At 39.2% G+C, this 72,089-nt stretch overlaps 2 protein-coding genes and 1 long non-coding RNA gene across 11 annotated transcripts in view; 2 read left to right on the top strand and 1 right to left on the bottom strand.

Moving 5' to 3' along the window:
- Positions 1 to 10,337: 10,337 nt before the first annotated feature.
- LOC126816271 (uncharacterized) lies at positions 10,338 to 54,079 on the top strand. Its single transcript, XR_007678290.2, has 3 exons — positions 10,338 to 10,531; positions 43,806 to 44,012; positions 53,225 to 54,079. It is a non-coding gene; the product is annotated as an uncharacterized LOC126816271 (long non-coding RNA).
- Positions 54,080 to 60,387: 6,308 nt separating this feature from the next.
- On the bottom strand, positions 60,388 to 64,905 carry LOC126814704 (palmitoyltransferase ZDHHC22). Of its 6 annotated transcripts, none has more exons than XM_050540232.2 (2): positions 64,772 to 64,905; positions 60,388 to 62,550 (listed from the first exon to the last, which is right to left on the bottom strand). In XM_050540232.2, exon 2 carries the CDS (start codon positions 62,545 to 62,547, stop codon positions 61,552 to 61,554), a length of 996 nt encoding a protein of 331 aa, XP_050396189.1. In that variant the 5' UTR covers positions 62,548 to 62,550; positions 64,772 to 64,905; the 3' UTR covers positions 60,388 to 61,551. The 6 variants fall into 6 exon arrangements, with proteins under 6 accessions (XP_050396189.1, XP_050396422.1, XP_050396268.1 ...); XM_050540465.2 differs by lacking the exon at positions 64,772 to 64,905 and adding an exon at positions 64,629 to 64,662; XM_050540311.2 differs by lacking the exon at positions 64,772 to 64,905 and adding an exon at positions 64,512 to 64,624.
- The window catches only part of LOC126810113 (PR domain zinc finger protein 15), a 15,949-nt gene continuing 8,448 nt past the window's right edge, over positions 64,589 to 72,089 (top strand). Inside the window, exons 1-5 of one of the 4 annotated variants that reach the window (XM_050535134.2) lie at positions 64,589 to 64,727; positions 67,606 to 67,679; positions 68,131 to 68,254; positions 69,502 to 69,664; positions 71,734 to 71,980. In XM_050535134.2, the coding sequence (XP_050391091.1) occupies positions 67,655 to 67,679; positions 68,131 to 68,254; positions 69,502 to 69,664; positions 71,734 to 71,980 (559 nt within the window). In that variant the 5' untranslated portion in view covers positions 64,589 to 64,727; positions 67,606 to 67,654. Of the gene's footprint in view, positions 64,728 to 64,959; positions 64,980 to 65,131; positions 65,167 to 66,213; positions 66,870 to 67,605; positions 67,680 to 68,130; positions 68,255 to 69,501; positions 69,665 to 71,733; positions 71,981 to 72,089 lie in introns of those variants that run through there. The other 3 variants (XM_050535262.2, XM_050535308.2, XM_050535177.2) reach the window with 3 other exon arrangements.

The raw sequence follows: 72,089 nt of genomic DNA on the forward strand, positions 1-72,089 counted from the left end.
AATGTAATATGAATGTATATAAACTGATTTACATTCAATCATTTCCGTTTTTACTCTAATTTCAAATCATTTATGTTCAATCGAATGGCAACCTCTAGCATCTGGTTATTCCTGTCTACACCGATAGTATTTATTGCGCATGCTCTCCAGATAAGAATATGACGTCACCAGTTGACACGACTTGTGAAATATGTCTAGCTTCGTTCTTCGAGCCCTTTTTACCAAAGACGCTGAAACGCATTATGTGCTTTGGGAATACATGTAGTAGATGATATAAAATAAATAATATTGTTGAGAGAGAGAGAGAGAGAGAGAGATGGGGTTTAACGTCCACTCGACACAAACTAGGTCATTTCGGGACTAACCTATGGTTTAATTTTATTTCAATAATTCGCTTGCGCGTAGGGGTCTTTAGCAGTGGGAGGAAACCGGAGGACCCGGAGAAAACCGACGAGGTTGGACAGGCGACCCTACTCCTTGTCACGTACAACCGGGGATTCGAAACCACGCCAGGTGACTCAATGGCAGGCCTTAAGATACGTGCTAACCATTCGGACATCCAACCCCCCAATAATATTGGTAAAAACTGGAATAACTTCGTCTAGAAAGTCCTTAAGAACACGAGTCGGAACAGGATCTAATGAACAAGATTTAGGAGCAGACGATTTAATTAGCTTTAAAACAAAAGATTCACTAACCAAGTTAAAATTTTCTAAATAAACAGAATTTTCCAACTTATCAAAATCATACAAAGTGACATATGTCACAAAGAATCAAAGGATCGAATGATCACGATGACAGTTTTCATTTTGGTTTCGTCAAAATGGATAATAACTTTTATAGAAAAAATTGTTTATATTTGTTTTCCGCCAACTGGAATATTTCATCTTCCAAATGTCTGATAAAAAAGACAACATATAGAAATGTAATTTATTATGTAGGCCTATTATAAATCGGTTACCCCGCACCAGCATATATATAATATACGACTTACAACATGCGTCTTTACGTGAGGGTTGGGTGGGCTGGTGGTTTAACGAATGCGCGTTATATCACGAGGTCTGTCATTGAGTTATGTGGCGTGGTTTCGACACATATAGAGATAAAAAAAAAAGACGAGTAGGAGATTTTATTGGAGAATGCTAGATCGGCGACGGTCCTGCACATTTTAGCACATATGACGTCATATATGAATTGTGTGTTGGAGTTAGGGCAAGGGTTAGGGCCAGCAGATTTTGTCAAAGTCTCGAGATGTAAACAGGGCTACTGCTAACCCTAACCCTAACCCGGAACCAAGCCTAACCTTTACCCTTACCCCAACACATAATCCCCATATGACGTCATAGGTGCAGGACCGTCTCCGATCTAGCGTTCTCCGATTTTATTCTTTGCTATAAATTTTATTTTACAAAACTTGATAACGTTATAGTGGCAAAGTCTTATATATTGACCCGCTGTTTCCTTTAAGATTAATTTGAAATTTAAATTAAATAAAAGTAGTTCCTTTTTAATAAAATAAAGTAGTTCCTTTTTAATAAAATTCAGTATATGTAGTTCCTTTTTAATAAAAAAAAGTATTTCCTTTATAATTGACCAATTAAATTCATGTAAAGCGATATCGCTCAGTAGTTATCCTCATTGATTTATCCCCAAGCATGCATTTTTCGCCTTATGAGTTTTGGGGGCAAAACAGCGGACATGATCTTCAGTCAATGTCAAAGATATCATTAAATTTATAACCAACACTTCCCAATACTTATCATCCCCAATACTCATCATTCCCAACACTTATTAAACCGATGGGGTTTAACGTCCACTCGACACAAACTAGGTCATTTCGTGACTAACATATGGTTTAAGTTTATTTACATAATTCGCTTGCGCGTAGGGGTCTTTAGCAGTGGGAGAAAACCCACGAGGTTGGACAGGCGACCCTACTCCTTGCCACGTACAACCGGGGATTCGAAACCACGCCAGTCGACTCAATGATAGACTTTATGATACAGCGCGCGCACGCTAACCATTCAGCCATCCAACCCCCCTGAAAAAACTAAGACAATACATAAGGCTTTTATTTAATTACACATTAGCTTAGAAAACTGCCTAAGTCAGGGCTGGCGGGAATAACATTACTCCAAGTTGTCGAATGCTCGCTTAAAGGGACAATAACACTCTTGCTGGATTGACAGCTCCAGAAAATAAAAATAGCCTTATTCTAAGTACTAGATGTGTAGTGTCCTACTTGTTGTGTAAATCATCCATTAAATCCTATTTTACTTGTCCAGAGGGTTTAAAAATATTTTTAAATCCAAGTCACATTTGAAAAGATTTACGTCAGGCTTTTCAAAATCATTTAGTTAAATTTTTCCAATTTTTTAAATAAGGTGTGTTAAGATGAAATTTGTATCATCAATTAATTGGAATATTGTAAAATAGTACAATTTGTTGACCAGAAGAAAGATTGGGACATATTATTCAGTTACAACAAGAGTGGTATTGAGCCTTTAAGGTTACAATAATCAGTATCACAATTAAAAATGGCTTCTATAGTATGGGCATTGGGTACAAAAAATATCAAAACCTCACAAAAATTTCTTTATTCCATCGCAAATAAATTAAGAATAATTATATAATTATAAACATAACTGAAATTTTTTTTGTTAAGTAATACTTGTTGAGCTGTCAGGTGTAAGTCAGGAGATAAGGAAGCACTGTCCCCAGTGTAACCACTCTGACTCAGTTCGGACTGAAATCAAAGTAAGATCGTAAGTACGCCTTCTCTCCCATTCTGTTATACTAGTACTAAACCAGATCAAATCACACATGGCGACAGAAATCCCTCACCCCCCTGACCGACGAGAATAAGAAACCCGTTAAGGCATCAGTGTACCACGGGTCAGTGGAAAGAAAGATCCCATCTTGAAACATACAAACCGTTACAACCATCCTCTAAACAACAAAAATGGGACAAATGGGACTAAATGAGAGAGAGAGAAATAGGGTTTAACGTCCACTCGACACAAACTAGGTCATTTCGGGACTAACATATGGTTCAATTTTATTTTCATAATTCGCTTGCGCGTAGGGGTCTTTAGCAGTGGGAGGAAACCGGAGGACCCGGAGAAAACCCACGAAGTTGGACAGGCGACCCTACTCCTTGTCACGTACAACCGGGGATTCGAAACCACGCCAGTTGACTCAATGGGGCCTAAATGATCACGCCACACTGTCACAACTCACTTGTTTAAACCCCCGATCATGACTGACGACACTACAATTCAATACAAACACGTGCGCTGACCAACTTATCCACACTCAAGCATGTAAACAATTTACACACAAATAAGACGCTTAGTAGTCTGTTGTGTATTCATTTTCTCTAAATTAATCAATTGCGTCGATCTACAAATGCTACAAATAGGTAGTGGATAAACGACCGGATTCGGTTCCTTACGAAAATTTACTACGAAACCGGATATCGTATCTGATTGGCCAATTTCATCACGTGGTTATTCTATCTCGATAGGTTCGGTTCTAACCCTAACACTCGCATTTTCTAATGTCCGCGTATCTTCGCCAATATGTCACTTTATTCTTAAATTCAAATTGTTTCATCCCCTCTAAAAGTGAATTTAGAGTCGTGAATTCAGCACCAACAAGGATGCCTGTAGAGGCCGCCATATGGGAAAAGACCGCTAATAACCACGTGATAAGATTGGCCAATCAGAGACGATATCCGGTTTTGTAGTAAATTTTCGTCAGGAACCGAATCCGGTCGTTTATCCACTTCCCTACAAATAATATTCACCAATAAATTTCTCCACTGAAAATCACTAATTCTGCAGCACAAATAATTTTCACGCCACCAAGCTTTCCTATTTCCATCAGAACTTTTAAAAGTTGAATACCAACAAGGTATAACCCTAAGCCACCAAGGCTATTGGTTACCTAAGCCAAAATCAATATACCACCAAGGTATTTTCAAGTAAAAATAAAATATATTACTGTTTAATGAAACAAGAACACGTCTGTCCACCTCGCTGTTTTAATGAAAAACTGAAAAATGGCGCCTATCACGCACGTGATTCTATCAAAGTCATAGTCTGTGGCTCTCCTAGCCAAGTTCATAACCTCTGGCTATCAAAGCACAGCAAAATAAAGCTTCCCACAGCTATCTAAACTATAAAAAGGCTCTCTCGGCCCAGCTTCCAACGGCTATTTAACTTTAATCAAAAGCCAAACAAAAACATACAAGAAATCAGCGGAATCAAACACGTCTGTCGTCGACACAATTCAAGTCAAGAGTGAATAAATGCTCAACCCACGCATGCGCATAAAACTACTGAGACTATCGAAGTTGTCACACACGCGATATCTACTGTAGAATGTGTGATTGGGTGATAAATACTTCTACTTCTACCAGGTAGTGTCCACAATCATAATTTATCATTTTGACACGGCGTGGGTTGCGCATGGCCGACATGACGGTGAAAAGTTAAAAACGGGATGAAAGGTTAAAAACAGGATAAAATGACGTGGTGTCGAAGCTCTGGCGGGTCGTTTATATATAATAGGAACAGACTCGGGCCAAGGACTGAACCCTGTGGCACTCCCGATGTGACAGCTATGGTGTCTGAGATCTCGCCATTCACCATGTCTGCTTGCTCTCTGTCTGATAGGAAGGCACTTATCCAGTTATTGACTTGGCCTCGTATTCAGCAGTGTTCGACCTTGTGTATAAGGAGGCTATGGCTCACTTTGTCGAAGGCCTTGGAGAAGTCGAGCACTATGACATCAGTCTGTTTTCCCTCTTCCATATTGCTGGTGACGTCTTCCACAAACTCGATTAGTTGGGACTCACATGAACGAGCACGTTTGAACCCAAGCTGTAGTGGGTATAGGATGTCAAGACTATCTGCGTGACCCATGATGTGGCTGGTGATAATTTGTTCTAGTGTCTTACAACAGATGCAGGTTAGGGACAGGGCGATGGTTTTCGGCTTTGTATTTCTCTCCTTTCTTATAAATGGGTGTAACATTGGCTTTCCTCCAGTCTGCTGGTACTTCACTCTGAGAGAGTGATGCTCTGAATATGATGGTGAGCACAGGGGCTATGTGTGTAGCTAGTTCTTTGAGAACTCTCGGTTTGATGTTGTCTGGGCCTGCTGCTTTGTGTGCATTTAGTTGCTTCAGGATTTCTTCTACTCCAGGTGTTGTGATATTAGTGTCATTGATCGTTGGATAGACACCAGGTAGTTTGTAGTCCTTGAGGAAGTCTTCTCGGGTTACACTAGATCCTTCTGAGAAAGCTGTCTGGAATTGACTGTTTAAAATGGTTGCTTATTCCTTAGGGTCTGAGTGTAGCAGGCCTTTAGATTTAAGGGGTGAGACCCCTGATGAGTCAGTCGTTTTATGCTTGATGTAATTCCAAAAACTTTTCATACTGCTGGACTCCCTCTCGCCGTCCTTTGGAGTGACTATATCTTCAATGTGCTGTCAATAGGCCCTGCGTAGTTCCCTTTGAATCCTTGAGTTCATTTCCTTATATTTTGCTATGATTTCTGGGTTGAGATTTCCTTTTCTTTTTGTAGAGACTTTTTTTCTGCGGATGGGTTTCTTTAGTTCTTGAGAGATCCATGTTACTATCTTTGTGTCTTGCTATCTTATGAGGTATGTTCTTATGAATGCTTTCTTCCAGGCCTTTCTTGAATGTTGTCCACAGTGTGTTGACGCTGGCTCCATGACTATCCCCTTCCTGTATTATCATACCGATGCTCTCAATATCATTTGCCATAGTATCCCACTGTGCTCTCTTGTATAGTGATATCTTCCTTGGCTGCAAATTCCTTTTACATTATCTAGTTATTAACTATTATAGTGACAATTGCCAGCTCTTTATCGAATCTCCAATAATGTATCTTTAAGATTAATGTTTCCGTCATACAAATTGAGTTGTTTTCTCGTCTCAAATCATCTGAGAATTCGCAATACATTTATTTAACATGAAGCGATAAACTGTTGTTAAATGGTGTCTGGGTGTCTGATAGTTTTTAACGGTAGAAATATTATAATGTGGCGGAAAGTTTAAAATTGAGTTGGTTGTATTGGAAAAACGTCTGGCTATTTCAATCCCTTTTTTTTCAGAAATGAAATGAATTTCAAATGGAGGCTTTTATAGGAATTGAAATGGACTATGTATAGGATATTAACCTACCCGAGGGAGAGTAGGTTTATATCCGACATATACAACGTCATTTCACCCTTAAATTTAATGGGCTCTTCCATTAAAAGGCAACAACGATTGGATAATTGCTCGATAGTTTCCGCCAAATAGCGAAAATTACCGAAGTAATCACGTGCAATTACGTGCATGTTTTTGTTTATACGTCGGCATTTTGGACTATTGAATTGAAAGCAAAAACAAAATGGATAGTTATACGAAGTCAGACGAATAATCAATCCTTTTTAGCCAACATATTGACGATGGAATAGATGTGAATGCAAATATCGACGAGAATCTATCCAAAGCCTGCAGAAAATTTGGACCAAAAGGCATTCTTTTCCAAGAATTCTGACAGTGAACCATGATTGAAGGTTTTCGGTATGTTCAGAGAAGGATTTGACCGACTGTTTTAAGTGGACTGTACCCAAAAATACTTTACAAAGGAACTCTTGGGCGATAAATACTTTCAAGTCGTGTAGTGTGTGGAGAAATAATCGCAATGTGGACGAAAAGAAAATTCTGAAAAATGTCTTAGACATGGATAACCGATCTAAATACATGTATGTCGATAAGTACGCCGTCTATTTCGGTCCTGAATGTTAGAAACTGTACCATAACAAATTTTAATTGTCAAAAGAATAAAAATTTATTTCTGTGTTTTTTTGTATTATTTCGATCATCTACGTCATCAGCGGTTGATATGAGCCGAATATATTGACCTGAGATGACGTCGTTAGCAGTTGATATGAAATATCAACCTGTCATGACGTCATCAGCGGTTGATATGAACGAATATATCAACCTTTGATGAGGTTGTGACAGGTTGTTATGAGATATAACTGCTATGGACATCAAAGTAAAAACTACCGCCAGTTTATATAACTAGATATCAAACCTCATCTCCAAACCGTCCGTGTTTCGAGATAAGAGACAGCCTATATAGTTCCACGTAGCAAAGCCCAACGCAAATCACAACGGGCCTAAGTAAGCAAAATTGACAATATTTTTCATCAAAACTACGATAGATTATTGTTATTTATAATATTTCTGCCACATCCAACTACAATTAAGCATATAATCCTATCCGAAACAGGTTAAATCATCGTATTTAAAATCGAGGCGTTAAGCCATTAATAGGAACACCATTTTTAAACGGGAGATGTATGACGGTGTATGTCGGATAAAAACAACGCTTCATTAATTTAAACGTGAAAATTTGGAGTAAGGCGATAGTTGTGGCATTACATTGTCCTCTGTAAGTTTAGTTAGTCATAATAGGAAATTGAGTTTGCCACTTGGAACTAAAGGCGCCGAATCGTAGCTAAAAACAGGCACATCAGTATATCTTAAAGCTTTTAGGTACGATCTCGTAGCTAGAGTATATCAGTTTACATTTCTACCATAACTGGGCTAATGAAGATAGTGATACAGAAATGAAATTAAATGGGGTTTAACATCCTACTGTTTTGCTCCGAACTGGGCTAATGAAGATGGGCATAAGCCATAAAGTGTGCTATGAGAGTAATTTAGCCCGGGCAGCGGCACTACGGCCTACTCTTATATCGAATTCCAACTGTCAAGGGATCTTTTACGTGCACTTCAATGTGTACACGGACCTCTGCTTTCCATCCCATTCGAACGACTATACAGCTGTCCTTGTCAGGCCCTCCGTCCAGCACCACTGACAAGGGGAAACCATGTCGGAAAAGAAGATGTGATACAGGATGCTACGAGGGACAGCGACGTTTATACCAACCTAATCTCCATCTAATTCCAGCCTATCAACATTCCACTTTTCCAAGAAGACCAAAATCATCTTTGGTATCCCCAGTGCTCTCATTGCGTTTCACTCCACTATCAAGTTATCTGCCCTTGATTGTAGCATGATTCTACGAACCAATCAAAAAACAGTTTACAAAACAAACCAGTCTCACAACAATATGGCGGCTTGTTCGCTCGATTATGAGAAAGTTTGCAACAAGATAAGAGTTACTTCCCTTCATCAACTTGATTTGTATTTAACGATTTATTTTGATTGGTCGATAGAAATAGCACAATCATCAAGGACAGGTAATATGACATGAAATGAAGTTTAACGTCCTACTGTTTTGCTCCGAATTGGGCTAATGAAGACGGGCATACGCCATACAGTGTGCCCTCCGTCTTCGGGATTTTCCGGCGTGGTCTCTGTTTGTCAGTGGTGCAAGAACGAAGGTCTGGGAAAGGACTTGTATTGTATAGTCGTTCGCATGGGGCGGAAAACCGAGGTCCTGTATAGCCTATACATTGGCGTGCATGTAAATGACCCCTTGGCAGTTGGAATTCGAGTAGGCCTTAGTGTTGATCCATAAATGACGACAAAAAAGGGAGATAACTTTTAGACTGAACTAACCAGACGCAAATAACTGCTCGCGTATTTCACCAAACGTAATATACTTATTAGTAATTACAATAAATAAAATAAAATGTAAGTCAGTTTATATACATTAAAGATAAAGTATGTGGGGATCACGGTGGCTAAGTGGGAAAGGCGCTGGCTCGCTAGCCTGCAGGTCGGGTGTTCGATCCCTGCATTGGCCGAGTAAGTTCATCCCGATTTTCCGGCGTGGTTCTCCCTTGTCAGTGATGCAGGACGAAGGGGCTGACAAGTCGTTCGGATGGGACGAAAAACCGAGGTCCCGTGTAGTCATTGGCGTGCACGTAAAAGATCCCTTGACAGTTGGAATTCGATATAAGAGTAGGCCGTAGTGCCGCTGTCCGGGCAAAATTTCCCTCATAGCACACTGTATGGCGTATGCCCGTCTTCATTAGCCCAGTTCGGAGCAAAACAGTAGGACGTTAAACCCCATTTCATTTCATTTCATTTCGATACATTATGTAAGATTTAGATAAAGAGCTGGCCACTCTTGCTATAATAGTTCAAAAATAGATAATGCAAAATGAATAATTTGAAAATTTCATTCAAATTACTCTATTGAGAGGGAAGATATTAGCCTTTGAAGGTTTGACAAGACGTGTGTAATAATTTCAACCACCGTACTGGTTGTTCGAAGCTAAGTCTCGCTCCTCCATTTTTAGCTTAAATCAAAATTTAGCTGAGCTATTCTACTCTATTTAATATCCGAGAAATCTGATGACATAGAGAGTTGATTATGGCCTAGATAAGTTAATTAATGTCTAATTAATAATTTAGAAAACATTTTAGGTCTAAAGAAAGACCTGCAATAGGCAGATTTAGCTCTTGCATAATGTATGTTTAATAATGATTAATACAATGACATCATTATTAATGTGACGTCATAATTTATCTTTAATAATATCTGTTTCTCGACCTACCTTCGTATATGTTACATCCTTTGCATCGCAACTGTCAAGATGCCTTCCGCGTTGTACAACTCATCATACCGTATCATGGCCAATCGTATCCCAGTCATACCGTATCACGGCCAATCGTATCCCAGTCATACCGTATCATGGCCAATCGTATCCCAGTCATGCCGTATCATGGCCAATCGTATCCCAGTCATACCGTATCATGACCAATTGTATCACAGTCATACCGTGTCATGGCCAATCGTATCCCAGTCATGCCGTATCATGGCCAATCGTATCCCAGTCATACCGTATCATGACCAATTGTATCACAGTCATACCGTGTCATGGCCAATCGTATCACAGTCATACCGTATCATGACCAATCGTAACACAGTCATACCCTATCATGTCCAATTGTATCCCAGTCATACCGTATCATGGTCAATCGTATCCCAGTCATACCGTATCATGGTCAATCGTATCCCAGTCATACCGTATCATGGCCAATCGTATCCCAGTCATAACGCAATCATAGTTTATTTGAATTTGCCATCAAGTCCTGTCGACCTCTGTTTATATTTTCTTTTGATGAATGCGTTCATTGACGTTTTAAAAGAAGCAGTTTATAGAAACACCAGTGGAACGAGATATCGTATTCCCAAGGGGACTTGAAATAATATCACCATTGATGCTTTGTTGCGTCAATCTCCTGTCAGACCACGCATTCTACCTGGCTGTGGGTGGCAAACTAATGGCGATAATTTATTCATCTTTTACATAGTGATCACTATAAAAAGGCGGGAAAAGGCACGCGCTGTCTTTACGAGTAACAGACGAGGGCCCGCGTGACTGGAAACCAAACCTCAAGTTATTGTTGTATTTGATTGCGAAAAGTTGCAAGATTGTTTTTTCATTGTTGATCGTGCGAATAGTTAACGTCTGCCTAGAGAAAAGAAGACAATTTATAAACCAAAAAAACAACTACAACAACAGGTTAGATTTTTGCTTTTAATTTCAGAATTATTATTGTTATTATTACATATTTCTATACGTGGGTTGGGTGGCCGAATGGTTAGCTCGTGCGCGCTGTATAATGAGGTCTGTCATTTCCCAGTTGTACGTGACAAGGAGTAGGGTCGCCTGTCCAACCTCGAAGGTTTTCTCCGGGTCCTCCAGTTTCCTCCCACTGCTAAAAACCCCTACGCGCAAGCGAATTATTTAAATATAATTGAACTATGTGTTAGTGCCGAAATGGCATAGTTTGTGTCGAGTGGACGTTAAACCCCATTTTTCTCTCTCACTATTACATATTCTATACGCCATATAAACGTGCTCATGAGCGCTGTACATATAAATATTATAGATCAAGACTATCTATTACATATAACGAATGGATTTTACATTAAAAGGTCCATACAAACTTGCCATTAGCAGTTTTATTACATTAAAAACAAAATTACAATTTGTATAAATTATGTTCCTTCAATTTGCAGTTTTATAAGACTACAAATAATTTGTATAGATTATGTTCGTTCAGTATGTTCGTTCAATTTACAGTTTTATAAGAATACAAATAATTTGTATAAATTATGTTCGTTCAATTTGTAGAAATTTTGTTCATCTTGAATTTTTATTAAAGTTCATTCAATTCGTATTTATTTTAATAATAGAAACCAAATTGCGATTTGTATCAATAATGTTCGTTCAACGTTAACTTTTGTAAGGGTAAAAGGAGAATTTCAAATTCTGTTCGTTCAGTTTGCAGTTTTTTGGAATAAAAATAATTTGCATAAACCGTGAGTTTTTAATGATTGATAAAAATGTTCGTTTAATTCGTAGTTTATAGGCCCGTAGCTAGCAGAGGGGCACGGGGGCAGCCCAACCAATGTCACTCGTTTTTATGGGGCACCCATACTGATATGGGCACGTTGGTCGTTGGCTTCGTATTGCATCCAATGGAAAGGCGCGGTTCGGCGCCCAGACAGGACAGCTGTTACGGGCCTGAGTTTTTTTTAAAAACGAAATCGTTCAATTCTCAGTTGAATCGGAGTCAAACATTACAATAAGTTACGAACCAACTTATTCTGATATGATGTCGACAAAATGAAATGGGGTTTAATATCCTACTGTTTTGCTCCGACTGGGCTAATGAAGACGGACATACGCCATACAGTGTGCTATGAAGGAAATTTTCCCCAGACAGCGATGCTACTCTTATATCCATTTCCAACTGCCAAGGTATCTTTTACGTATATGCCAATGTATTCATGGGACCTCGGTTTTTCGTCCCATCCGAACGACTAGGCAGCTGTCCTTGTCAGGCCCTCCGTCCTGCATCCCTGACAAGGGGAAACCACGCCGGAAAATCCCGATGAACTTTCTCGGCCAATGCAGGGATCGAACACGCAACCCCCAGGCTAGCGATCCAGCGTCTTACCCACCTAGCCACCGTGGCTCCTCATTTTCGGCACTATTGGATATGACGAAAAGCCGAGGTCCCGTATACAAATTAGCATACCCGTAAAAGATTAGCCCGTAGCACCACTGTCCGGGCAAAAGTTCCCCCATAGCACTTTGCCGGTAGTATGCCCGCCTTTTTAACCCGGTCGGAACAGAACAGTGGGACGTTAAACCCCATTTCGTTTCATTTCCTAAACATTAAACTGATTGGTGTGCACGTTAAAGATTCCCAGGAATTTGATATAAGAGTACGCCGTAGCGCCACTGTCCGGGCAAAATTTGCCCCATAGCACACTGCATGGCGTATGTCCGTCTTCATTAACCCAGTCGGAACAGAACACGGGTACGTTAAACCCCATTTCATTTAGAAACAAACACTGGTAAGCTGATACCGTTGACTAAACCATATAAGTGGTTAGTATTCTAAACTAATGTTTAGTATGTATAGAAAGTGGTTAGAATCTATACAGGTGTGTAACTATTGAATACACAAACCTGGACAATAGTGATGTATGTCATTCAATAGTCACAGTTTTAACACCGTAGTGACAAAACACCTACTTAATGGCTACTGCCTGATAACAATTTTAACAAACTAATACACATTATGTATATAAACTGATGACTTTGATGGATTAGTGTCGTATATTTTCGTTAATAACAGTATTTTGTTGCTTAGTCAACGATATCAACGTTACAGTGAAATCGAGAATAAAGTCAAGTTTAGCATTTAAATTACGGTTTAATGAACACTCTAGAGAGATGAAACTCGCTAAAGTCATTTGTTAAAAAAACTGTCATAGTAGAAGGAATTAGAGAGTCTTGACTTTATTGTTGAAAAAAAACTCGATTTATTGTCGATTTATTTGCCAGGCATTTTATACCAGTCCAAAATTACGTCGTTTTAATTCACATATATTGTTATTAAAATAACTGGAGACAATCTGTTTCACAGAGTATTACGAAAGTATTCTAATATCTCTGTAAAAGAGGACTGCCTTCAACACATGACGTCATATCACGCGGTGTCAATCATTGGCTCGTTTACTCATTTTAATACCCATTTACACTAAAACAGGAAATAATTTTTAACTACAAATACTTCAAACGTCTTTATTTTTCTAATACATAAAAAAAAAATATTTTAGAAATTAATTTGTCAGAGGAAAAAAGTTGATATTTGTGGCACATTAAGTCGCATCGATGTCATCCTTATCACTGGTGGCTAAGTGGGTAAGACGCTGGCTCGCTAGCCTGGAGGTCTGGTGTTCGATCCCTGCATTGGGCCGAGAAAGTTCATCCCGATTTTCCGGCGTGGTTTCCCCTTTTCAGTGATGCAGGACGGAGGGCCTGACAAGTACAGCTGTCTAGTCGTGCGGATGGGACGAAAAACCGAGGTCCCGTGTACACATTGATGTGCACGTAAAAGATCCCTTGGCAGTTGGAATTCGATGTAAGAGTAGGCCGTAGCGCCGCTGGCCGGGCAAAATTTCCCTCATAGCACACTGTATGGCGTATGCCCGTCTTCAATTAGCCCAGGTTAGGTGCAGAAGAGTAGGACGTTAAACCCCATTTCATTTCATTTCATTTCGTGACAAGGAGTAGGGTCGCCTGTCCAATCTCGTGGTTGAACTTTCTGGATGAACTTTCTCGGCCAATGGAATGATCGAACACCCGACCTCCAGGCTAGCGAGCCAGCGTCTTAACCACCTAGCCACCGTGCCCCCTCCCCCACGAGATTGGACAGGCGACCCTACTCCTTGTCACGTACAACCAGGGATTCTTCAAAATCAATTAAGAAAAGTGTATCAGGTTTCCAACTTTTTCATGGTCTATCAATGATCTTTACATTCATATTGAAAAAAATTAGGTGGGTTGAATGAAATGTGTAGGTTTGCCCTGAAAATCAGGACAATGTCCTACTTTTCTGAGAGCCACGTGGGGGGGGGGGGGGGGGCTCAGTGAGTAGGAAGTTGACTCGCTAATCTAGAGATCGCGTTTCGATCCTTACGTTGGTCTAGAAAATTCATCAGGATTTTCCGGCGTGGTTTCCCTTTGTCAGTGGTGCAGGATATTGGGCCTGACAAGGGACAACGTGTAGTCCTTCGGATTGGATGAAAACCCGAGGTCATGTGTACACATTGTCGTACACGTAAAAGAACCCATGACACGCCCTACTCACAGATTGTACCATACTAAACGTAGGCTGCCTGCTTACACTTTATTCCGCTTGAGAACAGACACTAAGCTAGTTGACCGACATTTTAATTCCTACATCGACAATTTTAGTCGAAAACACTGAGTATACCTCCAATTTATTGGAATTTAAATGGTTAATAGTCTTTGTGTAAATGCTAGATGTGAAACGGAATAGAACCGCAAAACAAAACAATACACTAATTTTTGGATATGGCGGTCATTTAGGAGAGGAAACCGGCGGACCCGGAGAAAACACACGAGTTAGACAGGCGACACTACTCCTTGTCACGTACAAGTGGGTAATTGAAACCACGCCAGTTGACTCAATGACAGACCTTATGATACAACGCGTACGCGTTAACCATTCGACCATCCAACCCCGTCATTTAGGACAGAGATCTATTCTCAAAGTATGAGGGGATCACGTGGCTAATTGGGTAAGACGCTGGCTCGCTAGCCTGGAGGTCGGGTGTTCGATCCCTGCATTGGCCGAGAAAGTTCATCCAGATTTTCCGGCGTGGTTCCCCCTTGTCAGTGATGCAGGACGGAGGGCCTGACAAGGTCAGCTGTCTAGTCCTTCGGATGAGACGAAAAACCGAGGTCCCGTGTATACATTGGAATGCACGTAAAAATCCCTTGGCAGTTGGAATTCGATATAAGAGTAGGCGATAGTGTCGCTGCCCGGGCAAAATTTCCCTCATAGCACACTGTATGGTGTATGCCGTCTTCATTCGCCCAGTATAGGAGCAGGACAGAAGGACGTTAAACCCCATTTCATTTCAATTCATCTCAAAGTATGAAGTAGATGGAGTTCGGCATGCCGAATGAGATTGTGTATGACGTACTCGCGTGTTGAGATATCATAACTTATCACTTTATTCTTTTATATTACACAACAAATTCAGAATAAATGTATCAAATTTATGATTTAAATCGGAAACTAGACCCTCGCATTTCTTCTTCTCTTCAAAAATATAATGAACACTTTGGCCAAAATATATTAATTTGAAATCGGAGGTGACTTGAAGCTACAGGCGGTATTTGTGTTGGAAGAAATCCATCAGATAAAACAAGAGAGATCTGATTTCAAATATATATATATATATATCTATTGATGGACTTCAATCTCTGTTTGTTTTACCGTTGTGTAGGTTTTAAATATTTATACAGGATTTGGTTTCACAGAGTCAGAGAGAGAGAGAAATGGGGTTTAACGTCCACGTCAATCTTTTGTTTTACGTATTTACGGGTGTTTAGGTTTTAAACATTTATAAAGAGTTTGATTTTAAACATAAAGGATTTGGTTTCAGAGAGAGAGAGAGAGAGAGAGAGAGAGATGGTGTTTAACGTCCATGCCAATCTCTATTTGTTTTACGTATGTGTAGGTTTTAAAGATTTTTAAAGGGTTTGGTTTCAAACACGTATATAAATGCCACAGTGCTATATTCTGGGGATTGTAGGTTATTCTAATAAATGTTGAATATTCAGATATCCTTCCACAGTCTCATATAACAACTTTTGGTCATCGAAAGAATTATTAGTGAGCAGAAATTCGCCGGTGTAACTGTTATCCCTCGTCACATCAGTCAGTTATATAGAGGCATGACTCGTGTTTTTCTTTTGCGTTCGTCATTTCTGATTGTTCAAGCATTGATTACGCATCTATCGTAGCAATGATCTCAGTGTTAAAATTATATTTGGAAGGTGTTTAACCAGTTTTATCACATACATGATAATGACTGACAATACCAGTGCCGGACTGGTATGCCGAAGGCCCACCTGTCAGGTCATTCCCCCCCCCTCCCCCGCCTGGAAATTTTGAAAATTGACAACCGCAAACCCATTTTCCAAGCATTTCAGACCAAAGCTGAAGAAGGCAAATTTTTGATTTCCTGATACAATTAGATAACAGAATGACCTAAGAGCACTATCAAAAACAAAAGATGAATTACACGGTTCTCGGTATAATGAGGTCAAATTCATAAAATTATTTCCTTGTAGTACACTTCTTTTTTGTGTTGTTTGTCAGTCATTTTTTTTTATCTTTTCTTTCTCCTGTCCTTTGTCCTGTCCTCTCCTTCCTTCTTTCTTTCTTCCCCCTCTCCTTTCTATCTCTTTTCTTTTTTTCTTTTTTCTTCATAGGATTAGGCCCAATTTTTTAAGGAGCTTAGGCCCACCTGTCACGGACACTACTACTACTACCTAGTGCTTTAACGTCTGATTCCACAGAAGTGATATCGCAAACAAGACATAGGAGTGCCGAAGCTGCTTCCTGTTTTTAGAATATGATTTTGCAATCTTTCCATTTACGGCCTTAGGCCATGGAGTGGGTTTAGCGGGAAGTTCTTCCCTTTATTTATTAAAAAAACACATTATGTGGTAGTTGACCTGTGGAGACAACATATATGCGGACATATATGCGTCTCTTCTCTCGATTGGTAGGTGTCATCTTTGTGGGTTTAGTGTTTAGGTGCCAGACCCGTCTTATCGTGGTCTCCCCTTACTCCACTATCCTACTCTGTAGCGGAGGGCCTGACAAGGACAGCTGCCTAGTCGTTCGGATGGGACGAAAAACCGAGGTCCCGTGTATATATTGGAATGCACGTAAAAGATCCCCTGGCAGTTGGAATTCGATATAAGAGTAGGCGATAGTGCCGCTGCCCGGGCAAAATTTCCCTCATAGCACACTGTAGGAGCCCAGTATAGGAGCAGAACAGTAGGACGTTAAACCCCATTTCATTTCATTTCCTACTCTGTAGATTTGGTGTATTTTTAGCGGATTAGTGTTTAGATACCGAGTCCGTCTGACCTTGACCCTCCCTTACCATTCTGCACACAAAGATTCATCTACTTCATACTTCGAGAATAGATCTCTGCCCTAAATGGCCGCCATATCTAAAAATTAGTATACTTTTTTTGTAATTAGTTTCTACTCCGTTTCACATCTGTCATACACGCAAAGACTAAATAAACTTTTTCAATGGTATTAAATGGAAGCAGAATAAATCCTTAACAGAATTCTCGAAGTTTATTTTGTGTTTTCGACTAAAATCGTCGATTTAGGACTTAAAATGTTGGTCATCTAGCTTAGTGTCTGTTCTCGAGGGGAACTAACTGTAGACAGACAGCCTAAGTTTAGTATGGTGTATGTCCATCTTGGAACATAGACGTAGGGTGTTAAACACCCACTTCATTTCGGAGCCACGGTGGCTAAGTGGGTAAGACGCTGGCTCGCTGGCCTGGAGGTTGCGTGTTCTATCCCTACATTGGCCAAGAAAGTGGTTTCCCCTTGTCAGTGGTGCAAGACAAGGACAGCTATCTAGTCATTCGAGGTCCCGTGTATACATTGACGTGCACGTGAAAGATCCCTTGGCAGTTGGAATTCGATATAAGAGTAGGCCATAGTGCCACTGCCCGGGCAAAATTTCCCTCGTAGCCCGTCTTCATTAACCCATTCTGAACAGAACAGTAGTAGAACGTTAAACCCCATTTCATGTCCCACTTCATTTCATTTCTCATTCACAAATATCACTACGCCTGAGTGTGAGTTGGTCACAGATCATGTGGTTTGCTAACGGCTGTTCCGTTTCCCTCCCGACAGGAGATCAATATTAATCAGCTGAGAAAACTACTGCAGGCTATTATACTAATTACCTCCCCCTGATAATTTACATTAAGACCAGAAACCTGACGACAGGTGACACGTGGCGAGTCCATGTCGGGTTCAATGACCCTTAAGATCCATGTACAGCATTAACACGCAAATCACGGTTAATTGTGTCCCCGTCTATATAAAATATCATTCCAATGATTGACAGATACCCTCGTGACGTCACATCCGGTGCTTTTATTACTTATGACCTTGGAAATGGAAATAAAGGCCGTATGTTGAACTTCATTCGCCTGGTTGTCAGTGGTTCCCTGTAAACGAACCAGGGATAGCTGGAATGTGATACAAGAGTAGGCTGTTGTGCTGCTGCCTTGGTAGAATACCCCTCATAGCACACTGTATGGCGCATGTCCGTCTTTATCAGCCTGGTTCATACAGTAATATACACGTGAATCCACGTAATTCTTAACAATAATTGAGAGAGAGAGAGAGAGAGAGAGAGAGAGAGAGGGGGGGAACCGGGCGACCCAGCGAAAACCCTAGGATTAAAATTACGCAACTAGATTCAATGACAGATCGGAGAACCTACAGCTCATACATTAGTGGGAGTGTGAGCAATTCTTAATAATTAAAACTTCGAAATTACGATATTTTCAAACGACAGGGAAAATACATGTATTACCAAAAGTCATTGGGTGGGGTATTGGCCCCTTTAACATACTGTTGATACCCGTCTCCATTAGCCAAATCTGATTAAAATACAGATCTATATTTCGTTTCGTTTTTTATACTTTCGATGGCCTACACTACATGAAGATCTGACCGGTTGTACTGGGAGGTCGCGTCAGAGGTCATACGAGCGGCTTTTAACCCTATGACCCTGCGCCAGTTAAAATTCATCATAGATTTCGCCCTTTTTTCTTTCTTTTTTTTAGTGTTGACGTCATTACAGTTTGACGTAATTTTGAAAGTGACGTCATTATGGACAAAAGTAGTGCGTGTACATGCCATTGAATACAACCATAAGTTATTCAATGGCGGATTCATTGGCTGTATTCAATGATATTTGCTTGTATTTGCATGTAGTTATAGAATAAAACAATTATCTTTCTATTTGTGTGACAATAACTATATCAAAGTCATCATGTAAGCCGAGACATAGTCTGACCCTTGATTTAATAAACCCGATACGATGTATAATTCTTCTCTGTTGTAGCCGAAACAATGAATATATTACAGATGAAGAGTCCAGGGGTAGAACGATCTAAGTCACATTTTTGTCTTTTCGCATAAAAGGCAGAACAGACTTTTGGACGAGAACAACGAGTGGATTTAATTACAACTTCAAAATGATGTTTAATACGAATCATACTTACCAGTACAACAACTGACTTTCACTTTCAAATAAAGGGTACGATGGACGTATTTGTCCGGGAGGCCATTTCAGACGGGCCTCGGTTCGATGTGACTCGGATCGTTTTTACCCGAAATTGATTGTTCCACAGAAAGCTTATACAATTTGCTACCAGATGGCGCCATTAACTGGGGTTCATTGAAAGGGTGACTTAGATCGTTCTTCCCCGGGGCTCTTCAGATGTATTTCTTCTAGGGGATGCTGGATTCACAGTCCAGAACGTCCCGAATTGACAGAATTGCAATCTCGTAACGCGGAATTCAATTCTGTCACAATTCTGTCAGTCCCAACAACGGAGGTGGTGTGAGTAGAATCGTGACGTAATTAAAAGGTTTCGGCTGCACGGTTGGTTGAGATATTTACTAATTCAGTCGACGCATGCGCTGTAGCCCGAAATCCACCTTTTCACTCGATTGTCACTATTTTTGGAATTGAAGGAATTCAATTCCGGAACGTTCAATCGAGTACCCCACTACTGTTCCAGTAACTTAGGGCGTACTCGATTGAACGTTCCGGAATTGAATTCTCTCAATCCCAAAAATAGAGACAATCGAGTGAAAATGGGTACTTCGCGCTACAAGGCAAGCGTCGACAGGATATATTAATATCTCATCCAATCATGCAGCCGAAACCTGTTCATCGTGTTTAATTACGTCACAATTCTACTCACACCACCTCCGTCGTCGGAACTGACAGAACTGTGACAGGACTGAATTCCGCATCACTCGATTGCAATTCTGTCAATTCGGGACGTTCCGGACTGTGAATCGAGCATCCCCCTAAAAGAGGGGATTGGGTGGCCGAATGGTTTAATGCGTGTGATGTAAATCCATTCGGCACACAGAGATCCATCTACTTCATACGGAATGGAAATAAAATGATATGAAATGGGGTTTAACGTTCTACTGTTTTGCTCCGAACTGGGCTAATGAAGACGGGCATACGCCATACAGTGTGCTATGAGGGAAATTTTTCCCGGACAGCGGCACTACGACCTACTCTTATATTGAATTCCAACTGTCAAGGGATCTTTACGTGCACGCCAATGTGTACATGGAACATCGGTTTTATGTCCCATCCGAACGACTAGACAGCTGTCCTTGTCAGGCCCTCCGTCCTGCATCATTGACAAGGGAGAACCACTTCGGAAAATCTGGATGAACTTTCTCGGCCAATGCAGGGATTGAATACTTCTTACGGAGGCAGACCACCATTAAATTTCACCATCTCGGTACCGACAAATATGTAGTTCGTCTATTTAGAGCAATTCTCCTTCTGTCTCTTTTTCCCCTTTTGCATGTCCATTTTTGTTGATTGTTTGGTATAGAACGGACGAAGAGGGGTTGAATTAACATTTTCTGCCACATTTTGGTAAATATTTTGCTTACGGTGATATGTACGGCGAATAGTTACATGTTTTTAGTATGCTTTTTCAAGTTTGTGTATCTCAAAATTTTGGCAGTCAACGTACAAATTTTAGTGCAAAGACATGGTCATTTGTTCCTCTGCCTCTAGTGAAATGCATTTAGCCCAGCGAAAATTTGGGGAAAAGTTGGAGGTGGGCAAAGAGGTCAGAATTAACATTGAAGTCAATCGGGAGATTAATGGTGGTCTGCCTCCTGCCCTAAACGACCGCCAAAACCAAAAATTAGTATACTGTTTTGATTCTACTCCGTTTCACATCTGTCATACACACACAGACTAAATCAACTTTTCTCAGTCTGTTTAATCATACATTAGTTAATGGAAGCAGAATAACTATTTCTCAAAATTTTCGAAGTATGCTCATAAAAACCAACTTGTATCTCCAGTACAGAAGTCAAAATTTCGTAAGAGAGCTTTTGCATACGCAGCACCAAAAGAATGGAACAAATTGCCTCTGGAAGTTCAAAATAGTCCAAACTTTGCTATATTTAAACGACGTCTAAAACCCCTCTTGTTTACCCAAACGTTTGAACTATAATTTCAATGCTTCACTTTCCATTTGTATATTGTAACTTGACTATTCCTTTGTATTCTTTGTTTATTTGTATACATGTATGGTTTTTATAATCATATCTACATTGTAAAGCGCCACAGAGCAGTTAGATTGACTGAATGTTCAGCGCTATAGAAAACGATGATTATTATTATGACTAAACGGAGCTAACCGTAGACAGACAGTTTAAGTTTAGTATGATGTAAATTCTTCTACAATTCCAGTAACTAAAAGGAGAGGGGGTGGGGGGGGTCGACTGGTTTATCAAAAGAAATGAAATGAAATGGGGGGTTAACGTCCTACTGTTCTGCTCCCATTGGGCTCCTTGACAGTTAGAATTCGGTATAAGCCTTGACCGTAGTGCCTCTGCCTGAGCAAAATTTCCCTCATACCACACTGTATGGCGTATGCCCGTCTGAATTATCCCAGTCGGAGCAGAAAGTGGGACGTTAAACCTCATTCCATTTCATTTTCTTTCATTTCGTCAGACGTGTAGGACCTTCTCAGATCTCTTTATCAATGCCACGATATGATTTTTTTTTTTAACTTTTTACTTATTTTTTTTTTATTTTTATTCCAGAGATCTGTTTCTCTCTATCAATACCGCGATATCATTTTCATTTATTTTATTTTTTTAAATTTTTTATTCGACATTTAGTGACGAATATTATAATTCACAATTGATGGATTTCGTGCCTTGAAGTCATCAGTGTATCACCTTGTTTATTGTGATCTTTAAGCATCATATTAAAGTTAACTTGTTGCTAGCGTGCATTACGTGATTTAAACACAAAACATGATTTTATTTTAAATGAAACAGACATCTTCATGTCATTTATTTCATCATTTCTAAACACGCTCACTTTCCCGCGAGATTTCTCTGAATGAAATGAAATGAAATAGGCTTTAAGGTCCTACTGTTCTAGGGGGTTGGATGGCTGAATGGTTAGCACGTGCGCGCTGTATCATACGGTCTGCCATTGAGTCAACTGGCGGGGTTTCGATTCCCCGGTTGTACGCGACAAGGAGTTGGGTCCCTGTCCAATTTCGTGGGTTTTCTCCGGGTCCTCCGGTTTCCTCCCACTGCTAAAGACCCCTACGCGCAAGCGAATTATTGAAATAAAATTGAACCATGTGTTAGTCTCGAAGTGACCTAGCTTGTGTCGAGTGGACGTTAAACTCCATTTCTCTCTCTCTCTCTCTCCCCTCTCTCTCTCTCCTGCATACAGTGTCTTATGAGGCAAATTTTGCCCGGACAACGGCGCTACGGCCTGCTTTGAAGGGCCCAGCAGGGACAGTTTCTAGTTGTACGGATGGGACGAAAAGCCGAGGTCCTGTCTACACATTGGCGTGTAAGTAAAAGAACCCTTGGCAGTTGGAATTTGAAATAAGAGTAGACCACAGCGCTGCTGTCCGGGAAAAATTTCCCTCATAGTACACTGTATGGCGTATGCCCGTCTTTATTATCCCAGACGGAGCAGAACAGTAGGACGTTAAACCCAATTCCATTTCATTTCATTTCTTTTTATTTCATTTTGTATCATTAAACCTTGTAAGGGCACTAAGTTTGATCAAGTCTTTCGGGACGATATTTAACACAGAACTCTTCCGATAAAAAAATGGCCTCCTCTTCATGATGGATTCTCGCGAGAAATCTGTTTTTCCGGGTTATTTCCGACTTCCGCTTCACCTTCTTTGACGATCTTGAAATTTTAATAGAAATTATTATTTCACAATTTCTGTTTAATAAGTAGTGAACATTATTTATTTATTTAGTTTTATGATTTGCGATCCCTGCATTGGCCGAGAAAGTTCATCCTGATTTTTGGCGTGATACCCCCTTGTCAGTGACGCAGGACGTGCTTGTGTCGAATGGACGTTGAACTCTCTCTCTCTCTCTCTCTCTCTCTCGTCTCTCTCTCTCTCTCCATTGGCCCCTTTAGTGTAGAAAAGCAGGTCGTTATACCCCATTTCAATTCCTATAGAAGGCCTCATTTTTAACTGCATTTCATTTTTTTTTTTTTTTAACATTTCAAAAATACAATTAACTCAATTTTAAAACTTTCTGTCACAAACATATGACATTGTTATAATATTTCTACCGTTAATATATATATCTCTCTCTTTAGTACCGAAATGACTTTGCTTTTAAAACCTCATGTCTCCCCCCTCCCTCCCCCCCCTCCCCCCTCCCCCCTCCCCCTCCCTCTCTCTCTCTCACTCTCTCCTGAATGGTCACCATATCCGTCAGTCAATCTCTCTCTCGGGGGGTTGGATGGCTAAATGATTAGCGTGCGCGCCCTGTATCATAAAGTCTGTTATTGAGTCGACTGGCGTGGTTTCGAATCCCCGGTTGTACGTGACAAGGAGTAGGGTCGCCTGTCCAACTTCGTGGGTTTTCTCCGGGTCCTCCGCTTTCCTCCCACTGCTAAAGACCCCTATGCGCAAGCGAATTATTGAAATAAAATTAAACCATATGTTAGTCCCGAAATGACCTAGTTGTGTCGAGTGGACGTTAAATCCCATTTCTCTTTCTCTTCACACTGAGTCACCGTGGCTTGACTAATCACTGGCTATGTCTGGAATATATAATTTTATTGTAACTCCAATCAAAAGCAATGTTTAATTGTCGGTGTAAAAATATTTATCTAAATTCGTCTGATCTAATAGGATAGGAAACCACTGGGGACATTCTAACCAACGTCGGCCATTTTACTCCATCCCACCAATTAGCGACTGTCAAAACTAGCTGTTATCAAAACACGGATGAGCGAAGAACACGAACGGGTTTTATAAATCTCCAGGCGCCGTGTTACAATTACGGATTATGTATGGAATCCCGAAAGAATTTTGACTCAAGAATAAAAAGATTTTCTTTTGTAATGGTTAATCTAAACGCGTAAGACGCTGAATGGTTCCAATCCCCCAGATTCTAAAACAAAAGGCTTAAATATTTTTTTATTCGAAATCTGTCAAAATCTGAAAAACCTGGGTTAAGAAGATGTCTAGATAAGTGGTTGCTTGTCTTTCAAGGGATAATGAGCTTTAGAAATAAAACAGATTCCGCCATTTTTTTACTAATCTACTTCTTCTTCTGTTGGTCTTTAACTTCCGCTTCCGTCGATGGTAGTATCGCAGACAAGTTTTCTTATTTTATTATGCTTAGCTCAGAGATCTTTCCTGTGGTGTCCCAATCTGTTTCACAGAGGATTACGAAAGTCTTCTAATATCTCTGTAAAAGATGACTACCTTCAACACATGACGTCATATCACGCGGTGTCAATCATTGGCTCAATGGCGCGTGTATTGTTTATTAATACCCATTTACACTAAATAGGAAATAATTTTTACCTACAAATACGTCAAACGTCTTTATTTATTTTTCTAATACATAAAAAAAATGTTTTAGAATTTAATTTGTCGGAGGAAAAAAGTTAATATTTGTGGCTCATTAAGTCGCATCGATGTCACCCTTATCAGTGATTGTCGCGGCCTAGCGAATATTAATTGCTGATCAGTGTGGTGGTGTCCCTATCTCCAAGCCACATACACCCACACCAGGGATCGAAACCACGCCAGAGGTGATCGACCAGCTAGAGTTCGTAGCGCAACACTTTAGAAAACTAGGCCATCCCAACCCCCAATACAGGGTTCATCATTAATGGTTCAGGTTGGGTTTTATATTTAAGTCACCACCGTCCGTTCGTCCGTCAGCCCGCTCTAGAGGCTAAAGTGTTTAAATTCCTTAAATGAACAATCCTCTTATGTTTAAAGTTATCATGTTGAAATTTTCATATTGAAATTTTCGAAGTGAAATTTGCATATTGACGTTGATATATTTTAGCATCCTATAGCCACCATAACTACTCTCATTTTTTACCGCAGTTGGGGATCACGGTGGCTAAGTGGGTAAGACGCTGGCTCGCTAGCCTGGAGGTCGGGTGTTCGATCCCTGCATTGGCCGAGAAAGTTCATCCAGATTTTCCGGCGTGGTTCCCCCTTGTCAGTGATGCAGGACGGAGGGCCTGACAAGGACAGCTGTCTAGTCATTCGGATGAGACGAAAAACCGAGGTCCCGTGTACACATTGGCGTGCACGTAAAAGATCCTTTGACAGTTGGAATTCGATATAAGAGTAGGCCGTAGTGCCGCTGTCCGGGCAAAATTACCCTCATAGCACACTGTATGGCGTATGCCCGTCTTTATTAGCCCAGTTCGGAGCAAAACAGTAGGACGTTAAAGCCCATTTCATTTCATTTCATTTCATTTCTACCGCAGTTGTATAACACATGTTTCTTATAATATAACACATGTTTTGTATAATATATCACACGTTTTGTTTAATATAACACATGTTTTGTATAATATATCACACGTTTTGTTTAATATAACACATGTTTTGTGTAATATATCACATGTTTTGTATAATATAACACATGTCTTGTATAATATAACACATGCTTTGTATAATATAACACGTTTTGTATAATATAACAAATGTCTTGTATAATATAACAAATGTCTTGTATAATACAATACAAATTTTATATAATATAATACATGTTTTGTAAAATAAATTACGTACAAGCTTGTAAAATTATGCTCATTTCGGATAGTTGATACTTCATGGGTTGTTTCTCTTCTTTCATTTTTAATATTTTATAAACGCTCCCATTATCTACAAAGAATAAATATGCGAAAACAGAGTAAAATTTTATCAATCCGGCCCCGAGTTCACAAAGCATACTCAGACTTCAGTTAAGAATTTACTCAAAATTGTTCACCTTATTTTACCTAAAATATAGCCTTTTATAAAACTTTTGTTGTTTTAATGTATCAAATACATCAAAAAGAAAATATGTGCAAATTTTTGTGTTTTTGGTTCAAAGATATCTCTCATCAACAGTGATTGAAAGTTGAGTAAATTCTTAACTTAATTCTGAGAATGCTTTGTGAACTCTGGGGGCAGATGTGGGAGTTTATCATGTCTTAGTTAAACAGACCGCTACCCGTAGAGTGGAAGGGGTTAATGACGTCACACCGAGTTTCAACAGACCGCTACCCGTAGAGTTGAAGGGATCAGTGACGTCACACCGAGTTTTAACAGACCGCTACCCGTAGAGTTGAAGGGATCAATGACGTCACACCGGGTTTTAACAGACCGCTACCCATAGAGTTGAAGGGACCAATGACGTCACGCCGAGTTTCACCAGACCGCTTCCCGTAGAAATGATAGGGTCGGTGTCTTCTGTATTTCGATTGCATCAAAACGGGTTTAAACAGACTACCTGTAGTATTCAAAGGATCAATGTCTCCTGTATTACGAAAGCATCACACCGGGTTTTAACATACTTCTTCTTGTAGAGTTAATGGGGTCGGTGTCTTCTGTCTGGATGAAATTCGATAGCGTAATTCAATCTAACTGGATATGAGATATATTTATAAACGAACTAAAATAAGGTTTAACGTCCTACTATTCTGCTCCGATCTGGGCTAATGAAGACGGGCAGACACCATACAGTGTGCTCTGGGGGATATTTTGCCCGGTAGCTGCACTACGACCTATTCGATTTTTTACAATTTTTACTGTCCGTTGTCAGCCCCTCCCCCTCCCCGCCCATCCTGCACAACGGATAATGAAACCACGCCAAAACTCTAGTAACTGAGTGGGGCGGGGGGGGGGGGGTACTTTAGTGTTTTAAAAAAAAATTTAAAAAAAGCATTCGCGTGAAACCATCTTGTAGGTAATAAGAAGTAGGATTTTCTCCCACTGCTAAAGACCCATACGCTCTCTTCATTGAGTGAAGCGGCGTGGTTTCGAGTGATCTTCGTTTTTTTTCCGCAATCTTAGATTTAGATATTCTTTTTATAACAGCATGGAATGTGCGGGAGTGGAATTCTCGATTGCTCACCATTACTAATATTAATCCAGTGGAATCTAATATTGTTAATTGATGCTTAATATACCACGATTGTGTTTTCATTCAGAACATATCACACCTGTAAATCGATACATTCCACACCTGAAGATCAATTAGTGTGATATTTATCTATAATCAAATTACAGGTAGTCATAAATAGACACGTTTAAAAAAATACTACATTTATAATTTATAATTCTTTGTATTTTGCATGGATATACGGGGGTTTAAAGGTATGTTTGCGCGACTGGGCCTTTCACGTGCACGCCAGCGCGTGGACAAAACAAACAATTCAAAAACAAAGGTAATGGCAACAAAACAGATAATCCTAAATGCCAAACTTGATAGAAATGGGTTACACGTCCACTCGATTCAAACTGAATAGAGGTGTGGGAGGGGAGGGGGCAATGTATTTCCGTTTTTAGGGCATAAACATCAGAAAATGAGACCAAATATCCAGTTCAATTAAGAAATGCCATTGAAACAATTCAAATATCATAAAAATATATAATTGTAAAATGAAATCACTCGCGGTTTACGTTTTGAATATTATAATACTTAAGACCTCGCGCAATAACATTTGTGGAAAATTCGTTTTAGTTAATGATTGATTCATTCTTGAAATTCGGGAGACAAAGAAAATTTTCGGGCATATAGCCGCATCCTTCTCAACTGAGATTGACATCCTACGCCTATGTGTAGGAGTATAATTGTTGTATTTAAGCGGTTATCACTATATTGTTCCCTCCTGTAGTGGTTGTAGTTAGGTTCTCACTATATTGTTCCCTCCTCTAGTTGTTGTAGTTAGGTTCTCACTATATTGTTGTAGTTAGGTTCTCACTATATTGTTCCCTCCTTTAGCTACTGTAGTTAGGTTCTCACTATATTGTTGTAGTTAGGTTCTCACTATATTGTTCCCTCCTTTAGCTACTGTAGTTAGGTTCTCACTATATTGTTGTAGTTAGGTTCTCACTATATTGTTCCCTCCTTTAGTTGTTGTAGTTAGGTTCTCACTATATTGTTCCCTCCTCTAGTTGTTGTAGTTAGGTTCTCACTATATTGTTACCTCCTTTATACATTCTTATACATTCAGTGAAGTGCCATGGGTTCGATCCGGAACTTGTACGTGACAAGGAGCAGGATTACCTTCCCAATCTATCCTTATACGGGCGGGGTTGGATGGCCGAATGGTTAGCGCGTGCGCGTTATATCAGAAGGTCTGTTTTTGAGTCAACTGGTATGGTTTGGATTCCCCGGTTGTACGTTACAAGGAGTAGGGTCTCCTGTTCAACCTCGCGGGTTTTCGTTTTACTTGTCTTTACTACACTAGGATCTGGAAGAGTTATTATATAACCCGCATTCTGGATGATGTGAGTGATTAGCCAATGAAACGGTATGTTACGGCGAGTTTTTAGCGCGGGGTACACGTTAGTGTGGGTAGCCCACTAGAAACATCAACGCTAATTGGTTAATCGAATGTCTGACGTCATAGGGTCAAAAACCGCTCGTATGACCCATGATGCGACCTCCCACTTCAACTGGTCAGATCTTCATGTAGTAGAGGCCATCGAAGGTATAAAAAAAACGAAACGAAATATAGATCTGTATTTTAATCAGTTTGACATAAACCTGTTTTGCAGGATAAATTGACTAGTATAAATATGATCCCTGCATTGGCCCAGAAAGTTCATCGGGATTTTCCAAAGTGGTTTCCCCTTGTCAGTGGGGCAGAACGGAGGGACAGCTGTCTAGATCTTCGGATGAGACGAGAAACCGAGGTCCCGTGTATATATTGAAATGCACGTAAAAGATCCCTTGACAGTTGGAATTCGATATAAGAGTAGGCCGTAGTGCCGCTGTCCGGCCAAAATTTCCTTCATAGCACACTGTATGGCGTATGCCCGTCTTCATTAGCCCAGTATAGGAGCAGAACAGTAGGACGTTAAACCCCATTTCATTTCATTTCAGATATAAATATATATAAACCTATTTTACAAGGTATCGATATATCGAAAAACAAAACCAATTAAATCTTAAAGTAAAGGGAAATAATTTACTAAAGGACGGAAATGATCGGGAAGGATTAATGAATTTCTTTTGTCCGTCATATAAGCGGTATATTATTATAATATGCCTGTCTGGAAGCTGAAATAAACCGAATGGAAGCAATGCACGCGCCATTGAGCAAATGATTGACGACGTGATGTGACGTCACGTGTTGAAAGCAGTCATCTTTTACAGAGTATTCCTCTGAGAAACATATCTGGAAGCTCTGGTTAAAATTGGAATAATTCACTCTCCTTTGAAGTTTGTATTTTATGTAGGGTGTCGCGGTGACTCAGTAAGACACTGGCTCGCTGACATGGAGGTCTCGGGTTCGCTCCCGGTGTTTTCTAGTCGTCCGAACGGGACCAAAAAACGCATTTCCCTCATAGCACCCCACATGGCGTTAGCCGAGTCGGAGCAGAACAATTGGACGTTAAACCCCATTCCATTTCATTTCATTTTTTGTTCCATAAAATGCCTGGACTCTGTTCATTACGAGGCCCCTGTTAGTACCACCTGTCAGTACCTGTCAGTGCCACCTGGATATAAGAGGATCATTAGATCCTTTCTTATTATGCAAGAGTGTCGTCAAATCGTCAGTTGTCTTGCATTCGTATGTGTAAAAAAAAACTGCATAGTCACGCGATGAATTAAATGAATTACCAGCCGACGTAAATGTCATAGTTAAACATGTATTATGCAAGAGCTAAATCTGATGATCGAGGCTAGGCCTAAAATTCAATCGCTAAATTCTCGGTTCGCAGTGGACGAATTTCAGCAAATTTCCTCTATATTACCTATTTTTGAACTAATATAGCGAGAACTGCCAGCTCTTTATCTAATCTTTAATTAAACACACGTAGCGCCACGTGATCAATTTCACTAATTTCCTAGCTTCACATCACGTGCGGAAGGATATGTAGGAAATGGCGGCCATTTCTTCCTGCATTCTAATAAAAGAATCCATACAAGCAGATCGAATAAATAATAAAAGCCGAGGTAATCCGAATCGACTTGTTGATTTTAAATAATGTCTTTGTGACCATCTTTCTGAATGAATATAATCTATCCTAATTTTATTATACTTTCTAATATTTACATATTTCCATAGTAACAAATACATATTTATATAAGTATGGCAGGAATTATTCCACATACGTCATATAGCAGACTAATTATTAGAGCATTGGCAGGCGCGGATCCAATTTTTTTGTGGTGGCGAACAATTTGCGGGAAAGGAGAACAAAAATACTTAAAAATGGTAGTGATCCCCGTCGTAATTTACTCCGAAACGAGCCGGTTTGTGACTTGGTTGATTGCTCGTCTGTCCACCCACCGAGGGTCGGGATTCGCACTCCCAAGTGGGGGCAGCACGCCCCCCCCCCTTTCTGAAAATCCTGGATCGCCCCTGATTGGCTCTGTATTTTAATGGAGCCACGGTGGCTAAGTGGGTAAGACGCTGACTCACTAGTCTAGAGGTCGGGTGTTGGATCCCTGCATCTAGTCGAAAAAGTTCATCGGGATTATCCGGCGTGGTTTCCCCATGACAGTGGACGGAGGGCCTGACAAGGACAGATGTCTAGTCGTTCGGATGGGACGAAAAACCGAGGTCCCGTGTATACATTGGCGTACACGTAAAAGATCCCATGGTATAGTTGAAATTCGATATAAGAGTAGGCCATAGTGCCGCTGCACGGGTAAAATTTTCCTCATAGCACACTGTATGGCGTATGCCCTTCTTCATTAGCTCAGTAGAAGCAGGCCAGTAGGACGTTAAACCCCATTTCATTTCATTTCTGTACTTTAATCAGATCACATCTTCACTAGCCAGATTGGCTTAAAGGGCAATATTGGTGCCAGTCATTATCACATCTTCACTAGCCAGATTGACTTAAAGGACAATATTGGTGCCAGTCATTATCACATCTTCACTAGCCAGATTGGCTTAAAGGACAATATTGGTGCCAGTCATTATCACATCTTCACTAGCCAGATTGGCTTAAAGGACAATATTGGTGCCAGTCATTATCACATATGTGATAGAGCTGGTTAAACACATTCCAAATATAATTTTAACACAGAAATGAAATGGGGTTTAACGTCCTACTGTTCAGCTCCTAACCTGGGCTAATGAAGACGGGCATACGCCATACAGTGTGCTATGAGGGAAATTTTGCCCGGGCAGCGGCACTATCGCCTACTCTTATATTGAATTCCAACTGCCAAGGGATCTTTTACGTGCATTCCAATGTATACACGGGACCTCGGGTTTTCGTCTCATCTGAAGGACTAGACAGCTGTCCTTGTCAGGACCTCCGTTCTGCACCACTGACAAGGGGAAACCACGTCGAAAAATCCAGATGAACTTTCTCGGCCAATGCAGGGATCGAACACCCGACCTCCAGGCTAGTGAGCCAGCGTCTTAACCACCTAGCCACCGTGGCTCCAATTTTAACACAGAGATCATTGCTACGATAGCTGAGTAATACAGGTTTCCTTAATCGGAAGTGACGAACGCCAAAGGAAAACACGAGTCATACCTTGGTCTTGGAAGGAATTATTAGTGAGCAGAAATTCGGCCGTGTATCTGTTATCACTCGTCACATCAGTCAGCTATATAGAGGTATGACTCGTTTTTTCCTTTGGCGTTCTCTGTGTTAAAATTATAATTGGAACGTGTTTAATTAGTTCTATCACATATGTGATAATGACTGACACCAATATCGTCCTTTAAGAAAGTAGGACGTTCAATCCCATTTAATTTCCTATAACAGGTCCCGTTTCAATTTCATTTCATTTCTGAAAAAAAGGATTGAAATAGCCAGACGTTTTTCCAATACAACCAACTCAATTTTAAAACTTTCCGCCACAAACATATGCCATTGTTATTATAATATTTCTACCGTTAAAAACTATCAGACACCAAGACACCATTTAACGACAGTTTATCGCTTCATGTTAAATAAATGTATTGCGAATTCTCAGATGGTTTGAGACGAGAAAACAACTCAATTTGTTTAATCTTAAAGATACTTTAACTAGGAACTAAATCTGTCTATTGCAAATCCATCTTTATTCCTTTTCTTTTTTTCTGGGGGGGGGGGGTATATAACTTATTAAACATACATGCGGGTCTTTCTTTAGGTCTGACATGTTATCTAAATTATTAATTAGACATTAATTAACTTATCAAGACCATAATCAATCCTCGATGTCATTGCTAGCCTGCGATGTTTATTGGATTAGGTTCCGATTTGCTGTTCGACTTCATAATTTAATCAAGAAATGGATACTCAAGATTATGTTTTTTATCCTACCGACTTTAGTAATGATGATCGAGGCTAGGCCAAAAATTCAGTTGCTAAATCCTCGGTTCATATTGGATCAATTTGACTGAAATGTTCGGCAAATTCCCTTTAGAGTATCTAGTTTTTAACTATTATAGTGCGCACTGCGAGCTCTTTATCTAATCTCCCATAATGTATATGTAATGTATCTTTAATAAATATCTCTGTATGACATTATTAATTAGACATTTATTCACAAGACAAAGAGAGAGGGGGTTAAAATGGGGTTTAACGTCCACTCGACACAAACTAGGCCTTTTCGGGACTAACACATGGTTCAATTTTATTTCAATAATTCGCTTGTGCGTAGGGTTCTTTGGCAAAGGGAAGAAACGGGAGGACCCGGAGAAAACCCACGAGGTTGCACAGGTGAACCTACTCCATGCCACGTACAACCGGAAAATCGAAACCAGACCATTTGACTCAATGACAAACCTTATGATACAGCGCGCACATGCTAACCATTCTGCCATCCAACCCCCTCACACGACAAGCATATTTTCAGATGACCGATATGTTGAGTGGATTAGCGAATGCGTTATTTAAGAGTTGACTCTGGGGGCTTCAAGCGTTGTATAGATGGGGTCTTGATCAATCGGTAAAACTTTCGTTTTCATGGGGCTCACTCGGCAAACCTCAGCAGATTCCAGTACCCTACATCTAGCCTCGGCTGTATGACGAAGTCCACCATTGGAACTACTTTCAAGTTCCTGGGTTACCAACGGTGTTGCCCATGACGACACATTTGAAGAATGTTTTATCATACAAATATTTCAAAGTCTGAGGCTGTTTTTTATTCAAGTTTATCCGATTTTCTTCAAACAAGAACAACTTTGCACTAAAAATTCTACACACGCTTCGAACAACGCAATTTTTAAAAGCGGCAAGTTTTCCTAATAAGTAAACCGGTGCCGCATCGCAATTATATAGGCGTAGGTACGTATCACTTACCGTCATACAGTCGAGGCTAGATGTAGAGTAACGGAATCTGCCGAGGTTTGCCGAGTGCATGAGGCTGACAGTACAGGGACATTGTACTTGTTGGCGTGTAGGCTACGTAAGAGAACCCTTGCCAGTTAGAAAACCCAATCGACTGTTGGGACTTTTGATCAAATTGCTAACTAATATCAAACTTGAATATCAGATTTTTTTAATACATCGTGAATGTTTAAATATACATTATGCAAGAGCTGAATCTGCTTATTGGGGGTCTTTCTTTAGGCCTTAAATGTTATCTAAATTATTAATTAGACATTTATTAACAAAACATGCCCATAATCAACTCTCGATGCCATCGGATAGGTTCGATTTAAGTAGATTAGAACGGTTCAACCATTTAATTATATAATCTAAGCTTCGAACAACCAGAACAGTGGTTACAATCAGTGCACACATCTTGTCAAACTTTAAAAGTCTGATATCTTAAATGATATTTTCAATATATTTATTTTTCATTATCTATTTTTTAACTATTATAGCACGAACGGGCAATTCTTTATCTCAATCTAACATAATGTTTCTTTAAAATAGAAACAAATAAAAATATATAATAAACGGTCGTTTTCTTATGAAGAAAAATATTGGCTAACGTATCTAATAATCCTAAAATGTCGACTTCCAAATGAAAAATTAACTTTTATTGTTAGTTAAATTTGTCTTTACTTTCAAGCCTTGACAAATTGATACGTTTTTTTATTATTATTATTTTGACATAAAATCTCGCCATCATAATGACCTATCTCTTTCTAAACATAGCAACACATTTCATCTTACGTTATCCAATTAAAATGCTTGACACAAACCATTCGTTATTAATTGCCTTTAATCATCACCTAGTAACGTCAGCGCGAGCATCCCATGTCATCACTTAGCAACAAGCGCACGAGCACCCTATCATAATTTTTCATTGTTTTGAAAAATGAAGTCTGTCTAATAATTTCAAATGGTAATCACAATTGTCACACGGGCGTTCAAAACTGGTGACATTAGACGAAATCCGTGGTATTGGTAATACCCCCGTCAAACCGGGGTGGCGTCCTTACTGTGGTGCTACGGCGACGGAAAATGGTCTCAGAGCGCGTCAAGATCGCCATAAGCGTGGTAAAATCGGGATATCGTGCTGTGGTCTCCATAGTCGACAATGATCGCTGAGTCACGGAGTTTGTTTTGAGCATGTTCTAAACAATCGCCAAGGTTCTGCGATCTGATCTTGAAAGCTGTGAGAACGCGCCTTTTTTCTAGTTTTAATTTATTTTAGACATTTTCTAGTGTTGTGTTCACGTTTGCCGGCGACCTTTTGCATCTTCTGGTCGCCGTACGGTCGCAGCAACGCAGTAAGGACGAACCCCCACCCCCCCACCCCGGGTCTGACGGGGGCATTAGAGGTGTGCTAGTTCAGCTCTGAACGTAGGTCTCATTACAATCGCCATATACGTGTAAATTACAAAACTTGAAAAAGTTGTATTCTCATAGCTTTCCACTTCAAATCGCAGAACCTTGGCGTTTGTTTTGAGCATGCTCAAAACAAACGTCGTGATCTGGCGATCATTGGCGACCATGGTGACCACATCACGATAGCTGTCGTTTCCACCACGCTTATGGCGATCTTAACGCGCTCTAAAACCATTTTCCGTCGCCGTAGCAGCGAAGTAAGGACGCCACCCCGGTCTGACGGGGGTATTACAAATTGTAGTATCGCCAGCGCAACCTGTGCGCTTTGTAAGTGCTTACACTCGTCTCCCATCTCTTTGATGAATTATGGTGGTCACGGTGGCTAAGTGGATAAGACGCCGGATCGCTCGCCTGAAGGTCGGGTATTCGATCCCTGCATTGGCCGAGAAAGTTCATCCAGATTTTTCGACGTGGTTCCATTTATCAGTGGTTCAGGACGGGGGGCCTGACAAGGACAGCTGTCTTTTCGTTCGGATGCGACGAAAAACGAAGCCCCGTGTATACATTGACGTGCACGTAAGATCCTTTGGCAGTTGGAATTCGATATAAGAGTAGGCCATTGTGCCGCTGCCTGGACGAAATTCCCCCCATAGCACACTGTATGGCATATACCCGTCTTCATTAGCCCAATATAGGAGCAGAGCAATAGGACGTTAAACCCCATTTCATTTCATTTCATTTCATCTATGAAAAACAGATTTTTAATTCTCGATCATTCTGTTTCAACTCCCTAGATACGTATTGGACGATTTCACCGTTTCCTTGTGATTTCTTTCAATCTTGGTTCGTACATAAGTAACTCTTACATTGGCTGGATGAATTTAAACAAATCCGATTTGATTGTTTGGAGTCCAGGGGGAACTGCTTAAGACGTCGACTCGTTCGCATCATCGCGTGACATTTTTCACGAGAGACTGCGGCAATCGAGCTACTTCGCGATGTTTTTAAACGAAGGGTGAAAAGGCCGACGATCAACTTAATTTAAACTGACAACTGAAAATAAATGGACTGTTTAACCCTGGGGTCACTGGCTATCTTAACAAACTCGACGCGGTGCCCTCTGTGAGATAATTAGACGATTGTCATGGAAACAGAGAAATCTACGGTAGACCAATTAAAAGGAGTTTAGAAAGGATTGAATGAATATTGTTAAAATGGCGTTTGTATCTACCGATCTATTAAATGTTGGCGGATGTTGTTTATTACACAATCAAATGGGTTTCTATAAACTGATGTTTATTACATGGCGGCGGGCAATTCGGCAGATAAAGTCCGTATCAGCGATAATTCCATTATTCAAATTCGCTTTAAGAAATTAAAAAAAACAAAATCCTGAATATCTGTTGTCTAATAGCATTTAAGTACACTACATAGATGACTGTTAGCGTCGCTATGAAAAGACAGCTAGCGTGGCGATATTTAGACGTGGCTGCTCGTGTCGCGATGTAGCGGCATGACAATAAGTGTTGCGAAGTACAGACATGACAGTAAATGTTGCGATGTACAGACATGACAGCTAGTGTCGCGGTGTAGCGACATGACATCTAGTGTTGTGATGTAGAGACATGACAGCTAATGTCGGGATGTAAAGACATGACAGCTAATGTCGCGATGTAAATACATGACAGCTAATGTCGCGATGTAGAGACATGACAGCTAGTGTCGCAATGTAGAGACACGACAGATACTTTGTTCCATCTCACACCTTGTGTGTTTTCTCTGGGTTCTCCAGATGTCAAAGAGTGCTGCTCATGCCAGTTGATAAAATAAAGTTATACAGCTCAAGACAAGTCGTAACAATTTAATATATACTAATCTTACCGCTCAAGACAGATCGTAATAATCTAATATATAGTAGTCTTATCAAGACAACTCGTAACAATTTCATACTAGTCTTACAAAAGTAACAATTTAATACTAAAGGCAATTTGCTGTAAATGTCAGTGAAATTGATCCACCCTGAACCGAGTATTTAGCGATTGAATTTTGGGCCAAGCACTGGGAGAGATGACATCGGTGCAAGTAAATTAGCTCTCAATACTCTCTGCTGTCTCTCTCGCTCTCTCTCTCTCTCTCTCTCTGATGAAGGTACGAATAATCTAGGATTAAATCTGTGAACTAAACAAGTTCGAACATTAAGTCTCTTTGATATCTCAAGTCTCTTTGGTTTGGATTCCCCGGTTGTACGTGATAGGGTCCAACGGTTTTCTTCCACAACTGAAGACCCCTACGCACAAGCGAATTATTGAACCTAAACTTGAATGTGGTTCTCTCTCTCTCTCTCTCTCTCTCTCTCTCTCTCTCCCTATTGATATTTCTTCTTGTCTGATCATCAGTAATAAATGGTTGATATCAGTATGAATTAGTTGCATGTTACATATTGAGTTGTCTGATTGTCTATAGATAACATCACAGATAGAATCATACAACAACATTGTTGACACCCAGCACGTCATATCATACATACAAAAAGATCGCGTGGTGGTGGGCGAGTGTTCACGGCACTGGAGTGGGCGAAAAGGATTTCAGGGGCGGGTCCAGGATTTTCAGAAGGGGGGGGGGGGAGGGCGTGCTGCTCCCACTTGGGAGAGACGGGCAAATAACCAAGTCACCAAACAGTTCGTTTCGGAGTAAATTACGATTTCCAACCTAAACTGACTAGGGAACACTAACCCTAACCATCGAGCCCCCCCCCCCCTCTGGATCCGCACCTGGAAACGTCACTGAAATGTTTGGGGAATCCCATGTAAATGACGTCAAAGGTGAGGAGTTCTATTTACAGCATGGAGCCCGACAATGTTTACGTTCAGTCGCCGCCTTTTTATAACAACACCATGTCCCAAAAATCTGTCATTTGCAAGCTGAATTTGCAGCAACAAGAGTGAGTGATTGACTTAGTGGCCGAGAACTCGTGTTTATACACCAGAAAATAAACATCCCGTTGGGCACACGTCACAAGAAAAAAGACTCTGCGGAAACCCTGCGAAAAAAGTCGCCCATTGAGAAAACGCGCGCGGAAGCACTCACATGGAAACGATCCCATTACAATGAGAGCACCGTGTTGACCAGATTAAACCGCGTTTTATTCCTGTACATCTTTAACCACCAATCGGATTAAAACACAAAATGAAATGAAATGAAATGGGGTTTAACGTCCTACTGTTCTGCTCCGAACTGGGCTAATGAAGACGGGCATACGCCATACAGTGTGCTATGAGGGAAATTTTGCCCGGGCAGCGGCACTATCGCCTACTCTTATATCGAATTCCAACTGCCAAGGGATCTTTTACGTGCATTCCAATGTATACACGGGACCTCGGTTTTTCGTCTCATCCTTGTCAGGCGCTCCGTCCTGCATCACTGACAAGAGGGAACCACGCCGGAAAATCTGGATGAACTTTCTCGGCCAATGCATGGATCGAACATCAGACCTCAAGGCTAGCGAGCCAGCGTCTTACCCACTTAGCCACGTGATCCCCTGATTAAAACACAGATCTGATTTCATTTCGTTTTTTATAGTTAAAAATTTCGTTTTACTTGTCTTTGCTACACTAGGATCTGGTAGAGTTGTTATATAACAGGTGTTCTAGTTGATGTGAGGAATTAGCCAATGAAAAGATCTGTTACGGAGAGTTCTTGGCGTGCTCTGCACGGAATTGTGGGTAAGCCCCTAGAAACGTCAACGCTGATTGAATAATCAATGTCTGACGTCATAGGGTCAAAAGCCGCTCGTATGACCCCTGACGGGACCTACCAGTACAACTGGTCAGATCTTCATGTAGTGTAGGCCATCGAAGGTATAAAAAAGCGGGGGGGGGGGGGTGGCCGAATGGTTAGCACGCGCGCGCTGTATCATTAGGCCTGTCATTGAGTCAACTGGCGTGGTTTCGATGCCCCAGTTGTTCGTGACAAGGAGTAGGGTTGCCTGTCCAACCTCGTGGGTTTTCTCCGGGTCTTCCGGTTTCCTCCCACTGCTAAAGACCCCTACGCGCAAGCGAATTATTAAAATAAAATTAAACCATATGTTGGTCCCGAAATGACCTAGTTTGTGTCGAGTGGACGTTAAACCCCATTTCTCTTTCTCTCTCTATAAAAAAAACGATACATTGATCTGTATTGTAATCAGACTGTTTAACCAGAATTTAAAATGGCGGAAGAATCGACGGTGTACTATCTGTATATCTGACAGTTGCGATTACCGAACGTATTGAAGACATTCTGTGTATTGATCTTAGACCGATATCATTCCTGGTTTGAGAAATTTATCTGAGACAAGATGATTGTTATAATGATAATGTTTTTTTATTGTCACATGGCGATTAGTAAAACAGGCAGATTCTATTTTAAAACCAAACAATCTATTCTTTCATCTTCTCACTGACAGTTCAATTAAATACATTTAAACATATTCACTGGTCGTCATTCTTCACGGGAGGTTGGTTGGTCGAATGGTTAACGCGTGCGCGTTGCATCATAAGGTCTGTCATTGAGTCAAGTGGCGTGGTTTTGATTCTCCACTTGTACGTGACAAGGAGTAGGGTCGTCTATCCGACCTCGTGGGTAATCTCCGGATCCTCCTGTTTTCTCCCACTGCTAAAGACCCCTACATGCAAGCGAATGAAAGAAATCTTGACAGTTAGAATTTGATATTTATATACGAGTGGGCCATGGCACCGCTGACTGGGCAAAATTTCTCTCATAGCACGGTGTATGCCCGTCTTCATTAGCCCAGTAGGTGCACAAAAGTAGGAAATGAAGACAGGCATACGCCATACAGTGTGCTATGAGGGAAATTTTCCCCGGACAGCGGTACTACGGCCTACTCTTATATCGAATTCCAACTGTCAAGGAATCTTTTACGTGCACGCCAATGTGTACACGGGACCTCGGTTTTTCGTCTCATCCGAACGACTAGAAATTTGTCCTTGTCAGGTCCTCCGTCCTGCATCACTGACAAAGGGGAACCACGCCAGAAAATCAGAAAAGAAGGCCTATAAACCCCATTTCATTTCATTTACAAATATCCGTAGGTTAAACTCTTGTGTTACATTAAATGTTTAATAATACATATATTTCCTTTTGTTTATTTTGAAAACAAACAGAATCGTGTATCATATCAGTCTGTTAGTCATAAACAATACACCTCTAAAAGTCTTGATTTGAGTTTTAATGAGTCTTTGTTTGTGTTGTATCGTGCATGACGTGTGTGAGGAAAATAACAATTAGTTTTTACTGTAAATATTATATCACTTTTTAGGCTTACTTTACTTTCATTTTGAAAATATTTTTCGTTTCTTTAAAGATTTAAAGAAGCGATACTATTTTCAATGAGACATAAGAGTTTACTTATAAATTAGATTTGACCTGATGACGTGATATAAGTAAAACGGGGTATAAATTAGACTTGATAACGTGATATAAGTTAAATGTGATATAAGTTAGACTTGATAAATTAGACGCGATGACAAGTAAGGTAGACGTGATGACGTGCTATATGTTAAACGTGATATAAGTTATACGTGATGACGTGATATAAGTTAGACGTGATGTCGTTATATAAGTTAGACGTGATATAAGTTATACGTGATGACGTGATATAAATTAGACGCGATGTCGTTATATAAGTTAGACGTGATTTAAGTTAGACGTGATGACGTTATGTAAGTTAGACGTGATGTGAGTTTGGGTTAGACGTGATATGAGTTAGGTATGGTGACGTGATATGAGTTAGACGTGATATGAGTTAGATGTAATATTAAATAGTCGTGATATGAGTTAGATGTGGTATGAGTTAGATGTGATATGCGTTGTGATATGAGTTAGACGTGATATGAGTTAGGTATGGTGACGTGATATGAGTTAGACGTGATATGAGTTAGATGTGATATTAAATAGTCGTGATATGAGTTAGATGTGATATGCGTTGTGATATGAGTTAGACGTGATATGAATATGACATAAGAATATATGCCGTGCAGATAGATCGTTGAACCTGAAGTAGTATAATTACGAAACCGGAAGTGGTAGTACAGTGCCAGCAGGTCTATGTCATTCCCCAACTCGAGCTACCCAAACAAACAGGCAATGGAATGGTAACAGGTGGGATTCACGGTGGTTAAGTGGGTAAGACGCTGGCTCGCTATCCTGGGGGTCGCGTATTCGATCTCTGCATTGGCTGAGAAAATTCATCCAGATTTTCCTGCGTGGTTTCCCCTTGTCAGGAAGGCCTGACAAGGACAGCTGTCTAGTGGTTCGGATGGGAAGAAACCCCGTGGCATGCACGTAAGAAATCCCTTAGCAGTTGGAATTCGATAAAAAAAAAAAAGTAGGCCATAGTGCCGCTACCCGGGAAATATTTCCCTCATAGCACACTGTATGGCGTATGCTAATCTTCATTCGCCCAGTCAGCACAGCACAGTAAGACGTTAAACCTCATTGTATTTTACCCGAGGAAAGTGTCGAGGGGTATGTTGTTAAGTCAACTGGTGTGGTTTCGATTCCTCGGTTGTACGTGACAAGGAGTAGAGTCGCCTGTTCAACCTTCTGGGTTTTCTCCTTGTCCTCCGGTTTCCTCCCACTGCTAAAGACCCTTACGCGCAAGCGAATTATTGAAATAAAATTGAACCATATGTTAGTCCCGAAATGACTTAGTCTGTGCCGAGTGGACGTTAAACCCCATTTCTCTCCGAAGAAAGTGTCAATTTCTCTTTAAAGATGATTATTGTATTTGTTTTGTTGTGTTCCATCTCAGTGATGTCACCGTTCTGTGTGTATATATATTTAAAGACGATCGTTGTATATGTTTTGTTGTGTTCCATCTCAGTGATGTCACCGTTTTGTGTTTATATATATTTAATCGTGGAGTTAAAATCAACAATAAAACATGGTTCCATTAGCTGATGTGCATTGTATCATAGGTCTGTCATTGCAAATTGCAAATTAATCAGCAGTAAATATTCACTTGGTCACTACAGTCACTGAGAGGGAAGACATCGGTGCGAGTAAATTAGCTCTCTCTCTCTCTCTCTTTCTCTCTCTCCCCGGTAAAGACACGAACAATCTAGGATCAAAGCTGTGAACTCGTCTTGAACATAAGGTCTCTTTGATCTATGTCTATTTTTCAGTTTACCTGCATCAATAATAAACGACTTTTTAGAGAAATGTTCAAACCATATACATTATTAACGATCTTTCACTGTAAAAGACGTCTATTGTCTACCATCTCGAAAGCCTTTGTCGAATTGACGGGTCAATGATTCAATTATGGAAAACAAACATCGCGAAAATATGTTATTAATGTGCCAATAAGTGAACGGATGGGTAGCGAAGCCGTCAAAATTACACAAATTGTGATAATGGTGTCAGTAATAATTCATGCGTCGTGAAAGGTTCGGTCTTGTGATCGCCAGTGAAGGGTTCGGTTTCATTTTCTTCATCAAAGAAAATAATTATTTGTTAAAGTATGTTTTACAGCGACAATACGTCCATATAAGTGTGACAAAGTGATCTTTACCTTTCATCAAATTGAACGATCATTTAGGTGCATAGAACTTTATGATAATTTTGATAATATATGATATTGACGTTGCACCTCTGTATAAACTTCTGTTAAGGCACGGACTAATTAATTCAATAGTCCTTTACAAGCTACACATGATCGGTGTGTAACACTCGGCACAACTTTATGACTTCAAAGGAAATACGCAAGGCAGTTACAGATACCATAATTTGATAAATAAACAATAATAAAGATCTTATCAATTTATGCTGATCTTCTGTTATCTGTAGTGTTACATAAGTCAAAATAATTTGACGTCATTAAACATGCATTATGGAAGAGCTAAATCTGTCTATTGCAGGTCTTTCTTTAGGTCTTAAATGTTATCTAAATTATTAATTAGACATTAATTCACTTATCCAGACCATAATAAACTCGCGATGTCATCGTTAGCCTGCGATATTTAGTGGATTTCAATGCGTTTTGTGATGGATGATTTAACGTATAAATGGATAATCGAGACTTTGTTTATTATCGTACCATAGGTAGTAATGACGTCCGAGGCTAGCCTAAAATTGAATCGTCAATATCTCGGTTCAGAGTGAAGCGATTTGACTGAAATTTTCAGCATATTCTGTTTTCATTATCTATATTTTACTTATTATAGCGAGAACTTTCGGATCTTTATCGAATCTTACCTAATGAACCTTTAATCAGCTTTGTTGACTTTAGAAATTATCAGAAATGAAGTGAAATGAAATGGGGTTTAACGTCCTACTGTTCTGCTCCGAACTGAGATAATGAAGACTGGACTCGGGTTTTCGTCCCATTCGAAAGACTAGACAGCTGTCCTTGTCAGACTCTTCGTCCTGCACCATTGGCAAGGGGGAACTAGGCCCGAAAATCTGAATGAAGTTTCTCAGCCAATGCAGGGATCGAACACCCGACCAGGTCTTTTTTTTTAACTCCATGCTGGACGTGGGTAGTATTTTAACTCCATAATGGACGTGGGTGGTATTTTAACTCCATAATGGAAGTGGGTGGTATTTGAACTCCACAATGGACGTGGGTGGTATTTGAACTCCATAATAGACGTGGGTGGTATTTGAACTCCACAATGGACGTGGGTGGTATTTGAACTCCATAATAGACGTGGGTGGTATTTTAACTCCATAATGGATGTGGGTGGTATTTAACTCCATAATGGACTTGGGTGGTATTTAACTCCATAATGGACGTGAGTGGTATTTGAAATCCATAATGGGCGTGGGTGGTATTTTAACTCCATGGACGTGGATGTTTTTTCTTTTAATTAATAACTACATTGTTTTCTTTTCATTTCAGAATGAAGAGTCACGTGACGTTATTTGCTTGTGTTTTATTGGCTGTATGTGTATATGAAAGTGAGGCGGAATGCGTGAGTGTAGTGGGATGTATGAGAGACCTATTTGTCTGTAAAAGAAACGAACTAACCCAGAATCTGGCCGTGGACTGCTGTAAGGTCTACAGGGACTGCTATTTTGAATGTAAACCAACCTCCCGATCTCCACCGTAAGTATTGTACTGCAAAGTGTTAATTATGATATGTTAGTCAGCAAAGGCTTAATTTTATTAACACTGCGTTGCTTTGTCACGTTCTCTCACCATTCAAATCACTTTTTATTTACGCTTTTTGACCTCGTCGAGTACATTAGAGGAGTGGGGTCACGTTCCAAGTGGCACTTAGTGGGTGCTTGCACTTTGATCTAACTCAGTCTTATAACGCTACTCACTCTTACATTCAATGTGACGTCATTTCTTGTGAGGTAACTACACCACATTACTTACTGGCGCATTCTTATGTTCATTGGGGGTCACGGTGGCTAAGTGGGTAAGACGCTGGCTCGCTAGCCTGGAGGTCGGGTGTTCGGGTGTTCGATCCCTACATTGGCCGAGAAAGTTCATCAGATTTTCCGGCGATGTCCCCCCTTGTCAGTGATTCAGGACCGAGGGCCTGACAAGGACAGCTGTCTAGTCTTTCGGATGGGACGAAAAACCGAGGTCCCGTGCAAAATTTCCCTCGTTGCACACTGTATGGCGTATGCCCGTCTTCATTAGCCTAGTAGGAGCAGAACAGTAGGACGTTAAACCCCATTTCATTCCATTTAATTTCATAAAACAACGCAGTGTTAATATTATATAGACTTGTTTATTTAGTCTCTTATTTTTATATACAAAGTAGTGTTAATAGCATATAGACTTGTTTATTTAGTCTCTTATTTTTGTATACAAAGCACTGTGAATAGCATAATATAGACTTGCTTATTTAGACTCTTATTATTATATACAAAGCAGTATGAATAGACTTTATTTATATACTACTAAACACACGAGAGTTTAAGCACATACATTTCACTGCACATAACTAGGAGTATAGTTTGTTTTAAATTGGACTTAACGCCCGAACATACCAACAAGTTAAATATAGAGATTAATACCACGCGCAACCAAAACTACTTTTATTTTAAATTCTTAATTATGACCATTTGACGTTTGTGTTGGCTTCTCAAAGACTAGAGGGGGAGTGGGGGGTAGCGCGTGCGCGTTGCAGCATAAGGTCTGTCATTGAGTCAACTGACGTGGTTTCGATTCCCTGGTTGTACGTGACAAGAAGTAGGGTCGCCTGTACAACCTCGTGGGTTTTCTCCGGGTCCTCCGGTTTGCTCACACTTGTAAAGCCCCTACGCGCAAACGAATTATTGAAATAAAATATAACTATATGTTAGTCCCGAAATGCTCTAGTTTGTGTCGAGTGGACGTTAAACCCCATTTCTATCTCTCTCAAAGGCTGCTATTTTTATTTTGGACTTTTAATTCGTTTCGTTCTCGCTATGGCATGTCTGCATGAATATAATGGATTAACATAACACATCACGTCTACTCGACGACGGTCCCCCCTTGTCGGTGATGCAGGGCGGAGGGCCTGACAAGGACAGCTGTCTAGTCGTTCGGATGGGACGAAAAACCGCGATCCCCTGTACACATTGGCGTGCACGTAAAAGATCGCTTGACAGTTGGAATTCGATATAAGAGTAGTCCGTAGCTCCGCTGTCCACGCAAAATGTCCCTCATAGCACACTGTATGGCGTATGTCCGTCTTCTAAGCCCAGTTCGGAGCAGAACAATGGGAAATTAAAATCCATTTCATTTCAATTTTACTCGACAACGACTAATATTAATTTTGCCTACCCCCGCCTGTCCTCCTCCTTCCCACATCCCCCTACCCTCGCCCGTCCTCCGCCCCTCCCTTAACCCCTACCACCGCATGTCCTCCACCCTCCCACATCCCCCTACCCTTGCCCGTCCTCCGCCCTTCAGCAAATACACATTGACAGAAAAAATGACTGTGTCGTTTGCATAAAATGAATTTGCTTAAACTCTTTCATGTTTTAGACGCATTTTAGACAAACAGTCAAATATTTATTGTATTAGTATTTTTAGACAAGCAATCACATTTTTATTATTATTTTTTTCAATCTGATTAAAACACAGATTCTATTTCGTTTCGTTTTTCGTTTTTTTAGTTCAAAATTTCGTTTTACTTGTCTCTACTACACTAGGATCTGGAAGAGTTGTTATCATTGACGTGTTCTGAATGGTGTGAGGTATTAGCCACTGAAATGGTCTGTTACGGCGAGCTTTAAGCGCGTTTTGTTATATAACCCGTGGTCTGGTTGATGTGAGGGATCAGCCAATGAAATGGTCTTTTGCGACGAGTTCTTGGCATACAGTGCACGGAGCTGTGGGCATCCCACTAGAAACATCAACGCTGATTGGTTAATCAAATGTCTGACGTCATAGGGTCAAACGCCTCTCGTATGACCCCTGACGAGATCTCCCACTACAATCGATCAGATCTCCATGTAGTTGGGGCCATCGAAAGTATAAAAAAACGAAACGAAATTTAGATCTGTATTTTAATCAGATTGGAGTTTTTTAGACAAGCAATCACATTAGGGACCTTTCGCATCGGTACGAAAACGAATACGAAAACGAAAGCGTCATCGATTCGTGTGTACTTGTGACGTCAATCCGTAATTAGTGTTCGGCCAGTGAAAAACGTTACGCGTATGGAGCTGGATTTACGTAGGTATGCAAACGAATATATTTCTTGTCTCATATATTGAATTTCTCACCGTTTTTCTAGGCTTTATATTGTTCATTTTTTAGAGTTCGTAGAATGTGCTCAACAGCAATATTCTGTTTGATTTGTTGTACATCTGCCAAAAAATCGATTGAAAACTTTGCCTTGACCGAGAAGTTCATGGAGTGGAAATTAACACCATCTAGCTATCATCGTACGTCGGATTGCGAAACAGCGTGTAAGAGGATACGAAAACGAAAACGTAAACGAACATATCTTCCTTTTGGTGTTCGTTTTCGTACCGATGCGAAAGGTCCCTATTATTATTAGTTCTTAATTTAGATGCAGAGCACATTTTGCTAGTAGTCTTCCTTGTACATAGTCAGTATATTAGCATTGAGTTTCGTACGAACCATTCGATATTTTGGCATGGGATTAGGGTGTGTTAGGTTGAAATAATTCGATATATTGGCGATATAAGTAGGGTTTGTTTGATCCAAGTGATTCCGGATTCCTCTTAATTTCGGGCTCTACAAAATTTACTCTATCCAAATTAGAAACCCAATATGATACCGTCTTCTTCCCCCAAAAAACACATATTTATGGAAAACGTTGAGAGAATACTCTCCGAAACGTCGTCTTAAAATACACTGGTAGCTGTTTACCATAAGTATGCGTTTTTGTTGTTACTCTGTCTAGTTACAGAGCAGTTGGATGGCCGAATGGTTAGCACGTGCGCGCTGTATCATACGGTCTGTCATTGAGTCAACTGGCGGGGTGTCGATGCCCCGGTTGTACGTGACGAGGAGTAGGGTTGCCTGTCCAACCTCGTGGGTTTTCTCCTGGTCCTCCGGTTTCCTCCCACTGCTAAAGACCCCTACACGCAAGCGAATTATTGAAATAAAATTAACCATGTGTTAGTCCCGAAATGACCTAGTTTGTGTCGAGTGGACGTTAAACCCTATTACTCTCTCTCTCCCTTACCAGGCCCTGTATCACTGGCATGTTGGAATTAAGCTAAAAAGTTCAGAGAACAATCTATTTCATTACTTTTTTTATAGTTCAAAATTTAGTTTTATTTGTCTTCACTACACTATGATTTGGAAGAGTTGTTATATAACCCGTGTTCTGGTTGATGTGAGGGATTAGCCAATGAAATGGTCTTTTGCGACGAGTTCTTGGCGTACAGTGCACGGAACTGTGGGCATCCCACTAGAAACATCAACGCTAATTGGTTAATCAAATTTCTGACGTCAAAGGGTCAAACGCCTCTCGTATGACCCCTGACGAGATCTCCCACTACAACCGATCAGATATTCATATAGTGGAGGCCATTGAAAGTATAAAAAAAAACGAAACGAAATATAGATATGTATTTTAATCGGATTGCATTCGGAGAATTTTCTCGGCCAAAACCGAGACTGCTTTGTTAGTGAGTCTATCATGGTCCCTATTCTTGAATGTAAATAAAGTCATCTCAACCGTACGCTACTTCCGGGTCAATCAACATTCTTTGAATCTACATGTAGTTCAACCAGAAATCATTCTTAAAATAAATGTATTCAAATGCTTCATAAAATCTTCTCCCAAAAAACTGGCAGATTCTTGTCAATATACTGACTTTGAATGATAGATTTATAACATTAAACAATCATTATGACGTCACATTAATAATGACGTCATTGTTTTAATCATATTAAACATACATTATGCAAGAGCTAAATCTGCCTATTGCAGGTCTTTCTTTAGGCCTGAAATGTTATCTAAATTATTAATTAGACATTAATTGACTGATCCAGACCATAATCAACTCTCGATGGCATCGCTAACCTGCGGTATTTGTTGGATTATGACCCGATATGCTGCTCTGCGCTCATACATCGTTAAATCAAGAAATGGATAATCGAGACTATGTTTTTATCATATCGACTTCAGTAATGATGATCGAGACTACGCCCAAAATTCAATCGCTAAATTATCGATACACCAGAAATTTGACTGAAATTTTCAGCAAATTCCCTTTACATTATCTAGTTTATAGTGAGAACTGACGACTCTTTATAATGTATCTTTAATATATTATTTTTACTTCAACACATAGGTAATATTCGGGCGTTTTATATAACCATGCAGCCAGAATTTATATTTTAAGCAGTGAAAGGGGGATTAACGTTTTACTTTTCTGGAACCAACATGCATTTAGAATACAAGGTGTGTCGGGGGTGGGGGTAGAAAGGATTATGTTATCATATAAAACGCCCGAATATTACCAGTTGTAGACGTTTTAAAATTTAGCAAGTTTAATAATACAAAAATATCCAAAATCTTATCGGGCTTACCAAAATTTTAACGAGATTACGAAAATCTTAAAGGGACAATAACACTTTTGCTGGCTTGACAGCTCCAAAAAATAAATAATAGCCTTATTCTAAGTATTAGATGTTTATGTGTCCTACCTGTTGTGTAAATTATCCATTACATCCTATTTTACTTGTCCAGAGAGTTCGAAAATATTTTTAAATCCAAGTCACGTTTGAAAAGGTTTACGTTAGGCTTTTCAAATCATTTAGTTGAATTTTTCCAATTTTTTAAATTAGGTGTGTTAAGATGAAATTTGTATCATCAATTCATTGGAATATTGTAAAATAGTGCAATTTGTTGACTAGAATAAAGATTGGGACATATTATTCAGTTACAACAAGAGTGGTATTGAGCCTTTAACGGGATTACGAAAATCTTAAATTAAACGTTAATAGATGAATGGACTGATAAACCAAAATTGACATTATCAGGCTTACCAAAATCTTAACGAGATAACGAAAATCTTAACGGGATTACGAAAATCTTAAATTAAACGTTAATAGATGAATGGACTGATAAACCAAAATTGAAATTTTCAAACAAACTCTTCATTTATTGATTTCATTCTCATTCAAACGCAGCGGGAGTAATTAAGTCTGGTTTATCGAGGCTTAGAGTCAATGAGCCTGGTTTATCGAGGCTTATAGTCAATGAGTCTGGTATATGCGGCTCATTATATTCTTTTATGATTTGCACTTTTCGGACATGGTTCATACTCGGTACATATATATTCTACCATTTTATTTCTCTTTCAAAAATTAATGCTATTCGCTAAATTTGTAATTAGAAATTATGTAACGAACTTGATTCCCTTGTATCGGATGTTGTATCGGAAATCAATCACGGAAATTACCGACAACGTGTTATTGATTAGGTGTTATGAATCGTTTAACAGCGGAAATAAACGAATAACTGACAATCTTTTCTTACGTAACCATAGTAATTATTCTGATCGTCAAAGAAATTATGTTCAGAACTAAAAGTGTTTCAATGCAATTTAGTAATTGAAGTAGAAATCCATTATTTGTTTGATAAAAGCTAGAGATGTTATTGTCCCTGAGTAATAGGGGATCACGGTGGAGCCTGGAGGTCGGGTGTTCGATCCCTGCATTGGCCGAGAAAGTTCATCCAGATTTTCCGGCGTGTTTCCCCCTTGACAGTGATGCAGGAAGGAGGGCCTGGCAAGGACAGCTGTCTAGTCGTTCGGAAGGTACAAAAAAACCGAGGTCCCGTCTACACATTAGCGTGTATGTAAAAGATCCCTTGACAGTTGGAATTCGATATAAGAGTAGACCGTAGTGTCGCTGTCCGGGCAAAATTTTTCTCAGAGCCCACTGTTTGGCGTATGCCCGTCTTCATTAGCCCAGTTTAGGAGCAGAACAGTAGGACGTTAAACCCCCTTTCGTTCCATTTCCCCACATTAATTGTATTCCATAGAATTTTGTGCAGTGTATAGGAAGGACTAAGTACCACGCCCATGAAGACACCTGTGAAGAATGTTTTATCATAACAGAGCTTTCAATGTGTGAAGCTGTTTTTCTATCAAGTTTATCCGATTTTTTTTTTTAAACAAAGTTGCAACTTTGCAATGAAAACTCTACACACTCTTCGAACGATGCAATTTTGAGAACCTCTTTCCAAAAGCGGCATATTTTCCTAATAAGTAAACTGGTAGCCGCATCGCAATAGTATAGTTGTAGGTACATATCACTTACCGTCCTACAGCCGATTAAGGGTACCGGAGTCTGTCGCGGTTTGCCGAGTGTGACTAAATATAATAAAGTCGGATGTAATGGCATTCTTCCAGTTACAATGTTCGCACTTTATACAATAAAATTAAAGATACATTATGGGAGATTAGATAAAGAGCTGGTAGTTCTCACTATAATAGTTAAAAACTAGATAATGTAAAGGGAATTTGCTGATAATTTCAGTCAAATTGATCCACTCTGAACCTATATTTTAGAGATTGAATTTTCGGCCTACCCTCGATAAAAAAAACATAGTCTCGGTTATTCACTTTTTTTATATTATTTAATCATGAATGGGCGTTGAGCAGCAGATCGGATTATAATCGAGTAAATATCACAGGCTAGTGACGACGAGAGTTGATTATGGTCTGGATAAGTTAATTAATGTCTAATTGGTAATTTAGATAACATTTCAGGCCTAAAGAAAGACCTGCAATTGGCAGATTTAGCTCAGATTGCATAATGTATTTTTAATAACCTTTTAAGATTGTGATATGCTTGTACAGTAGAACCTCTGAATTCTGTAGAGTATTGGCTAGCAGATCGGTATCTGTGTCATTCACAGTAACTTCTACTTAGTAGCGTAGAGTCGTTGGAGCCACCCGGGCGGTTGCCATATGCACAAAATTATGAAAAGAAAGTAAAAAAAGGGCGCCCTCGTACAAAAAATCCACAAATGTTCGAACATTCTACTCAGTTTTTTAACATGATGGAAAAAATAAGCGTTGCCATGTAATAATTTTGCTGTTATGAAACGGTTACGGGACGCAATATTTGCTGTGCCCGGGCGTTGACAAGCCTGGCTAAGCCCTTGTCTCTACTAGTAACAAAGTCCGTTTATAGAGGTTTTACTGTAACAATTTACACTGAATGTTTTTAATCACAATGTGTCATAGGGGTATTAGACCTTTTGGACCAGAAACCGATCGTCAAACGCTGCTCATCTTCTTCTTGGTGGCGACCAATGACGTATAGTTAATATATTATACATCATTGGCGGCGGCGCTCTTTAAAAAAAAAGTCTAAGACTTTGATTTTGATATGACGTCACGATTCCAAGATGGCTGAGATATCGTTTCGGTTTCTGGTTCATACTTGCTTTAAAATTATTTACTATCTAGGCTTCCTTAGAATTTACAATTTCCTTAGAATTTTACAATTTCCTTAGAATTTTACAATTTCCTTACAATTTTACAATTTCCTTACAATTTCCTTACAATTTCCTTAGAATTTTACAATTTCCTTAGAATTTTACAATTTCCTTAGAAGTTAGATTTTAGATCTGTTTATTTTTTAGAATGTAGAATGTTTTGTCGTTGATTATTAACCACCATATTGTTTGCTTGTTTCACGCTTGTTTTGTTTTTTATTTGAGTTGTTTCCCCTGATTCTGTGATTTCAGTGCCCATCTGCTGACCTTTTTTCCAGAAGAATATAGGTAATCATTTTATTTGATTGGGCGGCAGCAGTCATCCATACCGGGACGTAATATTTGATTTTGCTGCGGCAGTCATCCATACTGTGACGTAATATTTGATTGTGCTGCGGCAGTCATCCATACCGGGCTAGTAATATTTTATTTGATTGGACTGCGTCAATCATCCATACTGTGACGTAATATTTGATTGGGCTGCGACAGTCATCCATACATGGACGTAATATTTGATTGGACTTTGGTAGTCATCTATACTGTGACGTAATATTTGATTGGGCTGCGGCAGTCATCCATACCGGGACGTAACATTTGATTGGGCTGCGGCAGTCATCCATACGGGGACGTAATATTTGATTGGACTTTGTACATAACAAGGAGTATGGTCGCCTGTCCGATCACGTGGGTTTTCTCCGGGTCCTCCGGTTAAGCGAATTATTGAAATAAAATTGAACCATGTGTTTGTCCCGAAAGGGGCTGTCTTACTAGGAAAGGGCTGGCTCACTAGGAAAGGCGCTGGCTCACTTAGGCTCGATCCTTGTTTTGCTTAAGAAAGTTACGCAGCTCAATGTGTACAACTGACCTCGGTTTTACGTCCCAATCGAACTACTAGACGATGTCCATGCATAAATTCTCTTTGTCCTACATCACTGACACGGGTGAAACGGCACCAGTCAATCCCCAGGAAATTTCTCGGTCAACACCGGGAGCGAACCCGGGACCCCTTTGTTAGTGAGTCAGTGTCTTACTCGCTTGGAGGACACTAGATCGAAGATCGTGACATTTCCTAGTTTTATAAAATTACATGAAATACATTAAATGTATATATATACAAAGTTGGTTTCGGTGTTTTTTTGGTGTTGGTAGCGCTGATGGTCTTCGTTAGGTAGTGCTTGTGGTATTCTGGTATTTTTGTTTCTGAAGAAAAAAGAATAAATTTGGGGCTGTCGTCTCTGTCTATCCCTTACCCTAACCCTAATCCACACTCCACTTATGACGTCATAAATGAGCTAGACCGTCTCCGATCTGGTGTTCTCCTACTCACTGAACAACCACGGACTCCTTCTAATTTTGATGTCATGTTTTTATCTTCTAGGTGTAAAAATAAATCAGAAGGAAAGCGAGGTAGCTGGAATAAGAGATACAGTTATGGCACCAACATGTTGGGTGATATTCTCTCTGGTTACTAACTATATTACGTCATTGGTTACCGAGCTCAAACAGGAAATGATGTCACCAACCAGGATTTTCACATTTTTACGATCTTTCATGCAAAATATTTTCATTTTTTTTCTGCTCTAAACACTGCGTTTTAATAGTATCGGGTGACAAATGATTCACCCAAGACCCAGGGGCGCACAGCAGGGCTTAGTCCAGATAGGCAAATGGGTCGATTTTTTTTGTCGAGTGGGCTGGGTTTTTTTTCGGGAAAATGGACCGTTTGCCGGAGTCTCTTACACATACAATCAAACCAAATTGAGGCCTACAAATCAATATTACATAATTATATACTTACTAACTACTTTCAATCTAACTGGGGGTAATAATTCATTTCAAATGCTGAGTGGGCCGAATTTTTGATGGCGCACCCCCTGGGAAAGTATGTTTGTGCGCCCCTGCCAAGACTGTGTTTTATTAATATCGCGTGACAAATGATTTTTTTTTTTAAATAAGGATTTTATTTTGTGCTTATATATACACTACACGCCGCCATGTTCCTTTATGAATATGCATGAATTAATATATCTTCTCTAATTGGATTGTTTGATCTTTCAGTGTGCCCTTAATCTGTATTAGTAAATTACATGGCTTGCCTTAACGACATCAGGGGCCAATTTAGCTCGTGTTGGGTTTCAGGGAGCGGTTATTATTCTGTCAAGGGAATCGTTCAAATTAATTGTGTACAAAATTTTATTCATGGAATAAAGATGAATCAATAAGAAATAACAAATCATTGTTGTGGTCTGTGGGGAGAAAATGACGAGGTATTAACGAGTGGCGCTAAAAGGTTTTCCGTCTTGCATTCGTAGATCATTTGGTTAATTGCAAAGATAAATATTTGAGTCCAATGTCTTATCGACGATTTGGTTGGATGGCCGAATGGTTAACGCGTGCGCGAGAGATTAAAGGTCTGTCAGCGTGTCAAGTGGTGGGGTTTCTTGATTAACCCTGCATGATGGAACAACGAGCCAATTGCAGATGGACGGATCGACGGACATGGGTTAAACCTTAATACGCCCACTAGATTGTGGTTATGTGTGCAATGTTTGAAGGAGGCCATTTGGCCCTGTCTTCCTGAGTCAACTCCTCCACCTCCATAAGTCACCAGACTGTGTTCCGTATACTCGAGAAATTTATACTCGGGCATCGTTCAGAGAGAGAGATAGAGAGAGGGGGGGGGGTAACATCCACTCCACACAAAGTAGGTCATTTCGGTACTAACATATTGTTAAATTTTATTTCAACAATTCGCTTGAACCATATGTTAGTCCCGAAATTACCTACTTTGTGTGGAGTGGATGATAAACTCTCTCTCTCTCTCTCTCTCTCTCTCTCTTCCAACTCAATAGCTCCCTATCCCAACTCTTACAGACACAATAGCTTCTAAGTAGGCTACCCCTCTTCTTAAAAAGAAAACACAGACCCCAACCTACTTCTTACAGACACAATAGCACTATAATTATTGAAAACAAGACAATGTTTTCGTGCCGTTTCTTGAGAGGGTCACTACATGTTCAGGTCATGTGACAACGGTGTTATATAATGTTCTAATTGTGTTTGTCTCGGGCCCGGTTGCCATGTTTGCATTTTCGCCGGTTACATAGAAACGGTGCCGTTAAATTTGCATTAGAACGACTTTTTCGCCGGCGAAAACGTCCCCGGAAACGCATGGCAAACGGGCCTTAGAATCTACACTGGCCTTTCCTTGACCCCTAGCTTTCTTATTTGCGAATCAAGCCCAGTCGTTTGGATGGGACAAAAAACAGGCTCTTTGTTATATAATGCTCTAATATTGTGTTGACGTAGTTTTAAAATGTAACTTCAATAGAGTAGTCTCCCCTGTGTCGTGTTTCGGAATGACTTCAGCAGAAAAGATGTCTTAGAAACATCACTGGCTTTTGCTTGGCTCCTTGCTTCCCTATTTACAAACCGACTCCACAATCCCGATACAACAAACAGCATATTTACATTCCCTTTGACCTTTATTAGACAACCAATCAGCGGTCTGGTTAAAAAAAAAATTCAAGATTTCGCAAAATATTCTGAATCGCTGGTTTTGATCGTTATATATATATAGTTTCATTATTGCTAATAGTATTCAACCAATCAGAATGGAAGAGGGTTGGATGTCACAAAAACTTGGTCAGTTTTTTTTTTTAGACAGATGGTAATTTGTATTTAAGTGGTACAATACAATGTAGGAGAATTTTGGTCATTCATGTTTGATGTGACTCCCATTTTTGTGTCTCAATATTTCATTGTTGTTGAAGATTTTGTCTTACTGAGTTACTCATCGGTTTTAATCTTAAACCCCTAACCCTGAATTGATAGGTTTTAATCTTAAATACCTAACCCTAACCCTAATCCTAAAATGTAAAAGTGATGGAAATAGAAAGGGAGTCGGATCAAACATGATCGCTGAATTTTGCCATTTTCTCAATTTCCAACTGCCCAGAATTCTTTTACGTGCACGCTGGCGTCAATGAGGCCCAGTGAATGAGGTGCTGGCTGATCAACAAGTGAATGAGGCACAGTGAGTGAGGTGCTGGCTCATCAACAAGGAGGTCGATCCCAGGTGTGGCCCAGAAAATTCCTCAGGATTTTCCTATCTGGTTTCACTTGGAAATGAAATGAAATGAAATGGGGTTTAAAGTTCAACTGTTCTGCTCCGAACTGGGCTAATGAAGACGGGCATACGCCATACAGTGTGCTATGAGGGAAATTTTGCCCGGACAGCGGCACTACGGCCTACTCTTATATCAAATTCAAACTGTCAAGGGATCTTTTACGTGCACGCTAATGTGTACACGGGACCTCGGATTTCCGTCTCATCCGAATGACTAGAAAAGGGGGAACCACGCCGGAAAATCCGGATGAACTTTCTCGGCCAATGCAGGGATGGAACATCCGACCTCCAGGTTAGTGAACCAGCGTCTTACCCACCTTGACCCCCCCCCCCGGTTTTCCTTGGTGCAGGGCTTGCAAATGCAAATGTCTAGTTGTATGGATGGGCAAAAAAAACTGAGGTTATGTGTATACCATTGGCAGTATGTTAAAGTTACTCTGTCTGATATTTGGAAATCAAAATAAGTGTTCACCATGGTGAATGAATTCATCATTAGCCTGTTTGATGGGGGGGGGGGGGGGGGGGGGGCGAATGGTTAGCATGTGTGTGCTGTATCATAAGGTCTGTCATTGAGTCAACTGGTGTGGTTTCGATTCTCCGGATGTATATGACAAGGAGTAGGGTCGCCTGTCCCCGGTCCTCCGGTTTCCTCCCACTGCTAAAAACCCCTATGCGCAAGCGAATTATAAAAATCTCTCTCTCTCGCACTTAGAAAAGTCAGAGATTAATCCCCAAAGGATAAAAATACAAGTGTGAAATTACTGAAATATACAAAAAACAATATCATTATATAAGACCTTTAATGTTCAATTACGGGTCCACAGGGGAGATAATACAGATTATACAGATACAGAAAACTTAATGATCAATGATTAATAAGATGAAAAACCGAGGTCCCATGTATACATTGGAATGCACGTAAAAGATCCCTTGGCAGTTGGAATTCGATATAAGAGTAGGCGATAGTGCCGCTACCTGGGCAAAATTTCCCTCATAGCACACTGTATGGCGTATGCCCGTCTTCATTAGCCCAGTTTAGGAGCAGAACAGTAGGACGTTAAACCCCATTTCATTTCATTTCAATGATTAATAATAATAAAATATAACAATATGTTAAACAAGGGGAGATAAATATATCACTAAAACTTTAGGAGGTTAGACATTGGCTCATATAAAATATTATTAGTGAGAGTGAGAGAGAGAGAGAGATGGGTTTAACGTCCACTCGACACAGACTAGGTCATTCGGGACTAACCTATGGTTCAATTTTATTTCAATAATTCCACAACCGAGGAATCGAAACGACGCCAGTTTACTCAATGACAGACTCGCTAACCATTTGGCCATCCACCCCCCCCCCAACCCCCAGGTGGTCTAGAAAATGAGATGCAGAATTCAATGTAAAAAAACCATAACTATTCTCTAATTTTGTCAGTAACAGAGCTGCCGGGTTAGTCAGTATTTACGGGTGCTAAAGGGTGGGTGGGGGTGGGGGGGGGGAGAATGGGGTTTAAAGTCCACTCGATACAAACAGGGCTGGGGTAATGGGTAATGGTAATGGAATGTAATCATTACATTTCTTTAAATGAAATGAAATGGGGTTTAACATCCTACTGTTCTGCTGGCCATGTACTAGTGAGTAATGAAAGATTTCAAAAGTAATGAGTAATGGAAATATAATTAATTAATTTTCAAAAATCATGTAATGGTCGATTACATTTTAATTACATTTTATAGCACATATAGATATATCCAGTAGAACAAGCTGGAAATTTTATAGCACTAAAGATGTAAATTAAGTGTATCTGACACAAATCCAATTCATTACAATTTTTACAAAAAGATTTAAATCTTTAAATCTTTTATTACTTTTTATGTACGACCCTTTTAAAGACGTGTAACCTAAAAACTGGATTTCTTAAAAGATTTATATTCACTCAGTAAGATTAAAAGACAATTTATGAAATTACTTAAAAGAAAATACAGTTAATTGACTATACATTCTCAATTCATTTTTCAAGTTATACAGTGAAAACATCAGTTTTTGTTACCACTGCCCGTCACTTGAAATTTTGCCTGTAATATGTAGAAATATTTCATACACAAATATCTACTATAGTGCATCAAGGATTATTTTGAGTTCAATTTTGTAGGTAATTAATTACATTGGCAATGTAATGGCCACAGCCCTGGACACAAATTAGGTCATTTTGAGGCTATAATATAGATCATTTTATTTTTAATAATTGAGTGTAAGAGTCTTTAACAGTAGAAGGAAACCGAAGGACCCGGAGAGACCCATGAGGTTGGTCAGACAACCCTACTCCTTGTCACGTACAAGTGGGAATCGAAACCACGCCAGCTGACTCAATGACAGACTTTAGGATACAGCAAGCACACGCTAACCTTTCAGCCATCCATCCCCCCAAAGGAAATCAGTGGACCCAGAGAGACCCATGAGGTTGGTCAGGCAGGCAACCTTACTCCTTGTCACATACAAGTGGGAAATCAACACCACGCCACCTGACTCAATGACAGACCTTAAGATCCAAAGGATATGCATTAAACCATCCACCACTTTAGGAACAGAGCTGTAGGCTTAGCCAATTAAAGGAGATGAGGTTTAACGTCATTAGAATTGATTAACTAAAATCAATAATTAATAAAATATTTTTAATATTCACAAAGAGTAGAATTAACCATACATTATGCAAGAGCTAAATCTGCCTATTGCTTGTCTTTCTTTAGGCATTAAATTTTATATAAAATATTAATTAGACATTAATCAACTTATCCAGACCATAATCATCTCGCGATGGCATGGCTAGCCTGCGATATTTACTGGATTATAATCCGATCTGCTGCTCAACACTCGTTCATGTTTAAATCAAAAAATGGATAATCAAGACTATGTTTTTTATCTACCAACTTAAGTAATGACAATCGAGGCCAGGCCCAAAATTCAATCGCTAAATTCTCGGTTCGGAGTGGATCAATTTGACTGAAATTTTCAGCAAATTCCCTTTACATTATCTAGTTTTTAATGAATTATAGTGAGAACTGCCATCTCTTTATCTAATCTCCCATAATGTATCTTTAATAAAATAACATATCATTCACCAAGGGTAGAATTAATAAAATAACATTTTTATCATTAATCAAGAGTAGAATTAATAAAATAATATTTTTATCATTCACCAAGTAATGAATTAATAAACAACATTTTTATCATTCACCAAGAGTAGAATTAATAAAATAATATTTTTATCATTCACCAAGGGTAGAATTAATAAAATAACATTTTTATCATTCACCAAGGGTAGAATTAATAAAATAACATTTTTATCATTCACCAAGTAATGAATTAATAAACAACATTTTTATCATTCACCAAGAGTAGAATTAATAAAATAATATTTTTATCATTCACCAAGGGTAGAATTAATAAAATAACATTTTTATCATTAACCAAGAGTAGAATTAATAAAATAATATTTTTATCATTCACCAAGTAATGAATTAATAAAGAACATTTTTATCATTTACCAAGAGTAGAATTAATTAAATAATATTTTTATCATTCACCAAGGGTAGAATTAATAAAATAATACTTTTATTATTCACCAAGAGTAGAATTAATAAAATAATATTTTTATCATTCACCAAGAGTAGAATTAATAAACAACATTTTTATCATTCACCAAGAGTAAAATTAATAAAATAATATTTTTATCATTAACGAAGTAATGAATTAATAAAATAACGTTTTTATCATCCACCAAGAGTAGAATTAATAAAATAACATTTTTATCATTCACCAAGAGTAGAATTAATTAAATAATATTTTTATCATTCACCAAGGGTAGAATTAATAAAATAATACTTTTATTATTCACCAAGAGTAGAATTAATAAAATAATATTTTTATCATTCACCAAGAGTAGAATTAATAAACAACATTTTTATCATTCACCAAGAGTAGAATTAATAAAATAACATTTTTATCATTCACCAAGGGTAGAATTAATAAAATAACATTTTTATCATTCACCAAGGGTAGAATTAATAAAATAACATTTTTATCATTCACCAAGTAATGAATTAATAAACAACATTTTTATCATTCACCAAGAGTAGAATTAATAAAATAACATTTTTATCATTCACCAAGAGTAGAATTAATAAAATAACATTTTTATCATTCACCAAGGGTAGAATTAATAAAATAACATTTTTATCATTCACCAAGAGTAGAATTAATAAATAACATTTTTATTGTTCACCAAGAGTAGAATTAATAAATAACATTTTTATTGTTCACCAAGTGTAGAATTAATAAAATAACATTTTTATCATTCACCAATAATAGAATTAATAAAATAATATTTTTATCATTCACCAAGTGTAGAATTAATAAAATAACATAATTATCATTCACCAAGAATAGAATTTATAAAATAACATAATTATCATTCACCAAGAACAGAATTAATAAAATAAAATTCTTATCATTTATTGCCACAAACATCAATTTGAATAAATATGAATTATTTATTAATTAGCCTAATAATTAAAGACAATTTAAATATTCTTTAATTTGGAATGAATTACATATAACTTAAATCACAGTTGTTGCTTTATTCCTATTTATATAATATATTACAGTTGATGGATTAAAGGGCCAATCTCGATTATATTTTGAAGAATAAAACTTCCCAATTTTGTGTCCAAATCCTTAAGCGTTGGACACACTAGCCGAATGATTCGGCCGAATCAATCGGCGTCAAAATTCGCCTAGTGTCTCCACTGTCATTCGGCCGAATGATTCGGCCGAATTTCTATTCGGCCAAATGATTTGCCCGAATCAAACAGGTTTGATATATTCGCCTGGTTTGTCAGCTTTGCCGAAGCATTCGGCCGAATGTAGAATTCTTTAGCCAAGACATACATGTAGACGCCGCCATGTTTAATCATGTGACGTGAAAGGTGATGCAATCGACTGGTGAATCGGGAGAAGCATTCGGCTAGTGTGTCCACCCATTCGGCAGAACAAAATTTGGCGCCGATTGATTCGGCCAAATAATTTGGCTAATGTGTCCACTGCTTAATAATACCCTACCTTCGGGCCGAGCAACTAACTCAATATATGTTTAACCAGTCAGTCTTCATCTGGAAATGGAAACCAGTGTCCCAAGTTGTATTATATGGTGTCTGGATAAAACTAGACTTTTATTTTATAAAAATAACGTGTAGGTGAAATTTACCTTTCGTTATCAAGTATAGCACGTTGGTCATACACTGTATAGACCTCTAAAGGAAAGGCAATAGATTATCAGGTCACCCAAGGAAAAATCCACCCGAAATCTTAAAAGGGTTACGTGTCCGGATAGGTGGTTTTGAGCTGAAATTTTGAGACAAGGTAAATACACCATTCAATTGTTATACATCACAGAGGATAGGTTGCCAGGCTACGAAACATACGCCCACAGCAGCTAAATCATTTGTTATACATCACAGAAAATTAATAAAAATCAACTTCGGGACCATTTTACAATAAATAAAATTTGAATAAATCCTTAGAAATGTTTTTCATCCAGGCTGCATCTTGTCTTCCATTTTCTACCATCCCCTTCATTGCGTATCCATGGTAGGGGAATAATAAAGTTAATGAGTGACCACTTCCCGAATATAGACTTAAGATTCTCCGTCAATGGCTGCTTGAATGTTTTGTTCCGTTTCAAAAATTCATATGTAGTTTGTCCCGTGCATAAAAGGACCAACTGCCACGTCAAGAAATATCCACAGGCTATTAAGGTGGTCAAGGACAGATAAAGCAGAAGGGCAAGCCAGATAACAGAATGGTGGATTACCCCTAGATACCATCTCCATAGCAACCATGGCATCAGGTAACCATAGAAATCCAGACTAAAGAGTGGGATGTAATGGATTTCTAGGAAACAATAAGTCACGTATAAACTGTACATCGCTCCAAGGCAGCCATACAAGCAGAACACAATAAAGTAACGCTGGTTATGAAATCCAATGCAGCATCCCGCAAAAAAACAATGGTGGTCTCGTTTTAGAACGCACACATCACATAGAACACAGTGTTTGGCTCTCGGTGGCACTAAAATATCACAATTAGGACATTTCGTCCAATGAGCTTGATTAGCAGACGGCAACATCTGGCTAAAAATACCGAACCTTGAACGCTTGGATCGTACAACAATTAGAATGTAATTGGTGACGAGCATGATAAAAATGTACACCGCCAGGATTTTACGATTCCTCAAAACATCTTTGTCATACCCGTAAAGATAAGGCAACGTGAAAAAATGGCCAACAATTAGACTTGACAACGAGTAAACAGAAAAATACACGAATCCCGCCGAGTTCATCATTCGTAACTTCCATATCCATTTTTGCGGTGATGTTCGTTTCTCTAGAAGGTATTGGGTGTTCTCTTTATCAAGGTAGGCATCGATGTCAGGTGGTTTGCTCCAGTCAATACCGCCAGTCGACGTTTCACCGCTCGCCGTCTTGTGAGAACTGACCACATCTCTGTGTGTCATTGTCTGAAAATGGAAATAAAAAAAAAAGAAATGAGACAGAGAGAGAGGGTTTCAGTCCACTTGACACAAACTAGGTCATTTTGGGACTAACACATGGTTCAATTTTATTTCAATAATTTATATGTTCAAAATACATTAACCCTTCCTGAGCTAATCCCGACGATTGTCGGGATAATTTTATAGTCTGTCAGAGCGGCACCTGACGATAGTCAGGAAGTTTATTTAATTTGGTTTACTCCCCTGTAAAAGCATGGTTTTAACCTTAGATGGTGTATAACACGAGTTTTTATTACGAGGGGGTTTCCTCTATTGACAGAACAACCATCAATAGTCAGAACGTAGATCGCTGCCGATATAAACGTATACGATATGGTCAAATTGGTTACCATGGCAACAATGTGAATATTTCGGTATATATTATTGTTATTTTCCAAATATTTAATTTATTTTTATTTTATTGTTAATAAAAACTTGTTACTGATGATTTTATATTTGTATTGTCTACCACAAAATTGTCAATACTGCTCGTTTACATTTTATTATTTTTAGAAAAACCCCATTATTATCACAATTTAGTGACTTTTCCCCAAAAACCTATACTATTCTTGCAAAAGAGATATCTATCATGGTAATAATCCATATAGCTTTATTTCTGACCATCTTGAATTTTTTAATGACAAAAAATTATCCAATATTTCATTTATGACAATAATATGGCAGCCATTTTGAAACCCACTGGTAACCATAGTAACGATAAAATCTAAACTAAAAATATGCAAAAATCCCAAGTCATATATAATGGATATACATTTGCAATTTTACAGTTGTAGTCGCATTCATATTCAAGGTATGAATGATTTTTCACCACAGGGTCTAAAGCTTGATTTTTACTCAATATTTGCATAGCCTTGTATGGGTGTAAAGTGGTTAGCTCAGGAAGGGTTAATTAATAGGGTCCTTAACCAAAAAACCAAAAGGTTGGGGAGAGAGAGAGAGAGAGAGATTAACGTCCACTCAACACAAACAAGGCCATTTTGGGACTAACACATTTATTTCAATAATTTGCTAGCGTGTAGGGGTAATTTAGCAGTGGGATGAAACCAGTGGACCTTGAGAAAATGCATGAGGTTGTACAGGCAACCCTACTACTTGTCACCTACATGCAGGGAAAATAATGCCACTTGACTCAATAGGCAACAGATTAGGAGAAAACTGTGTGTGATTCACCTACATTTTCATATATAGGCCTATATGAGGCCTATTCTTATTATTGCTGTAAAACACTGGTGATGTGAGATCCTAAACTTTTATAACATCAAATACACATTACTTGATGAGTGTGATGAATCATAAACAAAGATCATAACAATGCGCAGATGTTTTCTTGTTGCCATGTCCTGGCTGTAAATTGAAGTTATCTCCCTTTGACCACTAATGACAAATGACCAGACATTCGAAGACTTCAAACGAATGAAAACTCGGAACGTAACGGAATGCACTTTCGAGTACTGATTCGTGAATCGGAATAATGTGATCATCCCTCAGAAAATGACAAAGTTTAGGCAAATGACATTTCCGCGAACTTTTCCTATGCAAAGATTTGTACTATCTTATCTACTTTACTTATTATCTACAATCTAGTATCTACTGTCGCTGCTCTAGTCTGAGTTCATTTACTAGTATACCACCATTACTCTTAAATCCATTACTGACATTACTGAATTAGAGACCCTGTCCCATATAAAATATTAAAATTCCCGAGATCTTACTTGACTAGACCAGTGAAAGTCCAATTTGCCCAAGGTTTATAGAAATTTCTTGACAAAGGCAAAGTGAAATAAAAGCTAAATTTGCCCCATATCTATTTTTAGGTTACATTTGATCGCGCCATCTGGTGATCATTTATCTTCAAAATCGTCTGCGACGAAATTACAACAATTCAATTTTATTTATAAAATACTGACACATACAACTGATATTATCAATTAAATTAATACCAGAGGCATTAATAACACGGAATCTCTTTTTGAATTGCCAGAAATGACGACAATAACGAACAAAATCAACTAAAAATTACTGACACGGGAGAATTCATTCGCGCATGCGTATCACTTGGGTGCAGTAAGTTGGCGTCAGGCGAGATTTTCCGACACGGAGACGAATTTTTCTCTGATATTTGTGTAAGTTTTCGAGTTAATTTTTTAATCAACACCCAATTACTTACATATTTAGACGCTCACATCATTCAAGTCTCCACTGAAAATCATCTTTCACGTTAGTTTCAAGGAGTTACAGAAACCCAACCGATCATTTGAATGGGATTAAAAACGTGATGCAAATGGCGGTTCGCTTCAGCCATTCCGCCATTTTTACCGTTCCGAATATTATCAAATAAGGTCAACTGAAATTTACTCCTTGAAAAGAAACGGAAAGTAATGTTACATACGATTCACAGTTGTATAGATGTTGTTCCGATTCCTATTTGATATTAAATATTTTACATTAAATAAATAATTTGATTCTCTTTTCATTAAGAACCCAACAAGGTCATTTTCCATGGACCATATCATGGCATATTGTGTGAGATGGACATGGTCCATGACCATGGTGATAGTGATAGTACTGATAGTTGGTCGCTTTTAGAGAGAGAGAGATGGGGTTTAATGTCCACTTGACACAAATTAGGTCATTTCGGGACAAAAATGGTTTAATTTTATTTCATTTAATCATTTGCGCGTACTGGTCTTTAGCAGTACTGTAGGAGGAAACTGGAGGACCCTGAGAAAACCCACTAGGTTGGACAGGCGACCCTTATCCTTGTCACATACAACCGGGGAATCAAAACTACGCCAACAAAACTACGCCAGTTGACTGAATCACAGAACTTATGATACAACGCACACACGCTAACCATTCGGCCATCCACCCCCCCACCCACCCTGGCTGGTCGTTTTACACGCCCACATTGAAATGTGGTCGTATATTGTCGTCGCCCTCGTCCATACATCCGGCGTCCACAAGCAATTGTGGGCGCTCTAGAGGCTAAAGTTAATATCTGATTGACTTTAGATTTGTACACAGTGTTTAAGGTCATGAGACGAAGAAGCCTATTGATTTTCAACAATATCCAATAAGTACTGCCAGAGTTATGACCCTTGGTCCCTTTGAAATATCTTGTGGACACTCTAGAGTCTAAAGTTAATATCCGATTGACGTTAAATTTATACCCAGTGTTTTGGGTCGTGAAACAAAGAAGCCCAGTGATTTTCAATGATTTCCTGTAATTTTTACCAGAGGTATGGCCCTTGATCACTTTGAAAATCGGAAAATCTTGTTGATGCTGTAGAGTCTAAAGTTAATATCCGATTGACGTTAAATTTATACACAGTGTTTAGGGTCGTGAGACAAAGAAGCCCAGTGATTTTCAATGATTGCCGATAATTTTTACCAGAGTTATGGCACTTGATCACTTTGAAAAATCTTGTGGATGCTCTAGAGACCAAAGTTATCATTTGATTGACTTTAGATTGATAAACTGAGTTCAAGGTCCTAAGACGAACAAGAATATTTATTTTCAAAGAATTTTGATAACTTGTTACTCTTAATCAGATTTGAGTGTATTATAAATGTTTCATTACCAATAAAAGTAAAAATATATGACTACTCATATTGACTGCTCGGACGACTTGGCTGCTGTGAGCGTATGTTTCGTTGCCTGGCAACCTATAGTTAGACTTGAAGTTCAAATTCATGAAGGCACATTGCAAAAGGCGCTGGCTCACTACTCAGGAGGTTCTGAGAATGATCCCGGTGCCGATCAAGAAATATCCACAGGATTTTCGCGCGTGGTATCCCCTTGTCAATGGATGCACAAATTGCCACGATCTAACAAACTGAGAGGAATTGACTAAAATGAAGTTTTTGCCCCACTCTCTATCAAGTAAACCAAACGGAATTTTCCCCACCCTCAATCAAGGGAATTGTCGAAAGACAATACCAATACCCCACTCTCTATCATGCAGGGGAGGGGGGCGGGATGGCCGAATGGTTAGCACATGCATGCTGTATCATAAGGTCTGTCATTGAGTCAACTGGCGTGGTTTCGATGCCCCAGTTGTTCGTGACAAGGAGTAGGGTTGCCTGTCCAACCTCGAGGGTTTTCTCCGGGTCCTCCAGATTCCTCCCACTGCTAAAGACCCCTACGCGCAAGCAAATTATTGAAATAAAATTGAACCATATGTTAGTCCCAAAATGACTTAGTTTGTGTTGAGTGGACATTAAACCCCATCTCTCTCTCTCTCTATCTCTCTCTCTCTCGGATGGTATGAAAAACTGAGTTGGAATATACATGTATAAGAGTAGGCCGTAGTGCCGTTGCCCGGGAAAAACTTCCCTTATAGCATACTGTCATGTATAGCATATGCCCATGGCGTCTTCCTTAGCCCAGTCGTAGCAGAACAGTAGAACGTCAAACCTCATTTAATTTTATATTTCTTGAATTTCCTGATTTACTCAACATCTATAGATCCTCAAGAAATCAGACTTTACACAAATAATTATTATATTCTGTCTGCCAAACAGTTTTTAGCAGTTTTTCACCAGCTAACTGCTTGACCTTTAACCCTTTAACCGTCAGACGTTCCATATGGAACATTTCAGGAGACCAGTAAAAATGACAAAAAAATGTTAAATATTTTATACCACTGGATAGAGGAATTCAAGATCTTTCCGTAGATATATGAGAGAGAGAATTGGGGTTTAACGTCCACTCGACACAAACTAGGTCATTTTGGGACTAGCACATGAGTCAACTGGCATGGTTTCGATTCCCCGGTTGTACATGACAAAGAGTAGGCTCGCCTGTTCAACCTTGTGGGTTTTCTCTGGGTCCTCCGGTTTCCTCCCACTGCTAATAATCCCTACGCACAAGCAAGTTATTGAAATAAAATTGAACCATATGTTAGTCTCGAAATGACCCCCCCCCCCCCCCCAAAAAAAAACCCCCAAAAAACAATCAGACTTAAAGGGTTAATACAAATATTTTCATTTTACTTTCAGTTTTTATCGTTTCAACTCAACATCAAGTTTCACCTGAAGTTGGACCAACATGGCTTCCCCCGAAGCTGAAACCAGTAAGTTTAGTCTGTTTTAACTTTTACATGTACCACAAAAGGTATCATGCTATTAAAAATTGGTACTAATTCCACATATACTACAAGTAAAACATACATTATGCAAGAGCTAAATCTGCCTATTGCAGGGCTTTCTTTAGTGCTGAAATGTTATATGAATTATTAATTAACTTATCCAGACAATAATCAACTCTCGGTGGCATCGGATACTCAAGATTTTAACTAGATTAGAATGATTCGCCATTTAAAAATTTAATTTAAAAATGGGAAAGCAAGGCTAAGTCTCGAATATACCACAATGCACACATCTTGTCAAAACTAGAAACAGTGATAACTTGGATCAGAATGACGTAATTTGAATGAAATTTTCATTTTATATTGTCTATTTTTGAGCTACTATAGCAAGAAGAGTCAGCATGTATGTTTAATAAACTGGTGTTTTATTTACTAGCGGAGGATACGACCACAGCGGTGGTAGCAGTAGAATGTGATGTATGTGGAGGAGAGCATCAGACAGAATATTGTCCAGAACTGGGACTCGCGGATCCTGGCACAGTCATCGAATTTGTTTCCAGGTATTTACCTTGTTATACGCTTACATTCTCCCAAAGATCTCGGTTCCTTTCGATATTAACGGAGAGTCTGACAAGGACAGAGCTGTATAGTCATTCGGAGGGGACGAAAAACTGAGGTACTGTGTACACATTGGCATGTACGTAAATGATCCCTTGACGTTGTCCGGGCAAAATTTCCCTCATAGCACAATGTATGGTGTTTGCCCGTCTTCATTAGCCCAGTTCGGAGCAGAACAGTAGGACATTAAACCCAATTTTATTTCATTTCTTTTCCTTTCGATATTAGGGAGGTTGGATGGCCGAATGGTTAGCATGTGCGTGCTGTATCATAAGGTCTATCATTGAGTCAAATGGTGTGGTTTCGATTCCCCAGTTGTACGTGACAAGAAGTAGGATCACCTGTCCAACCTCGTGGGTTTTCTCCGGGTCCTCCGGTTTCCTCCCACTGCTTAAGACCCCTTACGTGCAAAAGCCAATTATTGAAATAAAATTGAATCATGTGTTAGTCCCGAAATTACCTAGTCTGTGTGGAGTGGACGTTAATTCCCATTTCTCTCTCTCTCCTTTCGATATTAGCATGTACATGTATCGTACTATATAATTGTTCATGGATTATGGCTCCTGATTTTACGGAAAACCCTTAACATATATGTTTATATCTCAAATTCTCTGTTCGTTTTGATATTGACGCATTCCTGGATTATGGCCCCTAATTGTACAAAAAAATCACTTTTTTGCATGTTCTCTGTCCATCTCTTGCAAAATGTGGGCATATCTTGCATGGTAACCGCTTGTTTTAGTTGAAGTGGCCACGGTAGTTCAGTTAGAAAAACGTTGGCTCCCTAACTTGGAGGTCTCTTGTTTGTTTCCAGGGTTTTCCGAGAAATTTCATTGTTTCCGTGGTGCAGGACAGACGGCCTGGCAAGGGACAATGGGGTAGAACGATTAAAGTACATGTAGTCTAAGGCTTCTGATATCAAATATTTAAGACCATTTTTTACCATTGGTAAAAGAGTCGTGTACTTTTAGCTCAGTTATCTCCCTTGGGTTGAATTTAATAGCAAGTTGAACTAGTGTTGGGCATATATTTTGTTTTCTGATAACTAAAAGACATAGTATAAAAACTATAAAACATACAATTAGTCTCCATCACATGCTTAGAGGATTCTGTTAGGTCTTGTCACATGCTTAGAGAATTTTAAGATGTTAAATGTATTTTGATAAATTTCATCATTTTTTTTTTATAGAGCTCGTCTTACACTACCAGACACGATGCAGATTATAGAAATGGCCGACGGATCCCTGGGAGTTTCCTCAAAAGTAGTTGTCCCTCAAAAAACCCAGCTTGGCCCGTTTGAAGCTAAACGAACTAACTGTGATATAGAAGCCATGGATTTCTTTATTCTAAAGGTAAGGCATCTATTTCTTCTTCTATTAGTGTTTTAACGTCCTGAACCCTAGATGTATGTTAGTCCCGAGTGGACGTTAAAACTCATTTCTCTCTCTCTCTCTCTCTCTCCCACCAAGGGGGACATCACAGACAAGTTGTCATATTGTTATTATTTTATCACACGCGCAGTGATCTTTCCTGTGAGAGGAAACGGGGGGGGGGGGGGGGGTATACCTATGACATTAAGAAGGCGCCCCTATCTTGAAGCCGTAAGCCAGAGGTGACCTGCCAGCTAGAGCTTAAAGCGCAACACTCTAGACCACTAGGCCATCCCAACCCACCCAAGGCATCTGTTTTAGTCTGCGAATTATTTGTAGGCTTAAAGGAGCTGAATCACTAATATTTGGGATCTAGAAATTGACACAAATGGGTCACAACGCATATAATAATGTAATATGAATAAATTGATTTACATTCAATCGTTTCTGTTTTTATTGTAATTTCTAATCAGTTATGTTCGGCGAAATACGCCAGAAGTCTCAATTGAAGACAATCTTTAGCGTCTAGTTATTCCAGTCTAAACCGATGGTATTTATTGCGCATGCTCTCCAGATAAGAATATAGCGTCACCATTTGACATGACTTGTGGAATATGTCTAGCCTCGTTCTTTGAGTCCCTTGTTCCAAATGGCAATGAAACGCATTATGGTACAACACGATTCGTGTACCAAAGACAAAATGTTTATTTTGTCTTGAATATTGGATATCAGAAGCCCATCTTTTCCCTGTAAGATCACAAGACCAATGTTGATTTGAATTGACAAATAATTTGGGTTTTCAATGTCAAAGATTTTTGATGATATTGAGTTAGAGACTTAGCTACTTTAAATGAGACTAACAATAAACATTTAAAGATGGGTTCCCAGAAAAGTATTTATCGGGTGGTTATTTGCAATAAAAGTATGGCAATTTTGGTATATATGAAAAGTAGAGATATCCAATCTTACTAGAAAAATACTGGATTCCCGAAAAACACTCATGGAGCGTATATACGGGACAAAAATGTAAGTTTTCCCCTAATCAACAGCCCGACGATTATGACCTTCTGCACGCACGATGTCAAAGGTCACAAGCGAACATTGAGCGCTTGATGTACAAGTTGATAAACTTTATGAAGAGTTAGACGTACAATACTTTCTGAGATAAAAATGACGGAAAAAGACGCGGGTAGTGGATAATCCGAAAATTTAATTAGGATTCGATATTTGTAATAAATAATAAGCGATTAAAGACAACATCGTCTTATGTATGCAATGATTTCTCCTCTGACACCCCAGACGTGACGTAAACATGACCTGGTTTGATCGAATTTTAATAGCATTACAATGTTTGAGAAGGATTTGAAGCATAATTATGACAAATTAATTAGTTTGAATATGTTTTTGGTCCATATATACCATTAAATCACCCAGTTTGTACGCCGGAACCCATCTTTAATAGTTTGATGTATGCAGACATCTTTTCCACTAGACTGAGCTAGCAGTTTACAGTTAATCATAGTTTGGTATTTGACATTTGACCTTTAACCTATGAACTGTTACTATGTTATATTTATAGCATGGTTATCATGATTGAACAGGTTTAACAACTGAGGTGTTAAATAAATGAAGCCTGCTATAAATGACTTGTAACATTGACACCTGCTATAAATTCTCATTGTTATTGCATAGAAAACCCACACCACTTCTCTATATGATTTCTACTAAAACTAGTGTTTAATACATTACATGGTGGTTTAAGGTGTTTTGATATTTTCATTTGTGTTGATATTTTCATTTGTGTTGATATTTTCATTTGTGTTGATATTTTCATTTGTTTTGATATTTTCAGATGTTTGATATTTTCATTTGTGTTGATATTTTCATTTGTTTTGATATTTTCATTTGTTTTCATATTTTCAGATGTTTGATAAATGGTTTAAGGTGTTTGATATTTTCATTTGTTTTGACATTTCCATTTGTTTTGATATTTCCATTTGTTTTGAAATGTTTATTTGTTTTGATATTTTCATTTGTTTTGATATTTTCAGATGTTTAATAAAGATGGCAGTATAACCTGTTTTGATGCGTCAGATGAGAATGAATGTAACTGGATGTGTTTAATACGACCAGCTGACTCGGTATACAATCAGAACTGTATGGCATACACCATCAATCACAACGTCTTCTACAGTACAACCTGTGTAATCAGGCCGGACGAAGAACTACGGGTCTGGTACGCTCCACACTACGCTAAAAAATTAGGTCGTGATGCGAAACCTAATGGAACTACTAGAAGTAAGTTGAAAATAAATCGTAATGGAGAGCTCCCAGATAAAAATGAGGGATAGGCGGGGCGAGAGTGGGGGACTGGGAAGAGAGGGGAGAGAGAGAGGGAAATTGAGTT

This window comes from Patella vulgata, chromosome 1, assembly GCF_932274485.2.
Source record: "Patella vulgata chromosome 1, xgPatVulg1.2, whole genome shotgun sequence".
In the NCBI taxonomy this organism is placed as follows: domain Eukaryota; kingdom Metazoa; phylum Mollusca; class Gastropoda; family Patellidae; genus Patella; species Patella vulgata.

Bases quoted from the DNA above. Each gene is read 5' to 3' on its own strand.
- LOC126814704 (XM_056100622.1), bottom strand. From the start codon at position 63,898: ATGATTCATCACACTCATCAA. The intron at 62,551-63,877 runs GTAATGTGTATT...TTCCATTTTCAG, and splicing joins TGATTCATCACACTCATCAA to ACAATGACACACAGAGATGT.